The 72,089-nt window shown below is 45.6% G+C and overlaps 1 protein-coding gene across 3 annotated transcripts; it reads right to left on the bottom strand.

Moving 5' to 3' along the window:
- Positions 1–12,852: 12,852 nt before the first annotated feature.
- Positions 12,853–63,045, bottom strand: LOC141133767 (phospholipid scramblase 2-like). 3 transcript variants are annotated; one of them, XM_073623321.1, is made up of 7 exons: positions 62,929–63,045; positions 46,577–46,734; positions 36,646–36,673; positions 23,317–23,498; positions 17,593–17,754; positions 16,645–16,773; positions 12,853–14,225 (listed from the first exon to the last, which is right to left on the bottom strand). In XM_073623321.1, exons 2-7 carry the CDS (start codon positions 46,724–46,726, stop codon positions 14,169–14,171), a joined length of 708 nt encoding a protein of 235 aa, XP_073479422.1. In that variant the 5' UTR covers positions 46,727–46,734; positions 62,929–63,045; the 3' UTR covers positions 12,853–14,168. The 3 variants fall into 3 exon arrangements, with proteins under 3 accessions (XP_073479422.1, XP_073479423.1, XP_073479421.1); XM_073623322.1 differs by lacking the exon at positions 62,929–63,045 and adding an exon at positions 55,969–56,097; XM_073623320.1 differs by lacking the exon at positions 62,929–63,045 and adding an exon at positions 55,300–55,669.
- Between the last annotated feature and the right edge of the window lie 9,044 nt (positions 63,046–72,089).

The following is a 72,089-nucleotide window of genomic DNA, read 5'->3' as shown; positions in this document are numbered from 1 at the left end:
GAGCTATTGATGTTTAGAAAATCTGAGCAGCTTTTTGCACTATATATATATATATATATATATATATATATATATATATATATATATATATATATACACTATATTAGAAAAAGTATTGGGACACCTGCTTTTACAAGCACATGAACTTTAATGACATCCCAGTCTTAGTCCGTTGGGTTCAATATTGAGTTGGCTCCACCCTTTACAGCTATAACAGCTTCAACTCTTCTGGGAAGGCCGTCCACAAGGTTTAGGAGTGTGTCTATGGGAATGTTTGACCATTCTTCCAGAAGCACATTTGTGAGGTCAGGCACTGATGTTGGACGAGAAGGCCTGGCTCGCAGTCTCCTCTCTAATTCATCCCGAAGGTGTTCTATCGGGTTGAGGTCAGGACTCTGTGCAGGCCAGCCAGGTTCCTCCACCCCAAATTCGCTCATCCATGTCTTTATGGACCTTGCTTTGTGCAACATCAGTGCCCTGACCTCACAAATGCTCTTCTGGAAGAATGGTCAAACATTCCCATAGACACACTCCTAAACCTTGTGGACAGCCTTCCCAGAAGAGTTGAAGCTGTTATAGCTACAAAGGGGGGACTCCATATCAGGGGTGGACTGACCATTGAGCCACTCGGGCACTGCCCGAGGGCCCTGGGCCACTAGGGGGCCCCATCAGGGTTGTCAGCCTCAGTAAAACCAGGGACAGTATGTATAAATCTGTGTTTTTTTTACATCTGTCTGTGTATACTGTGTGTACATGTATGTGTATACTGTGTGATTGTATACTGTGTGTGTGTATACTGTGTGATTGTACACTGTGTGTGTGTATACTGTGTGGCCCCATAATCTCTGATTGCCCGGGGACCCCATGAGTTATCAGTCCGCCCCTGCTCAATATTGAACCCTCCGGACTAAGACTGGGATGCCATTAAAGTTCATGTGTGTGTAAAGGCAGGTGTCCCAATAATTTTGGTATATTGTGTATGTTTTTTTTATATGGACATTTTATTTGCACAGATGTCAATTTAGGAGGAGTTCATCGTAAGTTTAATGCATTTTTTTTGTGTCTCTTATGTGATTTGTTAACTTACACCTAGCACAAGGATAGTGCACTTTTTATATAATAAATATATATATATATATATATATATATATATATATATGTATATGTATATATATATATATATGTATGTATGTATGTATGTATGTATGTATGTATGTATATATATATATATATATATATATATATATATATATATATATATAAATTTTAATAAATTGTTTGGTTGGAGCTTGTTCCACACCCCCTCGAATTGGTATTTTGGATGCTGCTGTCCATACGATCCCATTGAGTTTTATTGCATTTGTTTTAATTTTTTATATCACTAAGGTGTACAGTTTTTTTTTTTTTGCAAGCACACAAATATTAATTTGAGTGTCGTACATTTTGTACTTGCGTTGCTTTTTTTTTTTTTTTTTTTGTAAATTATTCAAAGGTGTTGATTGACCTACAGTATATTGATTTCTAAGCACTGATATTATTTATACTCTTATCTGAAGTGCCTGTATGGGGGGGGGGGTAACGATTTCCAGTGGCTGGGGTATTCATAGGGTATTGTATGCCGGTACCTGGAAACTGAACAATTTAACCTTAAACTACGTAGAGGGTTCTTAACTGTAAGAGCGGCAAGGATGTGGAATTCCCTTCCACAGGCGGTGGTCTCAGCGGGGAGCATTCATAGCTTCAAGAAACTATTAGATAATCACCTGAATGACCTCAATATACAGGGATATACAATGTAATACTGACATATAATCACACACATAGGTTGGACTTGATGGACTTGTGTCTTTTTTCAACCTCGCCTACTATGTAACTATAATAATACAGATACAGAATGGTATAGAATGGTTGGCTCCTCTTCTGGACTGAAGTGGCTTCCTCTGATGTCACTGCACGCTGTGAGCTTCTCACCATGTGCATTAGAAGCTGCAGCAAGTCAGATAGAGCCCCGCCTCATTTCCTGGCTGTAGGACGTCCGGCATCCTCTAGTCCTGTTGTGGGCTGGTAACACACGGCATTTTTTTTTTTTGTGGGCTGAGTGGTGTCAGCCCTGCCCGGTGTATTTTGCTAAACTACTGAACCGCTCCCACTCTCAGATGTCTAACACATAAATGTTTGTATACTCACTCTTTTTCACAAAACATGTTCTATTTCTAAAGCCCGACAGATTTTTCGACAGAAAAGGTCCGATGAAGCCCACACACGATCGAATTGTCCGACGGATTCGTTCCAGTTCGGTCGAAAAGTCTGGTTGTGTGTACACGGCATTAGATATGATTGGATGACTTCCATGAACTTGATTTTACTGAGAAATTATCCAACTTGGCCTTACGTTTTTGCCTTGCAACTTCTTTTATTTTGTTATTTATTTATTTTAGTTATTTATGTGTTTTGTTATTTTTTTTTTAATTTCATTTTATTTATTTATCACACACAATGTAATAAAAATCCCCCAAAACTTTTTTTTTTTCACTTTATTTATTTTATTTATTTATTTCAGGTACTTATATAGCGCTGTCAATTTACGCAGCGCTTTACATATACATTGTACATTCACATCAGTCCCTACCCTCAAGGAGCTTACAATCTAAGGTCCCTAAACTCACATTCATACACACTAGGGACAATTTAGACAGGATCCAATTAACATACCAGCATGTCTTTGTAGTGTGGGAGGAAACCGGAGTACCCGGAGGAAACCCACACAGGCACAGGGAGAACATGCAAACTCAAGGCAGATAATGTCAAGGTTGGGATTCGAACCTTTAACCACTTGCTACCCCGCCCACAGCACACATACTGCTGGAGGCCAGCGTGGGCAGGCAAAGCACATGCGCGCTGGCGCACCCCACTCCAGCAACCACATGTTTAGAACCTCAACAAAAGCTGGTATATGGAAAAGGGGGAAGTGGAGACAGTTGTTAAGACTGTTTACCACTAGAAGGAGAAGATTTCATTCATAACAACAGCTGTTTCCTATAGTGACGCTCTATCACATGGTACCTGGGCCGATCACACCCTGTACCAATGTGATAGCTGAGGGCCAATCACCGCACACAATAGTAATCACAGCTGTTATGAATTTAACCCACTCATGCCAGAGCAAAACATTGCTGTTATCATGCGGTGGTTATCACCGCAACAACAATCAAAACGTAAAAAAATCCTTGATCACCGCCCCCCCCCCCCCCCCCCATCCCATAGTGGTACAGTGTTACTATGGTGACACTAAACTACTCTGTTGTATGTACAAAAATATTGCAAAAAAAAAAAAAAAAAGGGGTGTACTCACTTTTGTTGCCAGCGGTTTAGACATTAATGGCTGTGTGTTGAGTTATTTTGAGGGGACAGCAAATTTACACTGTTATACAAGCTGTACACTCACTACTTTACATTGTAGCAAAGTGTCATTTCTTCAGTGTTGTCACATGAAAAGATAGAAGAAAAGATTTACAAATATGTGACTGAGGGGTGTACACATACATATATATATATCTATATATATATATATATATATATATATTTTTTTTTTTAGTTAGAGTCTGCATACTGGAGGAGACGTAACCCCAACCATGACAAACTGAGGTGTGCCATGGTCACCCGTGACAGTAAGCCTAAAAGAGGGCAAAAGAGACACCAACTAGGTACAGTGATGTGAATTTTAATGTAAAACATGACAAATAATTAATCCAACAAAGTAGCAAAAGCACGTTTGACCTCCACATGGGCATCAGGAATGTACCGACTGTAGGACGATTTCCAGCGTCCCATGTATTAGGGATGGGACCCCCTGTTTGGATGCTGCCCCAATCCTGAAGGGATGACTTGAAAACTGTTTTGGGTTCAACCCCAAGTTAGAATCAGAATCCTAACATGCGAGATAAACTGACTGGAAGTAAGATCCTGTGTAGGGAATGGGCTGCTGCAAACATGGAGGAGAGCTGATCCAACTGGACACCAGACAGCGTAGGTTTTGTAATAATTGATCACAAAACCCTGCCCTGACTGCCGGTTCTTGTTGTTGGGGAGTTGAAGTGCAAAATGATCAGGTAGCCTAGTAAGACTACCTTTGAGGAGTACCGGTGCGTTAAGTCCAGCACAGGACACCTCCCCAGGTCTGAGGAAACCAAAGTAACTAAGGAAGGCAGCCGCCTTTTGGACCAAGCTGGGACCCACCTAGAAGCAGATCGGGTGGGCAAGCCGGTTCCCCTTTTGCCCTGCTGACATTGGATTAGATGCACTCAGGGTGCAGGCGTCCATCCTGGTGAATGCGTCACTGTCAAGAAACACTCTCAGGGCATACAAGACAGCGTGGAGGTGTTTCTGTGGCTTCACGTCCCTCTATCCCTGCAACTGGGTGGGGAATGTTAAGTACATGATGACTTTCATGGCCTATTGTCATGACAAATTGTCACTGTCATTCAACACCATTAAGCTATACTTTTCAGGTATTCGGCACTTCTTCTCACTTCTCCATCCTGACAGACCTTCCTTTTTTGCAGCTCATCCTACCAAAGCCATGCTCAAAGGTATCCAGAAAACACAGAGGAAGCCAAGGGTGACACGCTTGCCTATTTCCGGTCAGTTGTTCTGTCAACAACAAATCTGCTAGTTCACAGAACAACTGACCGGAAATAGGCAAGCGTGTCACCCTTGGCTTCCTCTGTGTTTTCTGGATAACTTTATACCATTATCTTATTGATAATCTCACCAGTGGCCGCGTTATTGGTGAAGAAAACCACTGTATGCCCAGACCAAGTGGGTCCCTAGGTGACAGCTGCAGCCACTATTGGATAAATCTCAAAAAGTGCGGACGTCTTGGCAAACCTGGGAAGGTCCAACACCTCCGGGGGCCAAGGGCCTGCTAACCACTGACACCCAAAAACAGCTGAAAAACCTACTGAGGAGGCGGCATCTGAAAAAACTCTGGGAGACAAGGTCATAGGTGGATTTATGAACATAGAGATTCTGTTCCAATCACAAAAGAACTGATCCCACATCAGCAGATCTGCCCGAGCATCGGCCTGCAATTGCACCGCCAAATTGGTGTCCTGGTAGAGAGGAAGGAGAGCCAAAAGCCTAAACACAAATGACCTCATGGCAAAATTGAGCATGCCTAACAGAGACTGCAAATCTTTCTTAGAGCACTCCGGGGACCTGACCAGACTGTGTATGATACCTCGAATCCTGACCAACTTATCCTCAGACAGAATGGCGATCATGCGGACAGTGTCTAAGTTGATACCTAAAAAGGTAATCACAGTGGAAGGCCCATCAATCTTATGGGCAGCTAAGGGGGCGTTCAGATCCATGAACAATTCAGTGAGTGCTACGAGGTCTCTGGGAGGCTGAACCGGGCTAATAACAAAAAGTCATCCAAGTAATTAATGAACTTGCCACACCCTATCTGAGAAGACAAAACCCAATTGAGAGCTGAGGCAAATTTATTAAAGAGCCAAGGACTGCTCTTGGAGCCAAACGTCAATTTTGTGGCAAAGTAATATTGCTCCCACCATTTGAACCCATGCCATTGCCAGAGAGACGGTTTGATGGGGAGAAGCTTGAAGGCATCCAAAATATCTGCTTTAGACAACCATGTGCCCTTACCCGTCTGTAAAATATACTGAATGGCCACGTCTACAGAAGAGTATTGTAATGAAAATTCCTCTAAAGGAATGAGAGAATTTAAACTAGGTATAGGTGATGAATGAGTCGACAGATCATAGATTAAACAAAATTTATTGGAAAATGTACCTTTTACCACACCAATGGCGCTAACCCTCCACATGCTAAATGGGGAAGACACAAAAGGACCAATGACGAAACCCTTGGCTAACTCGTCCTGCAATAATTCATCTACTAACCGGGTGTTGCTGGCAGCAGATAACAAATTGGCACACTCAAACAACTCCAAAGGTAAGGTGATAAGGCCTGTGTGAAAGCCCTCAGAAAAGCCTTCAACAAGAAACTGCCTAAGAGCCGGGGATGGGTGGTGAATCAACCAGAACTCTAACCTAGGGATATTAACCCGGCTCAGTCATGTGGAGCTGGACGCCTTAATGGGACAGGTGGACTTGTGGTGTGCCTGAAACAATTGGCACAAATATGGAGGAGTCTGCACTGGTTGTAATTGCAGACCGTGTAGTTAAAATTGTTACAGAGCTGAGCCTTGCCTAACAAATGTATGGGTCGGCCCAGTTTATCAAACTGGCCAGAAGACCCTGTGGAAGAACCACTGGACCTCGGTCTGTTTGATCCCGTAGAAACAAGATGATCCAGGTTAGGACACCAGCTGGCAGTGTGGGCAGATGATTGACAGTTGGCACAAGTTGGAGACTTTTGACTGGCAAAATGCCTACAGAACAGCTCAGTGTCAATGTTGCACCAACAGGTGACCAACTGAAACTGCGCCCAAGTAGCAGCGACTTTAGCCGAAAAAGACTGGTGATAATGGTAGAATGTGGAACCACTATATTTGTGGGCCAGATCTACCACCTTGTGGAGATAAAGGTCCAGCTCCTCTCTTCTACCGGGACTGACTGCACAAATAACATCCCTACCGGGAAAGCCATCACTTGTGATGCAGGATAAAGCAGAGTGTGAGACCCGAGCCATCCCTGCTGACAGGCCGACAGGAAACATACAGACCCACAGATACGCCGGAGAAGCTCGTCCACGCTTTTTAGCCAGAGACGCAGTTTACCCCGAACCGGAAATGACGTGTCGACTGCTCTCCTAACCCAGAAACGCTAGCCGACGAGTATGCAGGGGAGGAGGGGGGATTATAAGGCCCCAACTCCTCCTACAAATACAGGCTAGCCAATGGCCAGCCTTCTAACTTATTGTATGTACTTAACATTATGTTCTATTTCCAGAGGCACTGGGGCAAGCAATCAGGGCACTGGGGAGTATAGACAAGGAGAAACAAAGGGAGAAGCAATGGACAATGTAAGTTCTGCCATCAGCATCTGAAATTATTAAAAAATAATTGGGGTTAATATGACTTTAAGGTATTTTTGGTGTTTTTTAAGGTAGAACTTCAATTTCCAATAAAATACTAATCTGCTCTGCCACCGCGCACCAGGAGAGCAGTCCCGTGTTTTCTATACAGGACCGTTCCTTTTCCTGCATGCATGCAAATCATTTCTTCTTTCTATGGACTTGCGTAAACTTTCAGCCGAGTGACATCCTGCGTCACACGGCCATTTCCTGTTGTATCTCTCTGTTAAGCTGAAGCTGTGGTTCTACAGACTATCAGTGTGATGTAATTGCCTTCCTAACACTAATAATGGAGTTTTTGTGCCATCTCAGACTCGCTAACAATCACTGTGAGCTGTCCAAGGCAGAATGTTTAATGGGACTAATAAAGATCATGTGATCGATGGTGCCAAGGTTCAGAATTGAAAAGGGTGTGAAGAAGATTATGTGATCGATGGTGCCAAGGTTCAGAATTGAAAAGGGTGTGAAGAAGATTATGTGATCGATGGTGCCAAGGTTCAGAATTGAACAGGGTATGCAGAAGATTATGTGATTGATGGTGCCAAGGTTCAGGACTAAACAGGGTGTGAAGAAGATCATGTGGCCAATGGTGAGAAGGTTTGGAACTGAACAGGATGTGAAGATGATATGATGAACAATGGTGAGAAGGTTTGGAACTGAACTGGCCCTGAAGAAGAATCTCGTGACCAATGGTGAGAAGGTTTGGCACTGAACAGGATGTGAAGATGATATGATGACCAATGGTGAGAAGGTTTGGCACTGAACAGGCTGTGAAGAAGAAGATCATGTGACCAATGATGAGAAGGTTTTAGACTCAATAGGCTGTGAAGAAGATCATGTGACCAATGGTGAGACGGTTTGGAAGTGACCGGGTGTGAAAAAGATCTTGTGATTGATGGGGAGAAGTTTTGGGACTCATCAGGCTGTGGAGAAAATCATGTGATTAATGGTGAGAAGTTTTGGGAGTGAACAGGTTATGAAGATGATCATGTGACCAAACGTGAGAAGGCTTGGGACTTAACAGGCTGGGAAGAAGATCATGTGGCCAATGGTGAGAAGGTTTGGATCTCCATCAGACTGTAAAGATCATGTGACCAATGGTGAGAAGGTTTGGGACTATACAGGGTGTGAAGAACAACACGTGATTTTTGGTGAGAAGGTTCAGAACTGAACAGGCTGTAATGAAGATAGCGCAAATGATGGTGCCAAGGTTCACGACTGTGCAGGCTGTTAAGCAGAAGATGTCACATAGGGATGAGATGACAGATCAGTCTAAAACTAGGTTCAAACTGAACTATTGCTGTTTAAGCATTCGGATGAATGTTTGAACATTAGCCCATGTGGCTCTATGTTTGGTGGGCGCCGTGCATCATACAGTATAAGGAATCAGTATTTCTACTGCTTCTATATATGACAGTTTCCTGCTGTCACTGGTTCCTAAAGAAGTCATGGGTTCCAGGTCTCTAGGAACTGTTGATGTCCTAAATAACTCCTGCACCTTTTAAGCAAAGGGGCTGGAATAGCAGTGACATCATTGCCCAAATATAGCCACTGGCAATATGTGGGCAATGGCATTGACCAAATATGGCCATAGCCATAATTGGTCAATGATGTCACCACCATCTCAGCCCCTTACTTTACATAGCTGATGACAGCTCAGGCAGGGACAGTAATTACTATAATGAAGATCATGTGATTGATGATGCCAAGGTTCAGGACTGAACAGGCTGTAATGAAGGTCATGTGATCAACAGGGCAAAGGTTTGGTACAGAACAGGCTGTAAAGAAAATCACATGATCATGGAAACAAGGTTCAGGACTGAACAGGCTGTAATGAAGATATATTTCTATCACTTCTATATATGACAGCTTACCCTTCTTACTGGCTCCTAAGGAAGCTGTAGGATGCTTGCACCCACTGATTCCCTAGGAACCACTGATGTCAGGGGGAATCAAGGGGGAGGGGATAGCAGTGACATCACTGCCCAAATATAGCAAATGACCATATTTGGTCAATGGTGTCACCACTGTCCCAGCCCTTACTTTACATAGCTGATGACAACTCAGGGACTGTAATGAAGGCAGACTATAAAAAAAGATTGTGTAATTGATAATGCTAAGGTTCAGAACGGAACAGGATGTGAAGATCATATGATCCATGGTGCCAAACTTTGGTACAAAACAGTCTGTGAATAAAATCATGTGATCACGGTGCCAATGTTCGGGGCTAAATAGGTTGTGAGAAAGAAATTCAGTTGGTGTTGGTCCTCAAAGGTCCATGTGGTCAGACTTAAAAAACAGATTGGAGACCCATAAAAAAGCCCAAGGTATCTACTGGTAAATGAGAGGAGAGGCAGGAGAGCCTTATGTATAATACAAGTATCTAAATGTCATTATCTCCTCAATTAGGAGAAACAAAAAGAAGAGAAGAAAAAACTAACATCTGGGGAAGTAGTGATGTCCAGGCGGTTAAAACCATGCAAAATTCTATGGAGAAAATTCCCTGTCCCCATACAGTAATGGTGATATACAAATGTTTAGCATTTCTCGGCTTTCTCTTCCACTCCTTCAACTGAGACACACTTGGGTGGAAGAAAAAACCGAGAAATCTCAAACATTTGTTTTTGTCACCATAAACTGAGGAGGTGGTGAGTTATAGCCACAGAAAGTGTGTTTTGATTAAATGAAGTTATCAGAGGTACATCTAACTTGATAACTCTGATCCATCCTTAGACACACCACACTGGTTGCCTCTGCTATTCATTTCACCAATGGGCTTTTCACTTCCTCATCCTACCAGGCTGTAAGGAGGATCATGTGATCAATGGGGTCAAGCTTCAGAACTGAACATTGCTGATCAGTAAAGTACAAAAATGTTGTTTTTTTTCTTGGGCACCATTGTAATAGGAGCTAACTGCAGAGAAGGGGTTTCCCATGAAGAACAGGAGGACAGTCTCTATGAAGAGTTATACAGTCTCTGAGGGCAGTAAGGCTGCGTGAACAGTACAAGTCCAACAGGTTCTGTACAGAGGTCTTCCGTTCTTACAGAACAATAGAAATTTCTTTCAAGCCTTTTATTACTCACAGGTCCTCTTCAGTCACCAACAAATCCCACCACAGGGAACCTCTCCTCACACTGATCACTGTTCCTAGTATCAACTCTCTACACTATTTCTAGGCCTGTCTGTCCTCTAGCTTGCTGATTGGGGTGGTGAGGCACCACCAGAGCCCTAATTGTCCATTATGGAAATGGGGTTGTCGTGTCTCTATCTAAAGTTGCCACACTGCAAGACTGCCTGATAATGCCAGAATAGGCCATTCACTTCGTGACCTCCAGTCAGTAAGGGTCACCAGGGAAGCCCATGCTCTGGAAGGGAGTAAAGATGGGCAGCAGACCCGTGTTCTGTAAAAGTGAAGATAGAAAGTATGGGACCTTTTTTTTCCAGAAGGGAGACTGTAGGAGGGCATTGGACCCATCTTGGACTGGAGTGTGTGAGAGTTAGAGACCAATGTTCTGGAAGGGAGTTCAGATGGGCAGGAGACCCATGTTCTGTTATGCCGTGTACACATGAGCAGACTTTGGACGGACTGAACTCCGAAGGACTTTTTGACGGAGTTTAGACAGAGTTCCGACGTAACAGACTTACCTACACAAGATCACACCAAAGTCCGACTGATTCAAATGTGATGACGTACGACCGGACTAGAATAGGGAAGTTCATAGCCAGTAGCCAATAGCTGCCCTTGCGTCATTGTTCGTCTGTCGGACTAGCATACAGACGAACTGATTTTTCGACTGGACTCGAGTCCGTCGGAAAGATTTGAAACATGTTCTATTTCCATGTTCTATTTCTAAAGTCTGTCTGAGTTTTGAGCCAACATCCGTCGGAAAAAAAACATGGATTTTGATGTCAGAATGTTCGATCGTGTGTACGAGGCATTGGCGGGGGGGACTCTGCAAACTCTGATGTAAGGGAGAACTCTGGGGACATAAGGGATGCTCTGTGAACCCTGATCTAAGGGGGAGCACTGAGTACTCTGATGCATGGTGAGGACTCTGATGTAAGGGGAAACACTGAGAAATCTGATGTACGGTGAGGACTCTGATGTAAGGGGGAACACTTTGGCCTCTGGTGTAAAGGGGAACTGTGATATAAGGGGTTCTCTGGGAACCCTGAACACAGACAGAGATGGATGGTGAGCTCACTCAACCCTTGGCAGTCAGCACCTCTCATCCAGATGTATCTGAGGCTGCTGGACTTCAAATTTCCGGCCCCCACTTTCCTTTTCTGAGGCACAGCATTGGGGATTAGACTGTGGGCAGACACAGAGGGGTAGGGGTGGGGGGAAGAGGAGCAGATCGAGCCCTCTCTCCTCTTACTTCTGTATTTGGGGGAACTGTTTATGCTGGCTTTGGGCAGTGTGAAAGAGAGTGTAAAGCCCCGTACACACGGTAAGATTTTCTGACAGCAAATTATGGATATGAGCTTGTTGGCGGAAAGTCCAACCGTGTGTACGCTCCATCGAACATTTGTTGTCAGACTTTCCGCCAACAAATGTTGGCTAGCATGCTCTTAAATTTTCCGCCAACAAATGTGTGTTGTCGGATTTTCCGATCGTGTGTACACAAGCCCGTCGGACGAAAGTCCAAAGTACAAACACGCATGCTCGGAATCACGCATCACTATTGAACTTCCTTTTTATTGGCTCACCGTACGTCTTGTATGTCACCACGTTCATAATTGTTGGCCAACATTTGAGTGACCGTGTGTATGCAAGACAAGTTTGAGCCAACATCCTTCGAACAGAAGGCAGAAAGAGGTGTCCTTACTGGTTGAGGATGGGGGGGCGGTTGGTAAGAGAGATCTGTACTAGGGGGTTTGAGGAGGGGGGCATTTTTGAGGTGGAGATTGTACTGGGGAGTAAGGTGTAAGATTCCCTTCAGCTTCAGAACCAGCTTCCCACTGCTTATGCACAAACCGTGCTGAGCAATCTGAATGGTCCCCCCAGCCTACTGTCTGACCTGTCTCTAGAGGTTGCGTGCAGAGGGGTGGGGAGGGAGGACTTTTACTCCCATCACCTAGGCCAGGGGTGTCAAACTGGCAGTCCTTCAGCTGTTGCAGAACTACAAGTCCCATCATGCCTCTGCCTTTGGGAGTCATGCTTGTAACTGTCAGCCTTGCAATGCTTGATGGGACTTGTAGTTCAGCAACAGCTGGAGGGCTGCCAGTTTGACGCCTGTGGCCTAGGTGGTCTGAATATGGTAGAAGAGGGGGGGGGGGGGAGAAAAGTGAAACTTCCCTTTTTTGGTGAAGATCTGCTTTATGGTAAGCTCAGACAAAGTGTTAGCTCTCTGGCTATTTTCAGTGTGCACAAAATCATATGTAGCACAAACATTTATTTTTCTTTAGGATGATTGTACTGAGGTTTTTGTGTGTCTGAGATTTTCACTGGTGGCAGAGCAGATAAAGCATATTTTTATGGGTACAAGGAAGCTCGGGTTTTATGTAATCATGCCTCTCCCACTGTTAACGCAATTTGGTCATACTGATTGCAGTGGTGAGCGCCACAGTATTACTGTCCTTGGAATCCTAGCAACTCCCCTGGCCTGCAGGATGTTCATTTCAGCAGCATACACTTTTTCCTAATTTTGTGTTTAAGTTGGCTTCATGATGGACTTACCACTGTTTTCAGGTGAGGAAAAATCAGTTTGAACAAATGTGTGGATCCTAATGCAGAGAGTAAAGCAAAGACCACCTTTTTCAAACATAAGAATGACACTACAGACTAGATAGAATTTAACAAACTTTACTACAGTTAGGTTGCAATGAGAAATAAAAAATTTGCATATATATTGATCTTCTGGGTGCAACTGAAAATGGCTTAGCATGCCCACATTAGCACCTTGACCTTAAGCTGCTGAAGCTAAAAAATACCTACTTTGTGACATTCTGAACATATTATATTGGCACATGAAACAGTATCAAGATTCCACCATTCAAAGCCTGGATGACTTCAGCAGCCTGATTAAACAACACGCCACATCCTGTCCATCCATGTCAACAGGTGGAAGTTCCTTTCCACCAGTAAGTCATTGCCTTTGGTAAGTTTTTCAGAGTGACCCATCCCCAAACCAATTGGCTGGTATCTCTCTTAGGAAGGAGATGTCTGGTTGTGATGTGGTGGCCTCCAAAACTGGCTACAGTAGACTGGTATAAACTATAGGAAGGAGATGAATGAGGAGTCCCTCAAGACTGGCTTTGATGGGATGGTATCTCTATTATGAATGGAATTCCACTTGTGTTGAAGCTTCCTTCCAAACTGACTCGTATAAACTATAGGAAGGAGATGAATGAGGAGTCCCTCAAGACTGGCTTTGATGGGATGGTATCTCTATTATGAATGGGATTCCACTTGTGTTGAAGCTTCCTTCCAAACTGACTCGTATAAACTATAGGAAGGAGATGAATGAGGAGTCCCTCAAGACTGGCTTTGATGGGATGGTATCTCTATTATGAATGGGATTTCACTTGTGTTGAAGCTTCCTTCCAAACTGACTCTGGTGAGCTAGTATCTCTACTAGTTATGAGATATCTGCTTGTGATAAGGAGTCTTTCAAAACTGGCTCTGGTGAGCTGGTATCTTTATTAGGAATGGATTGTCCACTGGTGATGAGGATTCCACCAAAACCTGCTCTGGTGGGCTGGTATCCATCTCTTAAGAGTGAAATGTCTGATAGTGACGAGAAGTCCTCCAAATCTGGCTCTGATGGGCCGGTATCTCCATTAGAAATGAGATTTGGTTTGTGATAAAGAATCCTCAATAGGCAGGATCAAAATGGGAGTCTTGGTGTCTTACATCTGTGGTTATCGCACGGTTAGCAAATGTATATTTTGGTACAAATTTTATATAAATTGAAGATTGGGGTGTATGAATCTAGAGTGCGCTATAGGACCATTATAGAGTAATTTAAAAGATGGCAGCTGTTACCGGAGATTAAGATTTTCCAACATACCGAATAGGGTTTCTTATTTTCCAGATATTCAGTATGTGCATCTGTAGTCAAGACACGAGAAGACCAGATCACATCATGAGACTTCAAAATCTGCTTAGTCGCTGCTTGGACGGGTTGCCACGTATCTCCTTTTGGCATAAATCATGGAATCCTACAGCAGAGAGAAGCACAGTTCCTGTCATTATATTGTATAATTGTATCATTCATTTGTAACACTGAGAGGCTCATCTAATACAATAGTAATAGAGAATGAACAAGCCATGAACACTTTGTTAGTATCTCTGAGTATGATGAATTCCCTTACTAAACTTGACAGCAGATGCGTGCTAATGTTGAAGGCAGTACAGAAAAAAATAATGACGTTTTTAAAGACGGAGCATAAAGATGGGGAATGAGGGTGGGAAGATGAAACAGTTGCTGAAGCTGGCCGGAGACGGAGCATAGGCACCCCCCCCCCCCCAAAATCCAAGATCTTGCACCACTGCCTGAGACTCTCAAATAGATAATAGAGGTCTCAGCATCCAATTGTGGGAAGTATGGACAAGATGTGGCTAAACTCTGACCTTCACAAAGTTATTCACTGGGGGTCCAGAAGGTTCCCGGGATGCATTGGATCCAAATTTTCAGAAGATGACAAAATTGGCCCAGATACTGATTCTTTTGGCGTGCTGTAACCAGTCGGTAATATATTCATATATCATGTTCTGGAAGGGAGTTAAGATGGGCAGGAGACCTGTGTTCTGTAATGCCGTGTACACACGACCGGTCTTTCCGTCGGAATGAACTCCGAAGGACTTTGACGGAATTCCGCCAAAATGGACTTGCCTACACATGATCACACCAAAGTCCGTTCCTTTCGAACATGACGACGTACGACCTGACTAGAAAAGGAAGTTCAATATCCAGTAGCCAATAGATGCCCTTGTGTCGTTTTCAGTCCCTCGGACTAGCATACAGACGAGCGGTTTTCCCGATAGGAACTGATTGCTTCAGGAAAGGTTTGAAACATGTTCTATTTCTAGGTCCGTCAGAATTTGACAGAAAAGGTCCAATGAAGCCCACACACGATTGAAATGTCCGACGGAATGATTCCGTCTGACCTTTTCTGACGAAAAGTCCGGTCGTGTGTACGCGGCATTAGAGGGAAGAGGGAGGGAATGGGACCTTTTTTCTAGAGGGGAGACTGTAGAAGGGCACAAAACCCATCTTGGACTGGGCTGTGTGAGAGGAGACCTGTTCTGGAAGACAGGGCAGAGGAAGTAAATCTGTGTCTGGAAGAGACAATGGAAGGGCATGACTTTCTGGATGGGATCATCAGAGAGCATAAAACATGTATTTTGAAAGGTAGGGCAGATTAGCAGGGAAACAATGTTCTGGAAGGAACAGTGGGAGGGCAGTAGAACCATGTTCTGGATGGAGGTGTGGGATGTCAGAAGACGCATGTCATGGAGGGTAGGTTGAATGGCCGGAAAAACTGTGTCCTGGAAGGTAGGGTGAATGGGCAGGAGAACCATGCAAGAGACCATGCCCTGGAACATAGTGTTCCATGGCAAGTTTCAGGTTTTATGAAAGAAACATTGGGAGGGCAAGGGAACCAACCATTTGGAAGGGAGAGTGAAAGGGAAGAAAATCCATTTTCTCAATGGTACAACGCGAGGACAGGGGACCAGTGTTCTAGAGGGTAAAGTGAATATACTAGAGAACCATTCTATTGAAAGTAGGGTGGATTGGAAGGAGACCCATATCCTGGAAGGGACAATGGGAGAAAAGTAGATCCCTGTTTAGGAAGGTAGGGAAAATTGGCAGGAGATCCAGTTCTAGAAAGGAACAGTGGGAGGGCAAGTGGCCCATGCGTAGGAAGGGACAGTGAGAGTGCCAGAGACCCATGTTCAGAAAGGAATATTTGGAGAGCTGGAAACAGTGTTCAGGAAGGGTCAGTGGAAGAGCAGGGGGACAATGTTCAAAAAGGGACCTGTGTTAAAGGAAGGTAGTGTGGATGAACTCTCTACTTGTGAGTGAACTAGTAACACACAGAGGTCATTGTCTATATACTGTATGTCAGTATTGTTTATTTTGTGACTATAAAAGTACACCCCTGTCCCACAACAACCCAGCTGAACCCAGCTGAACCTTTTGGCTGAACCTTTTGGCTATATTAGTGGGTGAGGTATGGTAAAGTAAATTTACCTTCAAATATCCAGCATGAATAGGCAAAAAAAAATGGTGGGCTGAAGTCCATCCCACACTGCAGGCTGTGTTTACTCCTCCCTCTCCCACCCGCTCCAGCTGCCGACACCTCTTGGTGATTAGGGTGTGCCCAGGCACACCCAGTACACCCCCTGCGCACACCTATATCTCAGCTACATATACCTGACCTATTGTACAATGATTTTTCAGTACGTTCTTATGGAGCTTCACTGCATCCATGACCATTTTAACATACACTGCATGCAATAAAAAAAGGAGGACAGAGGAATAAAATGCTCATACACATATCCTGGTATTTGCCCCCTGCACCTGATGCAGTAAATGGAACAGTGATGTAAAGAGAAGAATAGGGGTGTCCTTACCAGATAGAAGCAGGAGGCCAGAATCACAGCTTTCATCGTCACCTCCATGTCCATCGGAAATGTGACCGTGTACTGGTTCCCCTCACCTTTTATCATCCCCACCACATGCTGCTCATCCCGAGATTTCACCTTAGGGGAAAAAGTGCCATAGAGATGTCAGAGACAGAAACCCCAGGAGATTGAGCAAAAATACAGAAAATCCATGAGAACCATGGGAAACACAACCATCTTAGTAGACAACAATAAATGTTACTCGTTATCCTTAAATTCTAATGTTTTATGCAATGCCCGGTAGTTGAATAGATACAATAGGGGAGATGACAGTGGACGGAGGTGGTGACAGTTGGGTACACTAGATACAATAGTGAAGGAGATGGTAGTGGATGGCGGTGATGACAGTTGGGTTGACTAGATACTATAGGGAAGGAGATGGCAGTGGATGGAGGTAATAACAGTTGGTACACTAGATATCATAGGGAAGGGAGATGTGAAGATTTTATCGGTGGAAATGGGACTTTGAATAGTTCTAAATGTTGGAAATGATTAGCCTAGTCAAGGATAGCACCTAGCAAGAGGTAGATAGAAGGATTTTACAATTAACAGTTAAAGAGATTTCAGGAAGTGGTTTGAAATCGGTAGTCTATTATTTTTTGCCACGGTTATAGTTGAGGTAACAGTTTCCTCCAGCCATGAACACAAAAGACCAACAATTAAAATGTTAAAAATTAGATAAAAGACTGGTGGCACCAAGCTTACCCTCATTATTATTGGTCTCATATTATTGCATACCATTTCAGGGGTAACGGGGATGATTCTTTGTTGGGTGGGATGCAATACCTTATAAAAATTCAGCAATACCCTATATTGGTCTAAATCCAATCCATGCCTCTCCAGGAACAGCAGCATGGACTGGGCTCTATGCTCGTTAGAGTTTCCTTTATTAAATACCTCAAAGGTTACGTTCCCAAAGATGCTGGTCTGGAAGCTGGGGCCCAGGATCAGCAAAATCACCTCCTTTGACGGGTTCATTAAAGACATGTGGGTGACAAAGGCATTCAAGTGCAAAGTGACCAATCCAACAAGGCCATAGGATGGGATAATCACCTCCATCTAGAACAGACACAAGTATTAGAACATGAGCAACTGTAACCGACTGCTTACTCTGGAAAATAATGGTCTTTGTCCCCATTGTACCTTTTACAAGCTAGAAGTTAATGACATGTTTAAATCCTTAGCTGGAATGCTTTGTATATAACATGAGTATCATGGTGGCAATTTTTGGGTGGCACTGTATTGGGGGCTTCTGGATTTGGATAAGCCCCCACCTGCAGATCCTCACAACCACCAGGCCAGGGTTGTGCGGAAGAGACCCTTGTCCTCATTAACCTGGGTACAATGGACACCCCTCCCCACCCATTGAGGGCATGTTGCCTGTTATGGTTCAGAAGGAGAGTAGAACGCTGATCCCCCTTTTTCACGGCTGTCAAGCTGCATGAGGAGATAAGGGTCTTGTATGGATTTTTGGGAGGGACCTCAAGATTGTTTTTTCCTTGATTTTTGATTAGGGTTCCCCATGATATAACAGACTGGCATAGAATGTGGGGGGGGGGGGGGGGGGGGGCGCTGTTTCTTGTTTTGTTTTTTTGCATGGGGGATCCCTTTTAAAATGAACTCCCACCCTAAAGGGTCTGGTATAAATTATAGGGGACCCCCATGCCTTTTTAACTATCTGGGCCCTATTGCTTACATAGCTGGGGAACCTTAAGCTCATCCCTATTATACTAGCAAAATTCCTCAATCTGGTAATACTGAAGTTTTCATTGAAACCTGGATTTCTGATGGATACATTTTTTGCTCTGCGAATCTACTTACTATAGCACCATTGACTTTATGTTTACAAACGATTTTTATTATGTAAAAGGTCAAGGTATAAAACAATTACAATGATGGTACAGGTATGTATACAAATATCTTTAACAATGAATGTTGTACAGGAAATAAAAAAGGGTAATGGTTAGTCAGATGAGATAATGCACAGTGTCATAAATATGCCAGTTATCATGGAGGGAAGGAGGAAGGACAATTACGTATGTGCTAAGGAGAGGAGGTGAGGAAAATAAAATAGAAATTTTTTCTAAATCAGAGAGGTGGTGTCCCAGAGGGTCCATTTTTTTTTGATAAAGTGGCATAGAGTCATATAACGTGTGGTGAATTTTTTCAGAGAGTTTGATGTTCGTCATGCGGTTGAGAATTTGTGACCAAGGTACCGTAGTGGAACGCCAATTGAAGACTATAGCCCAATGAATGGAGCTGAGAAATGTGTGGATTAGCCTTGTGCTAGTCATTGGAATATCCTGTATAGGGGAGAATAGAAGACAGATTTGGGGTGTAAGAGAAATCTTCTTACTGGATATTTTTTCAATGATTATGCTAGCCTTATGCCAGGTGTTTTTTATATGGGGACAATCCCAAAAAATATGTAAAAGTGTACCCTGAGAGGGGCAACCCCTAAAGCAGAGTGGGGATAGTGAGGGATAAAATGAGTTAAGTTTAGCGGGGGTAAGATACCATCTATAGAGCAATTTGATGGCCGATTCTCTGATTGAGGTTGTTTTTGTACATTTATGGAGATTTGTAAAAATAGTATCCCATTGATCAAGAGTAAATGAGGTATTTAAATCTGATTCCCATTGTAGCATGGGATGTGACTTCTCAGGCATGTTGGTCTCGTTTAAACTTTTATATAATCTGGAGATTAAACCTCTATCACGAGGGGAGGAGATACAAATTTGTTCAAATTGTGTATAGGGGGGATGGAGTGTAAGTGATAGAATTGTCTTATATATGTATAGTTCTCTAGTTCAGTAGGTGGGAAATCATATTTTATTTGTAGACTGGAGAAAGTGAGGAATGAATTGCTGTGGGAGAGCGATTTTAAATGTGTTAGGTTATGTGACTTCCAATTCGTTAGAGAGTTTTGATCTTGAGCTCTATCTGGGAGGGAAAAACAAGGGTCACCTAGAAAGGAAGCCAAGGGGGGAATGTCAGAGGATAACTTGAATTTAGAGACTTGTCTGTTCCATAGTTGAAGGGTGTGAGTGACGATAAGGTTTAGGGGGTCTAATTTTTTGTGGTGGGATAGTCTTGGACCAGAGAAGTCCTTGTAGATTGTAGGGTAGGACAGATTCTTCTTTTAACCGGAGCCAAGGGATTTGAAGTGAAGGGGCATACCATTGGGCTAATTGGGTAAATCTGGCTGATAGATAATAAAGCCAAAGGTTAGGAATGCTGAGGCCTCCTTTTATTTGGGGTCTAAACATAAGGGAATAGCTAAATCTGGGTTCCTTGTTTAGCCATATGAATTTGTTGATCTCTCTCTGTAAGGAATATAATGTTTTTTTATGTAGAATAAGAGGAAGGGCTCTAAAAAAAAAATAAAAGTTTGGGTAATATCATCATTTTTACAGCCACTATTCTACCTGAGAATGAAATCTGGTATGATGACCAAAGTTTAAGTAAATTTTTAATACTATTAAATAAAGGAGGATAGTTTGCTTGGTAAAACGTTTTATACGAAGATGTAATTTGGAGGCCTAGATATCTAAATGAATCCACATTCCAATTAAATGAGAATTTGTCCTTAAGTGAAGCTATTAAGGCTGGGGGAATGTTGATTGGTAAAGCTGAGCATTTAGATAGATTTACACTCAGACCTGTTAGGTCGTGGAAGATGGCAAGAGTTTTAGTTAGGTTGGGTAGGGAGATTAGAGGGTCGGTTATAAACAGAAGTACGTCATCTGCGTAGAGACTTAGCTTGTATTCCTTGGATCCCTTGAAATATCCTTTAATGTCTATGTTATTTCTAATAGTGCAGGCAAGGGGTTCTATCGCGAGGGCGAAAAGTAGAGGGGAGAGGGGGCAACCCTGTCTAGTACCTTTGGTCAGGGGGAAAAAGTCAGAGTTGTTGCCTGGGAGTTTGATACGTGTTTGTGGGTTGTGATAGAGAGCCTTAAAACCATGTAAGAATTCATTGTTGATGCCATATTTGGGGAGTAGAGTGTAAGGATATGACCAGGAAACGCTGTCAAAAGCTTTATGTATGTCAAGACTGAGTAGTAGTGTGGATTTGGAATTTATGTTGGAGTCTTGAATGATATTTGTGGTCAGTCGTATGTTGTCTGTTATTTGTCTGTTAGGAATGAAACCTGTTTGATCAGGATCAACTAATGGGAAGATAACAGCCAATAATCTGTCTGCCAAAATTCGGCCAAATATTTTTAGGTCGTTAACAATAACTGATATTGGGCGGTAGTTTTGAGGGGTGGAGTGGTCTTTATTTGGTTTGGGAAGAAGAGACATGTTGGCTAATAGCATTTCAGATGGGAATTGGCCGCCTTGTAAGATATTATTATATAGTTTAGTAAGGTGTGGGGTAATGGTAGGGGCAAATTTTTTATAGTAGGACGAGGAATAGCCGTCTGGGCCTGGGGCTGTAGATATCTTTAAAGTTCTAATGATTCTGCAAACTTCTATGTCTGTACAAGGGGCATTGAGAGATTCTATTTGGTCCTTAGAAAGAGTGGGCAATGTAATGTTGTTAAGCCAGTCAAGGGAGGACTGTTTGGGGGCTGATTGTGATGTGGAAAGAAGATTTTTATAGAAGTCTAAGAACAGTTTCATGACTTCTTTGGGATGGGACACCATGTTTCCAGATGGGTTCCTTAATTTATATGTGTGGGGTGGTTTTGTAGATTGATTAAGTTTTCTAGCGAACATGGTGGAATATGAATTGCTATTGAGTAAAAATCTGGCTTTAGACCATCTGAGGGCCTTTTCGGTGTCCGATGCTAATAATGTGTCTAAGGTAGTGCGTTTCTCCTGAATCTGTTTAAAAAGGTCACTAGATGTGTTTTGGTTGTTTCTGTGATATAAATGATCTAGATCGTTTGTGAGGGATCTAATATCTGCTGCAAGTTTGGATTTGTTTTTAATTGAGGCAATATTTATCAGATGGCCTCTCATTACCGCTTTATGCGCGCACCATTGACTTTATAACAGCTGTACTTTCAGTGTCTTTCCCCATATACAGCAATGACTTGATTTTTCATTTCCTTTCTTTCCATTCCTCACCCATGCTTTCCCAAGGCTCGAGCCCCCAGGGGGTCGATGTCAGTCTGCTTTACTTATAGCGGTTGCTATACACTCAGCATACCGAATGTGCACAACTGACACCGATCTACTTGGCGTCCGGACGTTCTGTCTAATTTGTTCTATGTTGTTTATGTCCCACATGTCTTTGTATGTTTTTGGCTAGTCCTATGTGGCCAACCATTACACAATTTGGGCTAGTCTAGCACGTGTCACTTTCAATAACCTTCATGTTTTATACTCTATCAATAAATAGTTGTTTTTGATATTACCACATTAGTGTTTACTGTCATAAGTCCCAACTTTTCTTGTTCCCTCCTGTTTGGGATGTATTGTGTCTACAGTAATTTCAGGGACTGAATGACAGACACCAATATATATTCAATTTAAAACATGTTAATTCAAAGCCTTTTTCTACCATTTGTTTCATCTTTTCCCCCTTCAGTACATCATGAATGCTGCTGCCAGACTCCTCCACCTTACCAACCGCTCAGTGTCCACCACCCCTCTCTGCCAATCCCTCCCCTGGCTTCCGCTCACCCAAGAAATTAAATTCAAAATACTAACAATAACTTACTAAGCCATCCACAACTTGGCCCCCAGCTACATCACTAACCTATTCTCAAAATACCAACTAAATTGTCCTCTTTGTTCCTCCCAAGACCTCTGGGTCTCTAGTTCCCTCATCATCTCCTCCCATACTCGCCTCCTGGACTTTTCCCGGGCCTCTCCCTTCCTCTGGAACTTTCTACCCCAATCAGTCTGACGATCTCCTACTCTGTCCACTTTTAGGCGATCCCTGAAAGACCTTCCCACTCTACCTAAGAACTGTACTTTTATTTTCTCCATCAGCCCATCCCCCACAGTTATGACCTTTTGTATCACTTGACCCTTCCTCTTAGATTGTAAGCTCTAAGGAGAAGGGCCCTCTGATTGCTTCTGTATTGAAGTTTATTGTAACTGTACTGTCTGCCCTCATTTTGTAAAGTGCTGAGAAGGAGAAAAAGATGGAGAAGGAGAAAAAGAAGGAGAAGGAGGAGAAGAAGGAGAAGGCGAAGAACGAGAAGAATGAGGAGAAGAAGGAGGAGAAAGAGAAGGAGAAGAAGAAGAAGGAGGAGGAGAAGAAGAAGAAGAAGAAGAAGAAGAAGGAGGAGAAGAAGGAGGAGAACGAAAAGAAGGAGAAGAAGAAGGAGGATAACGAGAAGAAGGAGGAGAAGAAGGAGGAGAACGAGAAGAAGGAGGAGAAGCAGGAGGAGAATGAGAAGAAGGAGGAGAAGAAAGAGGAGAAGAAGAAGGAGGAAAAGAAGGATGAGAAGAAGGCAAAGAAGGAGGAGAAGGATGAGGAGGAGGAGGAGGGAGAGAAGCAGAAGGAGAATGTGCAATCCCAACTAAAGTGACCAGCACTCATCATGCCGAAGACAAGAATCACTACCTGGGATGAATGTTCCTGGGACCAAATTCATTGACTTAGAACATTGGCAATGTAGCTATTGGAGTACAATAAATAATCTAAAATCTACCAACCAGATGAGAACAGCGACATGCGCGGTTCTCCACCACCTCCATGACATCCTGACCCGCATTGTCTTGGACCTTCAGATTGTAGATGGGCCCACAGCACTCCACTGTCTGAGTGGCCTGATACATGCGCTGGCCCATCTGATCCAGAACTTCAAAGCTCCGCCCCCAGCCTTGTGACGCCGTAACTACGGGAAAAAAAGAAAAGGACATTGTGAGGAAATACAAAGAAGATTATGTGACTTTATTAAACAAAAATTGTTATATATAATTTTAAAAAAATTATATATAAAGTCCTGTTCTCAGGACCCCATGCCTCTAGAAGCTATCAGCCCTTTAAGGGATCATAATACCGTTGCATGGGCTTCCTGATCATGTGATTCTTGTGCATGGTCATCATAGTGATCATGTGATCGGAAGCGTGTTCTATAGGCTTACAATCATCACTGTGTGAGTGTGAGCCGTTGGTGACAGCGAGGTCAGAGTGCTGGGGATGCGCAAGGGCACGTTCCAAGCATTAAAGCATAGAATAAAGACCACCGCCATGCTACCCCAAATACACACACGACCGGAGTTAAGGAGGTAATTATGACAATCTCAGTTATAGTTTCTCCTCATTCCCATCTCAGAATGTTGGGAGGTATGGACCACCTCATGCACATGGACAGGAGTGATGTCATCCACCGCCAGCCAATGAACAGGCACCAAAGACCAGCACTCAGTAAAAGATGCTGACGCTGATGCAGGACCATTGCACAGGTAAGTACTGAGATTTTAGTTTAGCTTTAAGGCTTGACATGTTTGGTATCTATTTACTTGATGCAACCTCCTCTTTTATATATGAACCAAAAAAAAAACTGAGTATTATTTGTTTGTGTTTGTGTGCACTAAAATTAATTTTAGTGAACCTTGTCTTAAAAATCTGCCTTTGATAAACAGTTGCGCCAATATCGTGCGACAAAAAAAAAATCCCTTCCCTCCCCTCCAAAAAAAAAAAAAAAATTGAGCACTAATCTGCACAATTACGGTACCTCTAAACATAAATTCTCTTTGCAAGCCAAAATTCTCCCCTCCAAAAAAATTTCCCCTCTTCAAGTACTCCTACCAGCTTGTAGGTAGGCACTCACTATGCAGCCCCTCCCCCACCTCAAATGATACCACAGCGCCCAGGGCATCCGCCCCTCCTGCCCACCCCTTATCCCGGCCCTGAGTTCTTCTTCTGGTTTGCTCCAAAAACTGTTGTTGCCAAGTTTTTTTTGGGGGGGGGGGCGGCTACAACTATATTCACCAGCCTTGTGTTCCACAGCTTGGGAAGCAGTTTTTTGGCGGAGATACCCCAGTCGGGGGGAGAGTCCAGGATCCGTCACACCCTGTACAGCAGTTTTTAGACTGGGAGAGGAAGAAGAAGGAGCCAATTATTGAACATGCTGATAGGAGAAGAGAGAGCAGAGTGACTGTTCGGCAGCCAGCAGCATATTAAAGTTGTTTTGACTGCATTATCAGATTTGACCACAAGATGGAGCCATTGGTAAACGTACTGTTTTTTTTTGCGGAAACTAGAAGCTGTTCACCTTTAACAAAATTTCCCATCATTCTTCAGTCTGAGGAAGGGAAACAGGTGCATCCCGGGAACTCAGACTCCCATCTTAGAGACTGAAAGGAAGGAACCAGCTATCAGAGCATGTGTTGGACTAAAAACTGGTGAGAATTAGTTATTGCCATCTACAGCCTCACTTATTCATTGTATTTTCTGTATGTTTCATATACTGATTATATGTACCTTTGTCTGTTTTTTCCCTGATAGTTTCACCCCCACACTGTTTTTGTTAACCACTGTACTGCGGCAGGTCGGCTCTATTGTGCAAAATCATGTACCTGTACGTCATTTCGTGCAATAGCCACTGGGGGGGGGGCGTGTGTGCCGCTGGAGGCGTGATCGCACGCTGATTGGACACCGGGGATGCCAATCAGTGGACCCGATGTCTCCACCGTCCACCCGTGATCGTTCCCCCAGAGAGGCAGAACGGCGATCTGCCTATGTAAACAAGGCAGATCGCCATTCTGACAGGGGAGAAGATAGAGGTCTTGTGTTCATGCTAAACAGGAACACCGATCTCTGTCTTCATCTAGTCAGTCCATCCCCCCCACATAGTTAGTAATCACTCCCTAGGGACACACTTAACCCTTTGATTACCCCTAGATGTTAACCCCTTCCCTGCCAGTGTCATTAGTACAGTAACAGTGCATATTTTTTCTGTATTCAGTGCATATTTTTTCACTGTATTGGTGTCACTGGTTCCCAAAAAAAGTTTCAGGTGTCAGATTTGTCCGTCGCAAAGTCACGGTCCCGCTATAAGTCTCTGATCGCCGTAATTACTAGTAAAAAAAATAAATAAATAAAAATTCCATAAAAATATCCCATAGTTTGTAGAACTTAACTTTTGCGCACACCGGTCAATATACGCTTATTGGGATTTTTTTTACCAAAAATATGTAGCAGAATACATATCGGCCTAAACTGATGAAGAAATTAGATTTTTTAAGTTTTTTATTGGATATATTTATTGGAGATATATATATATATATATATATATATATATATATATATATATATATATATATATATATATATAGACAGTGGCGTCGCTAGGGGGTGGCTTTTGGGGCTATAGCCCCGAGTCTCTGCAGGGGTCCCCAAGGGGAGGGGAGGCTCTCTGGGGACCCTGATGTAAGTGGGGACCCTGATGAATGAGGGAGGATCTCTGGGGACCCTGATTTAAGGGGGAGGCTCTCTGGGAACCCTGATGCAAAGGGGGCTCTCTGGGGACCCTGATTTAAGGGGGAGGCTCTCTGGGAACCCTGATGCAAAGGGGGCTCTCTGGGGACCCTGATTTAAGGGGGAGGCTCTCTGGGAACCCTGATGCAAAGGGGGCTCTCTGGGGACCCTGATTTAAGGGGGAGGCTCTCTGGGAACCTTGATGCAAGGGGGAGGCTCTCTGGGGGACCCTGATGCAAGGAGGAGGCTCTCTGGGAACCCTGATGCAAAGGGGGTTCTCTTGGGGCCCTGATTTAAGGGGGAGGCTCTCTGGGGACCTTGATGCAAGGGGGAGGCTCTCTGGAAACCCTGATGCAAAGGGGGCTCTCTGGGGACCCTGATTTAAGGGGGAGGCTCTCTGGGAACCCTGATGCAAAGGGGGCTCTCTGGGGACCCTGATTTAGGGGGAGGCTCTCTGGGAACCTTGATGCAAGGGGGAGGCTCTCTGGGGGACCCTGATGCAAGGAGGAGGCTCTCTGGGAACCCTGATGCAAAGGGGGTTCTCTTGGGGCCCTGATTTAAGGGGGAGGCTCTCTGGGGACCTTGATGCAAGGGGGAGGCTCTCTGGAAACCCTGATGCAAGGGGGGAAGCTCTCTGAGGATCCTAATGTAGGGGGGGATCCCTGGGGATCCTGATGTAAGGGGGGGCTCTCTGGGGATATATACACACACACACGTATATTATATACATGTGTATGCCCGCCCAAGCGTATGACTTTCTTTACTACGTTGCTATGGGCTCTAGCCCCAGATCTTTTGTAGACCTACCTGTAGCAACGCCCCTGTATATAGATATATATATATATCAGAAAGTAAAAAATACAGTATTTTTTTCAAAATTGAAGAAATTCTATTTTTATTTTCTTTTTTGTTATTGCAATGTTTTATAGCAGAAAGTAAAAAATATTGTTTTTCTTCTTCAAAATTGTCGCTATTTTATTGCTTATAGCGCAAAAAAAAAAAAAAAAAAACGCAGAGATGATCAAATACCACCAACAGAAAGCACTATTTGTGGGGGGGCGGGGGAGGGGTAGGACGTCAATTTTGTTTGGGTACAACGTCGCATGACCGCGCAATTGTCAGTTAAAGCTACGCTGTGCCGTATCGCAAAAAATGGCCTGGTCATGAAGGGGGGTGGTAAAATATTCCAGGGCTGAAGTGGTTAATAAAGCTTTTAAATGACAATCAGTCCGGCTTATTGCAGAATAGAAGGGTTTAGCTGCATGTCGAGTCTCACACTGTAGCAGAGACAGAACGGTGGCGGAGAGTTGACTTCATCAGTCTGCTGCTTCTCCTTTCACTGTCCAATCGCAGGCTGGGGGGGGGGGGTGGGGCTGACCTATAGGTGATACTGAGCCGCAGCAAAGAGAAAAATCAGGTCTCCCCTTCTGCCAGGCTGCTTGGCAGAGCAGTGTAAATTTCAGGACTGGGTGGACAGAAATACAAATCCTTCAGCAGATCACACGACCCTCCATCTAAGCATTTCATCGCTGCGTTTAGCAGTCGGCCCCGGAGTTCAGCTTTAGTATCCGGTCATTGTCGGCAAAATTAACCTTTGTATTTGCTTTACAGAGGCGAGGGGATCGGCGCACACACCAATACAAACAAAACAGGAGCTCAGGTGAGGCCGGTGGGGGCTGGGGGTAATAGGAATGTCATCGGGTTCCAAAGGTACAAAAAAATATTGAATGAAAAAAAAAAAGAAAAGAAAACAACGCACCTTGACCAATCCAAAGAGCGCAAATTATGGGTGCAGTTTAAATAAATACACAGACAGGAAATATGTAAAAGGAATAAAATGACAAAATAAAGTTGAAGCCAAACTTCCGGAAGATTAACCACTTGCCCTCCGGAAGATTTACCCCCCCCCCACCCTACCCTTCATGACCAGGCCTTTTTTTGCGATACGGCACTGTGTTATAGCCGGAAAAAAAACGTTTTCGTTTCTTTCTTTTTTTCCTGACTGACTCCATGGCAGCCTACGTGTGGGTTAACCCCACCTCCGCTCCAATGGGACCCCCTTCCCATAAATTTGAACTCACCGCTAGGGACTGCGTTCCTTTTTTCGTCCTCCTCCATGGACCTTCATCGCATGCGCTCATGTGTGGCGTCCTGTCAGGATGGTTCCTGAATCTGGCATACCAACAATGCGGTGCAAGCCCAGGGCCCATCCATGGGCGGGTGAGTGGCTTTTTGGCATAGGATACCCCAGTGGTGGAGGGGTGCTGCCTATGTATGCCCAAGATGGACGTCTGCAGAGCAACATGGCTGGCAAGGTCTGCTGTTTTCGTCTATTTTCCATGGCAGTTGTTTATGTTATATATGTATTGTCTTGCAGTCTTCCCTCCCCTGTTAAAACTTTTGTTGTGTGGTTTTCAGCCTCTCTGGGCGCCTGGAACGCTCCTGAGCTCCAAGTCGCCGCTTCCCTTCCGGGTTGCAACCTCCGCTAGCGTCTGCGCATGCGCGGTACCTCGGTGGTACCGCTCGGTGATCGCTCTCGCTCTCTGCCCACAGGGATTCCCAACCCGACAGGAGCTGACAGCCATTTAAATCTCCTGCCTGGATGACATCACCCCCTCCCCATCTCGCGCCTGCAACGTGGAGCACAGCTAAACAGCACCCGGCGGCCGCACAGGCGCTGTTTACCTGCGCTCCACGGCGCAGGCGCAAGATGGAGAGGGGGTGACGTCACCCGGGTGGGAGATTTAAATGGCTGTCAGCTCCTGTCAGGCTGGGAATCCCTGTGGACAGAGAGTGAGAGCGATCACCGAGCAGTACCACCGAGGTACCGCGCATGCGCAGACGCTGGCGGAGGTTGCAACCCAGAAGGGGAGCGGTGGCTTGGAGCTCAGGAGCATTCCAGGCACCCAGAGAGGGAGATTTAAATGGCTGTCAGCTCCTGTCAGGTTGGGAATCCCTGTGGGCAGAGAGCGACAGCTTCCCCGAGCCCGGAATTGCACAGGACGAGGTAAGCCTTACTGGAACCTTTCCCTCCTAAAAGGGGCAAGTATAAAAAAAAAGTATTGTATTGTCTCCTGGCTTATCCTATGGTATCCACGTATCGCCTAGATATGAATCCGTGCGATTCCTCTCTATTTTTCTTGTTGTTCCGTCCAGAGGTCATGGACAGGTCACCGCCCTCATGCGGCCATCCCTCACGCACAAGGTATGTGCAGTTGAGAGGGATGAGCTGAGGTTCTTTATATGTAATTAAAGAATGTGTTAAACCTCTGCCCCCCCCTGTTTTTTCTTTCTACAGCCCTTCCAGATCAGACCACCAAATCGTGGTCCGAGATGACAGAGACCTTGACAGGCCGCAACAGCATCAATCATCCAGGTCCAGACGTGACTCTCCGTCCAGGACCCAACAGCAGAGTAGATGTTCCCATTCCTCCTCCAGTCACCGCACCCACCGCCATTACAGCCGCTCTGATCGCAGAGCCTGCTGGGGATGTGGGACACGAGTCCCAGAGGGCAAGTCACTGTGTGACCCATGCAGTTGGGGAAAAAGAGACAGGAAACCAACAGATGGAGTCTCTTGTCAAGCGTGTGGTGCAACAATCCCTAAAGTAGTGGGGTACAACCCTCACGTGGAGCCAGTCCACCACCCTATCTGGCTCCCTGGCTGACGAGGCCCAGGAAGATCCAGGCCCATCCCGGCCCTACGATGCCTCCGCCGGTTCTTCTGACAGTGAGTTGGAGGGAGATTAATTTGTCTGAGGTTTCGACTTCACTCTGGTTTCCCCACTAGTCAAAGCGGTCAAAGAGGGCCTTAAGTGGGAAGAGCCTTCCAGTCAGCTGACTAAGCAAAGGAAGTTCTTAAAACACCTGGGGAAGGAACGCTCTAACTTTCGGCTCCTTTCGCAATTGAAGGATATCATTGATGTGGAATGGAGCAAAGTTGACAAGAAAACTTCTATGTTAAGCAAAACCTCCAGATTATACCCCTTCAAGACAGAAGAAGAAGTGAAACATCTGGAAAAGGCTCCCCTTGTGGACGCAGCGTTCATGCGTCTGGCTAAACACCTTACTCTTCCGTTAGAGGATGCTGTATCCTTCAAAGATGGGCTCGAGAGGAGAATAGACCAAGACCTCAAGAGAATTTACGGGCTAGCCGGTATGGCTTGCAAACCCGTCCTGGCCCTAACAGCTATGTCCAAGGCTATGGAAGCCTGGACAGAGAACGTGGACTCCGTACTTAGGGGTTTTTCAGAAGAGCTGGCCAGAGGCTCAGCAGTCCAGGAACTGAAGCTGGCAGCGGCCTTCCTGGGGGGAGGCTTCTATCGATCTTATCTGCCTGCTGGCCCAGACTATGCTATCTTCGGTCACGGCTTAGTGGGCCTTATGGTTGCGCCCTTGGCTCACTGATCCAGCATCCAAACAAGCATGGTGCAGGATTCCCTTTGATGGGTCTTCATTATTTGGCAACAGGCTAGATAGCGCTATAGCCCGGGCCACGGGTGGGAAGTCAGGCTTCCTAACCCAGGATAGGCTTCTGTTCGGTCAGAAGAGATCTCAGCCCAGAAGACGAAGTAGTGAGCGTTCAAGGGAGGCATGCTCTTGCAGGCCTGGCTGGGACTTCAAAAGAGATTGGAGCAGAGGGCAGGCACCCTTCTGAAAGTCCGCTAAGAGCCAGGAATCCGGTGGACGCGAGCCGGCTAAGTCGTTTTGAGATTGGGCCCGCCCAGGCGGGTTGGGTGGGGGCCCATCTGCTTCTCTTCCGGCACGTCTGGATGGCCTCGATCTCAGACTGTTGGACCATCAAGACGGTCTCATTAGGTCACACATGGTCCTTCACCAGTACTCCTCCCCCCAGATTTATTTCTAACCTGCTACCATGGTTAGAAGAAAAGAAGCAGGTGTTGCTGTCCTACGTGGATTCGCTGAAAACACAGGGAGCGGCGGTGCCCATCCCAAACGACGAGGAGTTCCAGCTCCCCTCTCTTAGTACAAAAGAAAAACGGTTCATGGCGTCCAGTGATGGACCTAACTTATCTAAACAAGTTCATAAAATACGAGAGATTCAAAATGGAGACTCTGTCTACCATCCAGCAAGCCGTGCAACGAGGCGATTGGCTAATCTCAATCGACTTAAAAGATGCTTACTTCCACGTGCCTGTGGCAGAGGAATTCCGCAAATATCTTTGATTTCAAGTCGGGCAAGAACATCTGCAGTTCACCTGCCTCCCTTTCGGGCTGACAAACTCACCCCGGGTCTTCTCAAAAGTTCTTCTGGCTGTGGTGGCCCTCATCAGAACAAAAGGGATACGCTTGTACCACTACCTCGACGACCTCTTGTTGCTGTCCCAAGACAAGGAGCAGCTGTTGGTTCACAGGGAGCAGGTTAATTCCATGTTGACCGAATTTGGCTCCTAAACCCAGGAAAAAACCCAGTTAGAACCAGTCCAGCGCCTGGTATACTTAGGGGCTCAGTTCGACACAGTGGAAAACACCATCTCTCTCCCAGTGGAGAAGATCCCAGTCATCTGAGAGAGAATTTCTCAGGCTCTGAGCCCCCCACGCCTAAAGGCCTCACAGTGCTTGAGAATTATCGGCACAATGGTCTCTACGACCCCCATGGTCAAGTGGACTCTATGGAGGTTACACCCCTTTTGAGTCAGGGTTTCTTCAGCAATGGAAATCAGGGACATCAATCGATCAATTCACATAACATCATTGATGAGGAGCAGCCTCTTCTAGTGGCTTCAGCGCAGAAATCTGCTCAATTGCCACTCCATTGCACCCGTCTCATGGGTCATGCTCACGACCGATGCCAGCGGTGCTGGTTGGGGAGCCCTCTGCAGATCAGAACTTGCACAAGGCACGTGGGATGCTTGCCCTCACAACCCGCGCTCAAACGTCCTGGAACTGCGGGCAGCCTGGTGGGCCCTTCCGTCATCTCCTGAAAGGGAAATCAGTGTTATTAAGGATGGACAACACCACAGTGGTCTCCTATGTGAAGAGACAAGGGGGTACTCGGAGCTCCACTCTGCTCCAAGAAGTCAAGCCCATCATATTTTGGGCCCAGAAAAACCTGGCCAATATTTCGGCTGTCTTCATCCCCGGAGTCCAGAACGTCCAAGCAGACTTCCTGTTGCGCACTTGGTTAGACAACAACAAGTGGTCTCTTCATGTGGAGACGTTCGAGTGGATCCTTTCCCTGGGAGTCAATCCCAAAGTGGATCTATTTGCTTCCCCCTGCAACTTCAAGATCAAGAAGTATTACACTCAGGGCCGTTGCAGCCAGGCCATCAGAATAGATGCTATGACAGATCAATGGAGCTTCAACAGGGCATACGCCTTTCCACCGTTCCCAATCATCCTCAGGTTCTTACGGAGACTCCAAGCTGAAGCGGTCGAGGTTGTGGTAATAGCACCTTACTGGCCATGGTTTCCCCTCCTGATCCAGCTCAGCTTCCGGGATCTGGTGCCTCTTCCTCTCAGGCCAGACCTTCTTTCTCAAGGGGCAGTTCTGCACCCTTGCCCGGCATTACTGAGACTGATGGTCTGGCTCTTGAGAGGGAGAGGCTGGAATCGGGTGCGCTTCAAGGGTGATTTCCACCCTCATGAGCTCAAGGAAGATGAGCATGAATAAAGTTTATGGGAGAATATGGGCCAAGTTTGTCGAATTATCATCCTCTACAGGCAGATCATTCAGAAATCTAGAAGTCCAGGATATCCTCACCTTCCTTCGATCCGGCCTAGATCTATCTCTATCCACCAGCTCTCTTAGAGTCCAAGTCTCAGCCTTGTCAGCCTTCTCTTATCATGGGCTGTTCACCTTTTAATCCGGCAGTTCTTCCATAGGGGGGTCAAACTCAGGCCCCAAAGAAGGCCAAGATTCCCCAAATAGGATCTTCCCCTTGTCTTCCCCGCTTTCTATCAAAGATCTTTCTGCAAAAGTCCCTTTCCTAGTAGCCATCACCTCGGCTAAGAGGGTTTCTAAAATCGGGTCATAAAGAATCTTTTCTGATGCATTTTCCAGACTGAGTGGTCCTCATCCCTATGCTCGGCTCAAATCCGAAAGTCACTTCAGTATTCCATGAGAACCAAGAAATCGTCCTACCTACGTTCAGGAGCCCAGGGTCCACTGAAGCTCATCCTCTGGACGTAGGCGAAATTCTGAAGGAATACCTGCAAGTTACTTCCCCTTTTAGATGCTCTGACTACCTGTTTATCCTGCACTCTGGCAGTAACAGAGCGAAGCGAGCTTCGACCAGAACGTTTGCGGCCTGGATCGTCCAGTCCATCCAGCAGGTTTATAGAGCTAAGGGCTTGGCTCCTCTGGAGGCGGTGACGGCATATTCCACCAGGGGTATGGCGGCTTTGTGGGCAGTAGTCTGGCATGTGGCTCCAGACGTCATATGCAAAGCAGCCTCTTGGGCCTCCATTAAAACCTATATGTCACATTACTGTATTGAGCCTGCTTCTCTATCTTCTGTGAACTTTGGTTTAAAAATCCTGTCGGTTGATGGGCCAAATTAAATTTATTTCTGTTCAGCATACCCACCCATGTGGTCTGGCTAGTTATTTCCCACACGTAGACTGCCATGGAGTCTGTCAGGAAAACGGAAAATTTATTATCAAATATTTACCGTAATTTTCCTTTCTTGATGGACTCCATGGCCAAGAGTTGGCTAGTTACGGAACGCAGTCCCTAGCGGTGAGTTCAAATTTATGGGAATGGGGTTCTATAGCATTGGAGAGGAGGCGGGGTTAACCCACACATAGACTGCCATGGAGTCCATCAGGAAAGGAAAATTACGGTAAGTATTTGATAATACATTTTCCGTTTTTTTTAGTTAAAAAGTCAAAATTAGAAAATTTGTAAATTCGAAAATCCGAAAATAAGAAAAAAAATCCAAAAATTTGAAAGATCAAAAATTCTAAATAACCAACTAACTAATAATAACTAACTACAGTGGAACCTCGGATTACGAGCATAATCCATTCCAGGAGAATGCTCGTAATCCAAAGTACTCGCATATCAAATCGACTTTCCCCACTGAAGTCAATGGAAACTAAAATAATTTGCTCCGCATTGACTTCAATGGCATGCAATACTGCATGCGGCCAGAGGCGGTGGGGGCCTCGGAGAGCCTCCGAAACGGCCGAAAAGGCCCGAGGACCCCTCGGCTGACCTCGGCAAACCTCGGAAAGACTTAGTTCCCGAGATTTGCCAAGGTCAGCAGAGCTGTCCTCGTGCATTTTCGAACGGCGCTGATCGGCGATGTTTGGCTCGGCTCAGCTCCGGCGCCCCTCACCTCAGGCCAAACGCGGTACTGCACAACGCTTTGGCATGAATCGTGCTCGTTTTGCGAGACAACATTCGCAAACCGAGTTACCATTTTAAAAAATACAGTGTTTGTATTGCAAAACGCTCGTCAACCGCGTTACTCACAATCCGAGGTTCCACTGTATTAAATTATAGGTACTGGAATTTCCTTTCAAATTTGGCTGTCAGTGAAACTAACGAATACAAATTTATCCAAAGTTACCAATTTTCCGAAATAACGAATGCCGTATCCAATCAAATTGAAAGGAACAAATTAATAATAAATAAATAATGAAAAGTTTTTATTATTATTGTTATTTATTATTATTAATTCGTTACGTTCCATTCGTTTAGATGCGGCATCCGTTATTTCGGAAAATTCGTAACTTCGGATAAATTCGTATTCGTTACTTTCACTGACAGCCAAATTTGAAAGGAAATCACAATACCTATAATTTAATAGTTATTATTTCAGGTTTTCGAATTTTCGGGTTTTCAAATTTCCGAATATTTAAATGAACGAATATTTGGAAGAATTTGTTAAATGGGCTTTCGTTAATTCGGATGTTTCCGAATGAACGAATCTGCTGAAATTTGTTAAAAAAAAAATTCGGAACTAAACGAATTGCACATGTCTATTCCGTTACTTTAACTGACAATTGCGCGGTCGTGCCACGTTGTACCCAACGGCCCGTACATTAGGGGCGCACAGGCACCGCCCCCCCCATCCATGCGTCCGGCCCCTGATCTACAAACAGGGCGCCGGACCTTGCATTCCAATGGGGGGGGGGGTGTTTTTTTTTAAACACGTGATTAGAGTCAGAGGCTCTAATAGGCTTCAAAAAAGGATGGGGTTGGGGCGCAGAGCACTGCATCCCGACCCCACCCAGTTGTGTGAATGAATATTCGCTATCACCACACTGATCCTCCTCTCGGCCAATCAGGAAGCGAGTCTTGAGACCTGTCACCCGATTGGCTGAAAGCACAAGCAATCCTATTGGATGCAAAAAGAAAAACGACTCCTGCGCACAAGTGGATCACCATACAAATAGTATGACAACACAGGCCTTGCTGCCCTCAAGGACGGGGAATCCTAGTAGACAACGAGAGAAAAGAGAAAAAGGGGCGCACCAGCCTTGTGCATTATCTTTTAAAATATTTATTGAGTAAAATGATAAAAAAGAAACAACTCACAAGCAATTGGTAGAGGAAGGCACAACGTGAGAGTGCACCAACTAACAGCATGCGACCTAGGAGGAGCGATACCTTCCAAGGATCGTGGAGGAACGCACAGGCATCACTATCAGCTAACGCGTTTCGAAGGGAACATCCCTTCTTCAGCAGAGCTATTGGATGCTTAGGAGGAAGAGGAGGGAGGAGCCACACGGTGGAAGCCACCGTGATGCAGAGAGGACACAGTGAGCCGCTGTCCACCGCCCATAGGAGCCAGCAACCCGCCCACTTCCTGCCGGACATAGGGGCCCACAACCTGCCCGTAGGAGCCCGCAACCCACCCATAGGAGCCCGCAACCTGGCCGCTGCCCGCCGCCCGTAGGAGCCTGCCCACCACCTGCCACCGATAGGGTAAGTGCAGGAGGTGGTGCTGCTGACCAATCGGGGGGGTGGTTGTGCTGTGCGGGATTATATATATATATATATATATATACGTGATAGCCGTGTGGTTTGGCCGTGTGGGTGGGCTATGGGCAGACATGTTAGGTTGGTGGGTGATGCCCCGGGGTAGTGACCTCAAAGCTTTGTATTGTTTCACCATGCCCGGATACTGAGCTAAGAAGGTAGGCACAAGAGATAGGCGGTGGGTGGAACTGGGACTGGTAGGCAAAAGATCACTTCATTTTACTAAGTCTGCCTACTTATTAAGGAGGGGCTGAACCTACTGAGGGTGTTTATAGGGCCAGACACACTACCGCGCAAAAAGCAAATGCGGGTCTCTAATCCCCTGGACAGGAAATCCATGGCTGAGAGTCTCCGAAGACAGACTTTCTATAAGGAGAAGATAAGAAGATTTTTATGAGCAGATTTTTACTACATGTACTCTCCTAACATAAAAAACAATGTCTGCCTGGAGATGAGCTCTGCAATGGCCCTCATGGAAAGAAGAGGAAGCTGGTTTTCAGAAAAGTAAGAAAGTTTAGGAAAAGTTCAACGGCAATTCTACATTATTATCTTTGCCTTTCGTCCATTATGATTGCTAATGGAAAAGAGAAATTGGTGGGATTCTTACATTTCTCTTGCATGGAGATCTGGTTCATCTGAAAAGACAAGAGAAGAGTTACTATTCCATTCTTCTAGAGGGCGACCAAAGACAGGACACAAGAATGGAAGAATGATGAAAGGAACAAAGTACTGAGAGAACATAGAGATTACATTGGATGAACGATGGAAACTAGGGAATAACAAATAGCAGACGCAGAAGAAGAAGGTGAGTAGAAAATACAGGAGAAAACAGATCAAGCCCTTGAAGATGTGGAAGTGTCCCTGGAAGATGGTGACAGGACCGGTGGATGAGGGAAGGTGTATTTCTACAAGAATGCTGTCATACACATCTTATAATTCCACAAAAAGAAAATTTTATTCCAGTCAGAGTAGCATCACCTAGGATTGGAGTCTGTAGTCCAAGCTTAGAATGTTCCTCTGCCAGTTGGTTCCATCCCAGGTGGTCTCATCAAGGTGTGCAGGAACACCTGTGAGAACTTTTTATCAAGCCTTTCTTTCTAGACAGAGGTGGGCCCATTTTATAGAGGTCTATTAGTGAGACCAAAGAGAGATAGACAACTGGGGAACAAAGATGGAAAACTGAGGACAATTGAGGTAAAATGGAGCAAAGAGAGACAACTGAGGAATAAAGAGGGACAATGGAGGAACAAAAAGTAAAACTCGAGGGACACAGAGAGGAATCTGAGGAACAAAGAAGGATAATTGAGGAGCAAAAGAGGAAAACTGAGTATTCAAAATGCTAAGCATAACATACAAGACCATTCACAACATCGCCCCCATCTACATCACCAACCTCATCTGCAGACATCGCCCAAATCGCCCCCTCCGCTCCTCCCAGGACCTCCTTCTCTCTAGCTCCCTTGTTACCTCCTCCCATGCTCGCCTTCAGGACTTCTCCAGAGCCTCTCCCATCCTCTGGAATTCCCTGCCCCAGTATGTCCAATCAGCCCCTACCCTGTCCACCTTTAGGAGATCCTTGAAAACTCATTTATTCAGGGAAGCCTATCCCACACCCACATAACTGTCCCTGAGCCACCCCATCAAATCATTCTTTGCAGCTATTACCTTTTGTACCACCACCCCCTCCCTTTAGAATGTAAGCTCCAAGAGCAGGGCCCTCCTGTACCTTTTGTATTGGACTGTACTGTAATTGTGTTGTCCCCCTTATACATTGTAAAGCGCTGAGTAAACTGTTGGCGCTATATAAATCTCGTATAATAATAATAATAATAAAGAGAGAGAAAACTGTGAAAAAAGAGGGAAAACTGGAATACAAAAAAAGGGACAACTGAGGAACAGTGTTGGGTGAATGGTTCGGCCCAAGGATGAGTTCAGGCCGAACATTTGCCTGCTCAACCGTTTGCCGAACAATAGATTTGCAGGGTGTTCGTTGGATGTTCACCCAGCCAAACAGCCCGCAATGCACTGCACACTGCATAGTGCATTCTGCGCCCTGATTGAGTAAAGCTTTGCCCAATCAGGGCGCAGTGTAAGCTGGCCACGGTGTCCTTAACAACTGATGAGTAATCAGCTGTCAATGGGTTTCCCTGCTGACAGCTGAATAAAAAATGTGCCGGTTATAAAAAAAAAAAAAAGCGGGGTCCCTCATTCCCTAACATACCCGAAAATAAAAAAGGACGGCGTAGGCCCCCCCAAAACCCATACCAGACTCTAATCCGGGCATTCAGACTCGCAAGTCAGAAAGGGGGGGGGTCTAGCGAGTCCCCCCCTCTTGAAGCATACCAGGCCACATGCCCTCAACATGGGGTGGTGCTTTGGGGCAGAGGGGACTTTGCCTCTCCTACCCCAAAGCACCTTGTCCCCATGTTGATAGGGACAAGGGTCTCTTCCCGACAACCCTGGGCTGTGGTTGTCGGGGTTTGTGAGCAGGGGGCTGATCAGAATCTAGAAGCGCCCCTTAAGAAGGGGCCCCTGGATCCCGGCCCCCCCCTTATGCAAATGTGAGGGGTACATAGTACCCCTACCCAGTCACCAAAAAAAAGTGTACAAAAAATAAAAACAGGAGACAAGTTTTTGACAAATCCTTTATTAAAAAATAAAAAAAAAAATAGATTCCCTCGATGTAAATCGTCAATCACGCTGCCCGCCGCACCAACATCCCAGGCGTGAGGTTACCCTTTGGGCCTGGTATGGACTGTGGTGGACCCCACGCCATTTTTTTCTTAAATTTTTTTAAAACCAGATACCGGCAATTGCGACCGCGAGTCATTTTACAATGTGATTTGACTTGTTTTTTTTTTCTTTAGAAAAGTCAGTTTTCCTGCAGAAGGTTCTATACATAGTACAGATGCGCCACTTTACAGGTGGACTAAGGGGACCCCCCAGGCTCTATATTTAAATGAATTTTTCATTTTTATTGTTGCACTTTAAGCAAAATGGGCACTTATGATTTTTCCAGTTCAGCTCTATAGACTTCAGTGGGGTTCACCATTTGGGTAAGAACATTTCCCCTGTTCGGGAGTTCAGCTGCGAACCGAACAGGGGGGTGTTCTGCCCATCTCTACTGAAGAACAAAGAGGGACAACTAAGGAACAAAGATGCACAGCTTAGGAACATAGAAGGACAACTGAAGAACAAAGAGGAACAGTGAAGGAACAAGGTATGAAAACTGAGGAACAAAGAGGGACGACTAAGGAACAAATATGAACAACTGAGGAACAAAAAAGGACAACTAGGGGCTGCTGAGTGATGTGGCCCACCTGTCACCCTGCCCAGCCTGGCATTCACCTCTCAGACACCCCAAGACAATGAACAGTCCATCAGCTTTGTTTTTGTATTTTATTGAGGGGATTGAACTTGGATGGGGTATAGGAAGTATGGGATGCCCAGTGAAATTAGCATAAATACTTGGGACAACTTATATACACTCCGGTATATACACTTCTCACTTCCTCCTGCACAACGTTTGCTGCAGACTATCACTCCTCAGCTCCTCCAGCACAACTCTTGCTTAAGCTTCAATGCAGAGCTAGCACCGCATGGTTAGGCCTGACACTGACTCAGCCAGGCCTTAGCAACTGCCTCTTACAGGCAGGGACCGCGGGCCCCTTTAGTGTAGCAATAGAAAGTTCAGCTGGGTTGACCCTGGGTATTTAAGGAGGCCTGACCTATGCCAATCCAGGTTGGGGATTGGTCAGGGCTCCCTAAAACACCCCAGGCAGCTCCACCTCTCCTCTACTTCTAGATCAGCCTTTCTCAACTTTTTCAACAAAAGGAACCCTTGAATAAACTTTCCAGTCTCAGGAAACCCTGATAATAATTACTATATCTACAAATCATGATACATTAGTGCGATGGTCAGTGAGAAGTATGCTCCTTACATGTGTGGTCATTGGGAAGAAGTACCCCCTTACAGAAAGCTAAACAGATTATTGGTGCCAGTGGTAACTTTTCTTAGTGGCAGGAATTGCTCATGGAACCCCTAGCAACCTCTGGAGGAACCCTAGGATTCCTTGGAACCGTGGTTGAGAAACCCTGTTCTAGATCCTTTTAGAAAGAAGAGGGAGGTCTCAGTGATGCTGCCTGTGATTCACCAGCTGCTACCCTGAGCCACTCCCAGCCCAAAATCACAACAAACAGGCCTGGCTACCAGCAGGCCTGCCTAAATGTATCTACTCTGTACAAAAATCCTACCTATAGCACCTAAATTACCTAGAGGGTGCTACATGGAGGAACAAAGAATGACAACTGAGGAACAAAGAGGGACAACTAAGGAATAAGGTATGACAACTGAGGAACAAAAGGAACAAAGAGGGACAACTGAGGAACAAAGAGGGACAGATAAGGAACAAATATGGACAACTGAGGAACAAAGAAGGACAACTGAGGAACAAATATGGATAACTGAGAACCAAAGAGGGAAAACTGGGAAAAATTAGGAAAAACTGGAAAACAAAGAGAGACAACTTAGGAACATAGAGGGGAAACTAAGGAACAAAGATGGAAACCTGAGGAAGAAAGAAGGGAAATGAAGTACAACTGAGGAAAAATTGAACAAAGAGGGACAACTGAGGAGCAAAAAGGGAAAACTGAGGAACAAAAAGGCAAAACTGAAGAGGGATAACTGAGGAAGAAAGCAGGAAAATGCAAGAGCAAAGAAAGAAAACTAAAGAACAGAGATGTACTACTGAGGAACAAAGACAGACAATTGAGGAACAACTGAGGAACATAGAGGGACAAGTGAGGAACAAAGAAGGACAACTGAGGAACAAAGAGGTACAACTAAGGAACAAAGAAGGACATCTGAGGAACAACAAAGGACAACTAAGGAACAAGGTATGACAACTGAGGAACAAAGAGGGACAACTAAGGAACAAGGTATGACAACTGAAGAACAAAGAAGGACAACTAATGCCGCGTACACATGAGCAGACTTTCCGGCAGACTTGGTCCGGCGGACCGGACTCCGTCGGACAATTCGATCGTGTGTGGGCTCCAGCAGACTTTTTCTTCCCAAAAGTCAGACGGACCTAGAAATAAACCATGTTTCAAATCTTTCTGACGGACTTATGTCCGGTCGAAAAGTCCGCTCGTCTGTATGCTAGTCCGACGGACAAAAAACGACGCTAGGGCAGCTATTGGCTACTGGCTATGAACTTCCTTGTTTTAGTCCGGTCGTACGTCATCACGTACGAATCCGTCGGACTTTGGTTGATCGTGTGTAGACAAGTCCGTTCATTTGGAAAGTCCGTCGTAAAGTCCGTCGAAAAGTCAGCCGGACAAAGTCTGCCGTAAAGTCTGCTCGTGTGTACGCGGCATAAGGAACAAATATGGACAACTAGAGAACCAAAAAAGGGAAAACTGGGAAAAATTAGGAAAAACTGGAAAAAAAAAAAAAAAGAAAGAGAGACAACTTAGGAACATGGAGGAGAAACTAAGCAACAAAGATGGAAACCTGAGGAAGAAAGAAGGGAAATGAAGTACAACTGAGGAAAAACTGAACAAAGAGGGACAACTGAGGAGCAAAAAGGGAAAACTGAAGAGGGATAACTGAGGAAGAAAGCGGGAAAATGGAAGAGCAAAGAAAGAAAACTAAAGAACAAAGAGGTACTACTGAGGAACAAAGATGGACAACTGAGGAACAAGTGAGGATTAAAGAGGGACTGAAGAGTGATGAGTTTGGTTTTAAAATGGCCACTTGGGAGCTATGTACCCAGGGCCGGCACCAGCATAAGAACACTTAGGTGACCACCTTAGGGTGTCAGGATAGGGAGGGGCAGCAAAACGCATCTTCCCCTGGATAGACCAAAATCCTCACCCTGCCTGTGTCTCTGTAGCCTGTCACCTTCCCGTGTATTATTGCAGTGCTGGGTATACTGAAAGGCACCCCTCTGCTCACACCTTCGGCAGCACATACGACTGAACAGAGACCGCTCTCACCAGTGATAGCTAACTCCTATCTACAGTCCAAGACTTCACAGGGGGTGTTTCTATGGTAGACAGAGCAGTAGCCTTTCACCCCCACACCTGTCCATCCACCCTCACAATTGGAGCTACTGATTGGAGGGGGGGGCTGCCAGGTATTCGCTGGAAGGGGCGGGCTGAAGAGCGTTGCTGTGGGTGGCAGGTAGTGCAAAGAACCAGACTTCCTCCTCGCTATTTTAAAATCACTCCTCTGCCCGCCGCTGTGTACCCTGACCAGTGCCATATTCTTCACCAGACACCGGGAGGGACCATTGTCCATAATGTACCAAAACATTTAGCTCATGCTTCCTAGAAAGGATGGTAAATGTAAAAAGGAAAAGATGTTGCCAGGGTCAATGTGAACGGAAGCTTCAGAAGCTTTCAACACCCATGTAGAAAAAACAGAAAACACAGATCATGTGACAGCTAAATAAAACGTATCCTTATTATAAGAGAAAGCTACAAAACCAAAGATAAGACCATATTTGGTGTAATAAATGTTGTACACTATATTGGTTTATAAAAGTTTATATCTCAAGGAGCATATGATAATATCAAATGACTCACTAACACAAGACTAAAGACAAGGGTGGATTGGTCATAAGTGAGAATTGAGTGGCATCGCGTATGTTTCTTATGCATTCCAGGGCTTTTTTTTCTCAGAAAATAGGTACAGGAACTCAACCACGACAACCGTATACCCTCTAAATTGCATCAAATAGTGGGTGTGGTCAAATTTCACCAAGAACATTGGGAGGGCCTTAAAGGGGCATTAAATACCAGGAGTGCACTACTTGCAGAGTTTGGGGGTGCTTTACGTACATAGTGCCAAGTTCAGGGGTGCTTTACACACAGAGTGCAGAGTTCAGCCTTCTTCCACAACTGCTCACCTCTGCATCTCCCATCCACATCTCACTTTGACCCCTCTTCAGCTCTGACCTCTACATGCAACCTCCCCACCTTCTCAAAAGCACCACCATCTTCCACATCTTATTTTTGTTGCTGTATTAAACTGAAGCACCCAGCCGACTCTTGTCCCTCCCCCGCACATTGTAGGTGGCACCTCCTCCCTCGCTTGGAGATCATCTAGTTGGAGTGCCAGCATCCACAAAGGACCCCCGTGCACTTGCTTCTCCCTTGATCCCATCCTGCACTCTGCGGATCTGTTGGAGACAAGCTATCACTGGTCAACACAGAAGCTGGACTTCTGTGTTCACAGGTGATAGTGGTGAGCAAGGAGCAGGAGGCCAGAGGTTTTGGAACTGAATTCCACCAAGTTCCAGCTGAAAAAAAAGCCCTGTGCATTACCAGTATTAAACCCCCTCCATCCACCGGTCTGGAAACGAAATAAAAAAATTCATTGTCAATCTCTGGCTGAAATGACCCGGGTCATAGTACATCGGGAAACTACAAAACACACCATAAAGTAACTGTAGATCAAAAGAATATATAGCATTGAAGCTATAAAAAGATATGTACACTCATATACTTTGGTAACACAAGTTGCTAATCAGCCAATCACACGCCAGCAACTCAATGCATTTAGGCATCTAGACGTGGTAAAGACGACTTGCTGAAGTTCAAACCGAGCATCAGAATGGGGAAGAAAGGGGATTTTGGCGACTTTGAACGTGGCATGGTTGTTGGTGGCAGACGGGCTGCTCTGAGTATTTCTGGGATTTTCACACACAACCATCTCTAGGGTTTACAGAGAATGGTGGGGGAAAAAAGAGAAAATATCCAGTGAGCGGCAGTTACATAGTAGGTGAGGTTGAAAAAAGACACAAGTCCATTAAGTCCAACCTATGTGTGTGATTATATGTCAGTATTACATTGTATATCCCTGTATGTTGCGGTCGATCAGGTGCTTATCTAATAGTTTCTTGAAAAGATTGATGCTCCCCGCTGAGACCACCGCCTGTGGAAGGGAATTCCACATCCTAACCGCTCTTAGAGTAAAGAACCCTCTACGTAGTATAAAGTTATCCTCTTTTCTTCTAATTTTAATGAGTGGCCACGTGTCTTGTTAAACTCCATTCCGCGAAAAAGTTTTATCCCTATTGTGGGGTCACCAGTACAGTATTTGTAAATTGAAATCATATCCCCTCTCAAGCGTCTCTTCTCCAGAGAGAATAAGTTTAGTGCTCGCAACCTTTCCTCATAACTAAGATCCTCCAGACCCTTTATTAGCTTTGTTGCCCTTCTTTGTACTCGCTCCATTTCCAGTACATCCTTCCTGAGGACTGGTGCCCAGAACTGGACAGCATACTCCAGGTGCGGCCGGACCAGAGTCTCGTAGAGCGGGAGAATTATCGATTTATCTCTGGAATTAATCCCCCTTTTAATGCCAATATTCTGTATGTTTTGTTAGCAGCAGCTTGGCAGTTGTGTGGAGGAAAATGCCTTGTTGATGTCAGAGGTCAGAGGAGATCGGACAGTCTGGTTCCAGATGATAGAAAGGCAACAGTAACGCAAATAACCACTTGTTACACCCAAGGTATGCAGAATACCATCTCTGAATGCACAGCACATCCAACCTTGAAGCAGATGGGCTACAGCAGCAGAAGACCACACCGGGTGCCACTCCCGTCAGCTAAGGATCACCAAAATTGGACAATAGAAGATTGAAAAAACGTTGTCTGATCTGATGAGTCTGGATTTCAGCTGCATATTTTCTTGGCACACTTTGGGCCCCTTAGTACCAATTGAGCATGGTTTAAACACCACGGCCTACCTGAGTATTGTTGCTGACCATGTCCATCCCTTTATGACTACAGTGTCCCCATCTTCTAAAGGCTCCTTCCAGCAGGATAATGCACCATGTCACAAAGCTCCAATCATCTCACCACTGGACAATGAGGTCCCTGTACTCCAATGGCCTCCACACTCACCACATCTCATCCAATAGAGCACCTTTGGGATGTGGTTAGAGTTGCCACCTCATCCCTTTAAACCTGAACACCTTTGAATTACACAGGTTCTGAGGCTAATTAAATGCAGATAAGTCACCAAGTGAGTTTAATTACCTGCCACTAGCAGTGGCTGCTAGTAAGTGTCTCTGAGTGAGAATAGAAGCTGTGTGCGTTGAAGGGCTTGAAGCTGAGTGCGTCCAAGAAACCCAAAGCTGTGTGCGTTGAGGGGCTTGAAGCTGTGTGTGTCCAAGGAGCCCAAAGCTGTGTGCTTTGAAGGGCTTGAAGCTGTGTGCAGCCAAGGACCCCAAGACTGTGTGCATCCAAGCAGCTCATTTGAGAAGCCTGTACCTATAGCAGCAGTACTACTGAAGAGTAGCCAGCTTCCAGCCTCCAGTGTTTCCATTTTAATAGCCTGCCAGACCACGCCCATGAGGAACAGTTGGTGAAAACTTGTGAGAGCACTCACCAACACTGCTCCTCCTCACTTTTTACTTATAGGGATCTATTGATTGGAGATGTGTTGGTGAAGGGCTGTTCTACCGGGAATACCTGTAATCAAACGCAGAGCTGCCCTGTGAAATTCGTCCACACCAAGGAAACCGTCCTGTGCTGTGACACCGAATTGTGCAATGAACACTTGATGCCAGATCTAGGAGAGGATCCACGGATAGAGTGTCTGGCATGTCAAGGAAATCCCTCATCTTGTGGAGGCAGCAATCATCCAAGCCTGAGATGTGGGCCATCCCAGAAATCCTGCATTGAGGTCTCCATCTCCACTGCACTCGGTCAAGTTCCCTCCTTTTTGATTATCCCCTATGTGGAGTCCATCTACCGGAGGGAGCGCCTCCTCCCCATAGACGCATCAGAACGTCAGCATCGATCAGACCAGGACGAGTACAGTTCCTAACGGATTCATATAGGCACTTTTATTGTGTCATCAAGGTGAGAGTTCTGGGAGCCCCGAGTGGGTATCCAACACCACGAAAGTCACCAGATCTCCTATCAACGCACTTGCACTTTTAAGGTCACATTTTATATTTATATTTATTTACTTCACTTGATTTACCAGCACTGTAGTCACGTTTTATTCACCCATGGACTATCTTATATTAAGTTGTTTTTATTAATTGTGGATTGTTATTTATGGAATCTTACCACCCAGTTTACTTATTCCTCATTATTAGCAAGTTCATTTAGAGGTTTTGCGCGAAATCTCATACACAATTATTCTCTATTGTGCAATTATTAGTTTAATTACCACCTTAATTCGCCACAGAACCTGTGTAATTAATATGTGTTTGGGTTTAAAGGGATGAGGTGGCAACCATAGATGTGGTGGAAACGGAAGATTGGCATCATGGATGTGCAGCCGACAAATCTGCAGCAACTGTGTGATGCTATCATGTCACTATGGAGCAAAATCTCTGAGGAATGTTTCCAACACGATTAGAGATTAGATTTTTTAGTAGTATATACTGTATATAGATATTGTCTTTTTATTTAATTGCCCATGTTTTGTGCTTATAGAGAATGAACATGTAGCATGGAAGGAGCTGACACCTAATAGTGGATGATTATACACATTACAAGGAATGATCTCACCTGTAGCAGTCTTTGGAGTCCTGGAGGGACACCTTTAACCAGTGCACTTTCTCCAGTGTGTGATGACATTGGGTAGCTCTCAGGAGGGGCGGTGGTTGTGATGGCTTCATAATTAGGAGGAGGTTCTTGGTAGGCTTCTTTCTGCATCATAACTGTTTCTAACAAAAAAAAATAAAAATATTATAGTGACATTGAAACCACGAAATGATGAAAAGCCAAAAAGACTATCTTCCTCACAGCTCACAGGACCGGTGGAAAGAGGGACTGAGCAATACGCATATCTGTGGACACCAGAGATTTGGCAGTGTCTGTGACTGAGCAACACATAAAATGTTAAAGGAAGAACTGGCCAACATCTTTGAAAAATGAAAGAATATTAACTGGGCAATATTCATATCTTTGGAACAGGGTATGACAACTGATTAACAAAGAGGGACAACTAAGGAACAAATATGGACAACTGAGAACTAAAGAGGGACAACTGAGGAACAAAAAGAGAAAACTGAGGAACAAAAAGGGAAACTGAAGAAGAGGGATAACTGAGGAAGAATGTGGGAAAATGGAAGAGCAAAGAAAGAAAACTAAATAACAAAGAGGTACAACTGAGGAACATAGGGGGACAAGTGAGGAACAAAGAGGGACTGAGGAGTGATGAGTTTGGTTTCAAAATGGCCACTTGGGAGCTATGTACCCAGGGCTGGCACCGGCATAAAGCCACTTAGGTGACCACCTTAGGGTGCCAGGATGGTTGTGATGGCTTCATAATTAGGAGGAGGTTCTTGGTAGGCTTCTTTCTGCATTGTAACAGTTTCTAACAAAAAAAAAAAAACATATTATAGTGACATTGAAACCACAAAATGATGAAAAGCCAAAAAGACTATCTTCCTCACAGCTCACAGGACTGGTGGAAAGAGGGACTGACTAATACTCATATTTGTGGACACCAGGGACTTGGCAGTGTCTGTGACTGGGCAACACATACATGTTAAAACAGAAAGAACTGGCCAACATCTTTGAAAAATGGAGGAACATTGACTGGGCAATATTCATATCTTTGTTTTATTAGGGCTAGACAACCTGTTACCCACAATCACCATGAACTGGGCAATACTCACATCTGGAGGCACCAGGAATTGGACAATACATAGCTCCTTTGCTATCAGGGACTGGGTAATAATATATAATCCTGGGTAACACCTCTGGACCATAAAGACTGGACAATCAGAGATTGGTCAATAGTATCTACCTTATGCACCACAAACTGCACATGAGAGGATTACATCATGATTTAACCAGTTGTGGACACTGGACATACTACTCACACCCAACAAACTTCATGGATGTACATTGCCTTATTATGCCCCTCATGAGGGCTTGAGGTAAAGGCTTATTAATATACTTGGCCAGGGTGGATTTCTTATGGGAAATGTTGATCAGTGTTGAGTAGGGCTCATTCTGGTCAATGGCCCATTGACCTGAGTGAGCCTTTCTATGCACACTCATCACCCTCACAAGCAGTCTACTCTGGTCCATTACAGTGCCTTGAAAAAGTATTTATACCCCTCGACATTTTACACATTTTGTCATGTTACAACCAAAAACGTAAATGTATTTTATTGGGATTGTATGTGATAGACCAACATAAAGTGGTACATAATTGTGAAGTGGAAGGAAAATTATGAATGGTTTCAATTTCTTTTACAAATAAATATGTGAAAAGTGTGGCATGCATTTGTATTCTGCTCCCTTTTACTCTGATACTCCTAACTAAAATCTACTGGAACCAATTGCCTTCAGAAGTCACCTAATTAGTAAAGTCTACCTGTGTGTAATATAATCTAAGTATAAATACAGCTGCTTTGTGTTCTTAGTGAACAAACAGAATCATGAAGGGCAAGGAACACACCTTGACAGGTCAGGGATAAAGTTGTGGAGAAGTTTAATAGGTTATAAAAAAAATATACCAAGCTTTGAACATCTCATGGAGCACTGTTCAATCCATCATCAGAAAATGAAAAGAGTATGCCACAACTGCAAACCTACCAAGACATGGCCGTCCACCTAAACTGATAGGCCAGGCAAGGAGAGCATTCATCAGAGAAGCAGCCAAGAGGCCCATGGTAACTCTGGAGGAGCTGCAGAGATCCACAGCTCAGGTGTGAGTTCGACTCGAACTTGAAGCTCATCCCTAGTTGTGCACTCCACAAATCTGGCCTTTAGGCCGGGTTCACACTGGTACGACAAATGCTCCGACACTTGGAGCTCATGTCGCATGACGTGTGAAAATCAATGTTTCCCTATGGGAGCCATCTTAACTGGTCCGACACAAGTCGGTCCGACTTTGAAAATGCTCCCTGCACTACTTTGGTCCGACTTTGATCCTACTTCAGCCCATTGAATATCACTGAAGTTGGATCAAAGTTGGATCGCCGTCTTAACTGATCCGAGTTTGGCATGCGACTTGTGCTCTGATGATCTTGAAGGGGAACTCCACGCCAAATTAAAAAAAAAAACAGCATTGTTTCCCCCTCCAAGAGCATACCAGGCCCTTAGGTCTGGTATGGATTTTAAGGGGAGCCCCCATGCTGAAAAAACGGCATGGGGGTCCCCCCCCAAAATCCATACCAGACCCTTATCTGAGCACACAGCCTGGCAGGCCAGGAAAGGGGGTGGGGACGAGTGAGCGGCACCCCTGAATCGTACCAGACTGCATGCCCTCAACATGGGGGGGATGGGTGCTTTGGGGCAGGGGGGCCCCAAAGCACCTTGTCCCCATGTTGATGAGGACAAGGGCCTCTTCCCGACAACCCTGGCCATTGGTTGTCGGGGTCTGCGGGCAAGGGTCTTATTGGAATATGGAAGCCCCCTTTAACAAGGGGGCCCCCAAATCCCGGACCCCCACCTTATGTGAATGAGTATGGGGTACATTGTACCCCTACCCATTCACCTAAAAAAAAGTGTCAAAAATAAAACACATTACACAGATTTTTAAAGTAATTTATTAAGGCAGCTTTGTCGTCTGTTTCGATCTGTTCTCCCCTCTCTGGCCCTTCTGTGTCCTCCGCTAACGTCTTCTGCCGCTGACATCTTCTGCCTCTGACAGTTCTTCTCCCCTCTCTGGTTCTTCTCCCTCTGTCAGCTGTCTTCTGCCGGGTCTCCTCCGCTATCTTCACGCTCTTTTGCTCTGTCTTCTCTGCTGTCTTCTCCCTCTGTTCTTCTTCCGACGTTGACTCAACGCTCTCCCCGCTCCAATGCCGGGTGCCACTATTTATATTGGCATGGGGCAGGGTCACCGGAGGCACGCCTCTTATGATGTCATAATGGGTGGGGCCTCCTGATGACGTCACACGGTGACCCCGCCCCATGACAATATAAGTAGTGGCACACTGCGCACCCGGCTTTAGAGCGAGAGAGATCGTTGAGTCAACATCGGAAGAAGAACAGAGGGAGAAGACCGGACAAAAGAGCGAGCAAAAGAGAAAGAAGATAGCGAGCAGATAGCGGAGGAGACCCGTCAGAAGACAGCGGACAGAGGGAGATGAACAGGAAAGAGAGCGGAGAAGAACCGGCAGAGGCAGAAGACATCAGTGGAGGACACAGTAGAGCCGGAGAGGGGAGAACAGATCAAAAAAGAGACAACGGAGCTGCCTTAATAAATTACTTTAAAAACATGTGTAATGTGTTTTATTTGACACTTTTTTTTAGGTGAATGGGTAGGGGTACAATATACCCCATACTTATTCACATAGTGTGGGGGCCAGGATCTGGGGCCCCCTTGTTAAAGGGGGCTTCCAGATTCCGATAAGCCCCCCACCTGCAGAACCCGACAACCAACAACCAGGGTTGTCGGGAAGAGGCCCTTGTCCTCAACATGGGGACAAGGTGCTTTGGGGTGGAGGAGCGCAGAGCCCCCTGCCCCAAAGCACCCACCCCCCTATGTTGAGGGCATGCAGCCTGGTACGGTTCAGGAGGGGGGGCTTGCTCGTCCCCACCCCCTTTCCTGACCTGCCGGGCTGTGCGCTCGGATAAGGGTCTGGTATGGATTTTGGGAGGACCCCAACGCCGTTTTTTCAGCATCAGGGTTCCCCTGAAAATCCATACTAGACCGAAGGGCCTGGTATGCTCTTGGAGGGGGAACCCATGCTGTTTTTTTTTTACATTGTGCGCGGAGCTCCCCCTAAAGGATTCATACCAGACAGTGCCTGGTATTGTCGGGGATTAAAGTCGGATCCCTGTTCATTGAAGTTGGACGCATGTCAGATTTCAAGTTGCAGGGCAAAGTCGGATCCAAAGTGGTACGACTGTCGTGTTGTACCAGTGTGAACCCGTCCTCATGGAAGAGTGACAAGAAGAAAGCCATTGTTGAAAGAAAGCCATAAGAAGTCCCGTTTTCAGTTTGTGAGAAGCCATGTGGAGGACACAGCAAACATGTGGAAGAAGGTGATCTGGTCAGATGAGACCAAAATTGAACTTTTTGGCCTAAAAGCAAAACACTATGTGTGGGGGAAAACTAACACTGCACATCTCCACCATGAAACATGGTGGTGGCAGCATCATGTGGTGGGGATGCTTTTCCTCAGTAAGGAAAGAGAAGCTGGTCAGAGTTGATGGGAAGATGGATAGAGCCAAATACAGGGCAATCTAAGAAGAAAACCTGTTAGAGTCTGCAAAAGACTTGAGACTGGGGCGGAGGTTCACCTTCCAGCAAGACAACGACCCGAAACATACAGCCATAGCTACTATGGAATGGTTAAGGTCAAAGCATATCCATGTGTTAGAATGGCCCAGTCACAGTCCAGACCTAAATCCAATTGAGAATCTTTGGCAAGACTTGAAAATTGCTGTTCACAGACGCTCTCCATCCAATCTGACAGAGCTTGAGATATTTTACAAAGAAGAATGGGCAAAAATGTCCCTCTCTAGAGGTGCAAAGCTGGTAGAGACATCCCCAAAAAGACTTGCAGCTGTAATTGCAGATAAAGGGGGTTCTACAAAGTATTGACTCAGGGGGGCACCATACAAATGCCCCCCCCCCCACACTTTTCAAATATTTATTTGTATCATTTATCATTTTCCTTTCACTTCACAATTATGTGCCACTTTGTGTTGGTCTATCAAATAAAATGCCAATAAAATACATTTACGTTTTTGGTTGTAACATGACAACATGTGGGAAATTTCAGGGGGTATGAATACTTTTTCAAGGCACTGTATGCCCTGTCCTTCTGTCCCTCTGCTCTCCCCCCTTACAATTGCCAACATTTCTAGACTGCAGTTAGTTATTATGCTACGGTAATACAGCAGCTGTAATAAGTAATAAGTAATGCTACTGTCAAAAAAAGAATGCCTGATACAGTGTTTATAAACATCGTTCAGGCAGACGATAGACAGACACAAAGTAGCATTGTTTATAAACATTGATCAGACGGGAGATAGAGAGATACAAAGTAACATTGTTTATAAACACTGATCAGACGGGAGATAGATAGATACAAAGTAACATTGTTTATAAACATTGATCAGATGGGAGATAGAGAGATACAAAGTAACATTGTTTATAAACATTGATCAGACAGGAGATAGAGAGATACAAAGTAACATTGTTTATAAACACTGATCAGACGGGAGATAGATAGATACAAAGTAACATTGTTTATAAACATTGATCAGGCGGGAGATAGAGAGATACAAAGTAACATTGTTTATAAACATTGAACAGACAGGAGATAGAGAGATATAAAGTAACATTGTTTATAAAAATTGTTCAGCTAGAGATAAATACTGTCGATAGAAATCGACATTGCTACTTTTGTATTTTTTGTACTCTGTTTATTTATATGCAGACAATAACAGTTGCGGTTGAATTGCTTGTCAAGTTAACGACGCCCCGAAATCAGTTCGCAAAACGTCCATGTGATCCGATTCTGGTGTGGCAAAAAAAGTGTCCTGCGCGATTGTGGTGCAGATGCGCTGCGATTTGAGCCATACAGAATGAATGGCACAAATCACACTGCTGCAGAAGCACATGTGATCTGAATAGGAATGCGGTGCGATTCCTGTTCAAATCACATGCGGTTCTTGCCCCACATCAGTGTGAACCGGCACTCACTAATTTATAATTGATCATAGGGGTTGATTTACTAAAACTGGAGAGTGCAAAATCTGGTGCAGCTGTGCACAGTAGCCAATCAGCTTCTAACTTTAGCTTGTCTAGTTAAGCTTTGACAAAAAACCTGGAAGCTGATTGGTTTCTATGCAGAGCTGCACCAGATTTTGCACTCTCCAGTTTTAGTAAATCAACCCCCATAGTCCCTATGTCCAATCCCTCATTAAAGCGATATTAAAGCTTTTTTTTTTAAATTAAAATAACAAACGTGATACTCACCTGCTTTGTGCAGTGGTTTTGCACAAAGCAGCACCGATCCTCCACTTCTGAGGTCCCCTGCTGGCGTCCAGACTCCTCCCCCCTGCCCAGTGCCCTCATTGAAATCTGCTTTCCATGGGGGGCATTGCGAGCTGCCCTGTCTGGATCTATTGACATAGAGTGGGCAGCTCAGCCCTGCCCCCCCCCCCCCACTTGCCTAGCACAGTATTTGATTGACAGCAGTGGGAGCCAATGGCCCAGGGGGTAAGGAGACAGGGGTGAGTGCCACTGCTCTCGTGTACATCACTGGATCGGATCAACTTCCAACACCCACTAAATAGACAAAGATGAAGAAAGAATCTCCCTCACATCCTGAGTTGTCTGTCACCTGTCATGTAGACAGGAAGAAGGCAACATCTCCTAAAAATGACCTATAAAAGCCCGACAGAGGTTCTCACACCTCACTCCATCAAGAACTAAAGTAAAACAGGCCATCATCTGCCCTTAGCTAACCAAAAATCTTTATGGGTCGTATTGTTGAATAGCAAGATCTGCTGACCGACAAAGACAGGGATGGCTCTGATTGATACAATAATCAATAAGTAATAATAATAAAATAAAGCCTCAATAAGTATGATCAGTGTACTAATCTGATTTATTATTAATAGGTAATAAGAATAAACTCTCAGTGAATGTGGATGGAGATGTCATCAGTGTCCTGATCAATACAATAATCAATAAGTAATAAAAATAAAATAAACTATCAGTGAATATGGATAGAGATGTGATCAATGCCCTGACTGATACAATAATCAATAAGTAATATTAAAAGTAAAATAAACTCACAGCGAATGTGGATGGAGATGTGATCATTGTCCTGATCAATACAACAACCAATAAGTAATAAGAATAAAATAAATTATAAGTTAATGTGGATGGAGATGTGATCAATATCCTGATTGATGCAATATCCAACAAGTAATAAAAATGTAATAAATGATCAGTGGCTCTGATTGATACAATAATCAATAAGTAATAATAATAAAATAAAGCCTCAATAAGTATGATCAGTGTACTAATCCGATTTATTATCAATAGGTAATAAGAATAAACTCTCAGTGAATGTGGATGGAAATGTTATCAATGTCCTGATCAATACAATTATTAATACATAATATGAATAAAATAAACTATCAGTGAATGTAGAGAGAGATGTGAGTAATGTCCTGATTAATACAATAATCAATAAGTATTAATATGAAGGATAAACTCTCAGTGAATGTAGAGAGGGATTTGATCAATGTCCTGATCAATACAATAATCAATAAGTAATGAGAATAAAATACGTTTTTATTTCATGTGAACAGAGATGTGACCAATGTCCTAATCAATTCAATAATCAATAAGTAATAATAAGAGGAATAAACTCTTCGTGAATGTAGAGAGAGATGTGATCAATGTCCTGATCAATACCACAATTAATAATTAATAAGAATAAAATAAGTTTTCATTGAATGTGGACAGAGATGTGACCAATGTCCTGATCAATTCAATAATCAATAAGTAATAATAAGGATAAACTCTCAGAGAATGTAGCGAGAGATGTAATCAATATCCTGATCAATACCACAATTAATAAGTAATAAGAATAAAATACGTTTTTTTTATTGAATGTGAACAGAGATGTGACCAATGTCCTAATCAATTCAATAATCAATAAGTAATAATAAGAAGAATAAACTCTCGGTGAATCTAGAGAGATGTGATCAATGTCATGATCAATTCAATAATCAATAAGTAATAATAAGAAGAATAAACTCTCGGTGAATCTAGAGAGATGTGATCAATGTCATGATCAATTCAATAATCAATAAGTAATAAGAAGAAGAATACACTCTTGGTGAATGTAGAGAGAGATGTGATCAATGTCCTGATCAATACAGCAATTAATAAGTAATAGGAATAAAATAAGTTTTAATTGAATGTGAACAGAGATGTGACCAATGTCCTAATCAATTCAATAATCAATAAGTAATAATAAGGATAAACTCTCGGTGAATGTAGCGAGAGATGTGATCAATGTCCTGATCAATACCACAATTAATAATTAATAAAAATAAAATAAGTTTTCATTGAATGTGGACAGAGATGTGAGCAATGTCCTGATCAATTCAATAATCAATAAGTAATAAGAAGAAGACTAAACTCTTGGTGAATGTAGAGACAGAAGTGACCAATTTTCTGATCAATTTATTAATCAATAAGTAATAATAATAAGAATAAACTCTCAGTGAATGTAGAGAGAGATGTGATCAATGTCCTGATCAATACAATAAGAAAAAAGAATAAAAGGACTTACATGGTAGAAGATCCTAGTGTGAGGTATAAATCTCGGGGGGAAATGATCAACGCCTAGAGAAGGTGGAAGTCAATTTCTACACGGGAAGAGATCAGAGGAGGATGAGAAGATTATAGGTGGAGGACGAGGAGGAGGAGATCATAGGATGAGGAGGAGGTCAAAGGATGAGGAGGAGGACATCAGAGGAGGAGAAGATCATAAGATGAGGAGTCCCAGGGAAAGGCGAGGATCGTACAATAGCTGGCACTTCCCGGGACGGGCAGAGGATATCAGAGGACGGAGAACAGAACTTTCCCAACAATGTAGTTGCCAACATTTAAAAAAAAAAGTTTCCTTGGATGCCAGTTGTTTTGCAAGTCACTGCAGGCAGAGAATATACTTTTATTAGGGGCGGAGCATTCATTTAAAATGGGCGTGGTTCTACAACAGGTATATCATTAACCCATTTTATAATGGAATAGTAAGATATTGTATACATGGAAAGGTCCTAGATCAGGGATCCTCAAACTACGGCCCTCCAGCTGTTGCAGAACTACACATCCCATGAGGCATTGTAAAACTCTGACATTCACAGACATGAGTAGGCATGATGGGAATTGTAGTTCCTGAACACCTGGAGGGCTGCAGTTTGAAGACCCCTGTCCTAGATCATGATAAGGACAGACACACCGCCAGGAAGGTAAGGTGACACTTGTGGTATCAGCTCGTCGGGTCGAAGGCTTTTGTAGTAAAACAAATCCGAGGACACTCTGAATCAGTTGCTCGTGCGCTCCTGTTTGTAGTGACGTAAGTCCCCTGGAGTGCCGTCTGATTGCTGGGATTGTGAAAGGTCTGCAGCTCCCAGAGGAGGGACGGAAAAGGTGGCCGAATACACAACAACCATTTTCTGCAGCCCTCCTACTCACTCAATGAGCTTTAATTATTGTGTCACATGGGAGAGTCTGACACAGGAAACTCACCCTCATACTACAATAAAACTCTTCTATTACATTCACCTCGAAGAAGAATGTCCTCAAACAGTCAGTGACTACGTAGCAACCAGTAATTCCCCTTGCAATACCATAAATGCTTTGGTCAAATGCAGTGGCAGCTGGTGCTCAACATTTTCGGGGGGAGCGCAAACAAACTGAAAAGTTCTGAAAAAAACCCCCCATCAATTGCAGCCTCGCTGTGCCATCAAACGCAACCACTGTGCCCATCAATTGCCGCCACTGTGCCCATCAATAGCCACCACTGTGCCATCAAACGCAGCCACTGTGCCATCAAATGCAGCCACAGTGCCCATCAATTGCCGCCACTGTGCCCATCAATTGCCACCACTGTGCCATCAAACGCCGCCACTGTGCCCATCAATTGCCACCACTATGCCCATCATTAGCCACCACTGTGCCATCAAACGCAGCCACTGTGCCATCAAATGCAGCCACTGTGCCCATCAATTGCTGTCACTGTGCCCATCAATTGCCGCCACTGTGCCATAAAACCCAGGTACTGTGCCCATCAATCACAGCCACTGTGCCATCAAACACCGCCACTGTGCCATCAAACACCGCCACTGTGCCATCAAACGCAGCCACTGTGCCCATCAATTGCCGCCACTGTGCCCATCAATTGCCACCACTGTGCCCATCAAACACCGCCACTGTGCCATCAAATGCCACCACTGAGCCATCAAATGCCGCCACTGTGCCATCAAACACAGCCACTGTGCCATCAAACGCGGCCGCTGTGCCATAAAATGCCGCCACTGTTTTATCAAACGCTGCCACTGCCATCAAACGCAGCCACTGTGCCCATCAAACGCAGCCACTATGCCCATCAATTTCCGCCACTGTGCCCATCAATTGCTGCCACTGTGCCATCAAACGCCGCCACTGTGCCATCAAACGCCGCCACTGTTCCCATCAATTGCCGCCACTATGCCCATCAATAGCCACCACTGTGCCATCAAACGCCGCCACTGTGCCATCAAATGCAGCCACTGTGCCCATCAATTGCCGCCACTGTGCCATAAAACGCAGGTACTGTGCCCACGCCCATCAGTCACAGCCACTGTGCCATCAAACACCGCCACTGTGTCATCAAACACCGCCACTGTGTCATCAAACACAGCTACTGTGCCCATCAATTGCCGCCACTGTGCCCATCAAACTCAGCCACTGTGCCATCAAACACAGCCACTGTGCCCATCAAACACCGCCACTGTGCCATCAAACGCAGCCACTGTGCCATCAAACGCACCCACTGTGCCCATCAATTGCCACCACTGTGCCCATCAATTGCCGCCACTGTGCCATCAAACGCAGCCACTGCGCCATCAAATGCCGCCACTGTGCCATCAAACGCCGCCACTGCCATCAAACGCAGCCACTGTGCCCATCAAACACAGCCACTGTGCCCATCAAACGCAGACACTGTGCCAAATGCTCCCACTGTGCCCATCATATGCTCCCACTGTGCCCTCCCACCCGGCACTTACCCTGTCTCTCGATGGGGCAGCGGTTGATGGCGGTGAACGATCTCCTCAATGTCTTCTTTCATTCTCTGCTATGATTGGACGCCTGTCCAATCACAGCGCCTGTCGTTTCAGCCAATCAGGTGACGGGTAACAGACCCGAGCACCTGTTTGGAGGAGAGGCGGTTAGGAAAGCGAATAGTCATTTGCATGACTACGTAGCAACCAGTAATTCCCCTTGCAATACCATAAATGCTTTGGTCAAATGCAGTGGCGGCTGGTGCTCAACATTTTCGGGGGAGCGCAAACAAACTGAAAAGCTCTAAAAAAAAACCCCCATCAATTGCAGCCTCGCTGTGCCATCAAATGCAACCACTGTGCCCATCAATTGCCGCCACTGTGCCCATCAATAGCCACCACTGTGCCATCAAATGCAGCCACAGTGCCCATCAATTGCCGCCACTGTGCCCATCAATAGCCACCACTATGCCCATCAATAGCCACCACTGTGCCATCAAACGCAGCCACTGTGCCATCAAATGCAGCCACTGTGCCCATCAATTGCTGTCACTGTGCCCATCAATTGCCGCCACTGTGCCATAAAATGCAGGTACTGTGCCCATCAATCACAGCCACTGTGCCATCAAACACCGCCACTGTGCCATCAAACACCGCCACTGTGCCATCAAACGCAGCCACTGTGCCCATCAATTACCGCCACTGTGCCCATCAATCGCCACCACTGTGCCATCAAATTCAGCCACTGTGCCATCAAACGCCGCCACTGTGCCATCAAACGCAGCCACTGTGCCCATCAAACACCGCCACTGTGCCATCAAATGCCGCCACTGAGCCATCAAATGCCGCCACTGTGCCATCAAACACAGCCACTGTGCCATCAAACGCGGCCACTGTGCCATCAAATGCCGCCACTGTGCCATCAAACGCTGCCACTGCCATCAAACGCAGCCACTGTGCCCATCAAACGCAGCCACTATGCCCATCAATTTCCGCCACTGTGCCCATCAATTGCCACCACTGTGCCATCAAACGCCGCCACTGTGCCATCAAACGCCGCCACTGTTCCCATCAATTGCCGCCACTATACCCATCAATAGCCACCACTGTGCCATCAAACGCAGCCACTGTGCCATCAAATGCAGCCACTGTGCCCATCAATTGCTGTCACTGTGCCCATCAATTGCCGCCACTGTGCCATAAAATGCAGGTACTGTGCCCATGCCCATCAGTCACAGCCACTGTGCCATCAAACACCGCCACTGTGTCATCAAATACCGCCACTGTGTCATCAAACACAGCCACTGTGCCCATCAATTGCCGCCACTGTGCCCATCAAACTCAGCCACTGTGCCATCAAACACAGCCACTGTGCCCATCAACCACCGCCACTGTGCCATCAAACACAGCCACTGTGCCATCAAATGCACCCACTGTGCCCATCAATTGCCACCACTGTGCCCATCAATTGCCACCACTGTGCCATCAAACGCAGCCACTGCGCCATCAAATGCCGCCACTGTGCCATCAAACGCCGCCACTGCCATCAAATGCCGCCACTGTGCCCATCAAACACAGCCACTGTGCCCATCAAACGCAGACACTGTGCCAAATGCTCCCACTGTGCCCATCATATGCTCCCACTGTGCCCTCCCACCCGGCACTTACCCTGTCTCTCGATGGGGCAGCGGTTGATGGCGGTGAACGATCTCCTCGATGTCTTCTTTCGTTCTCTGCTATGATTGGACGCCTGTCCAATCACAGCGCCTGTCGTTTCAGCCAATCAGGTGACGGGTAACAGACCCGAGCACCTGATTGGCGGAGAGGCGGTTCAGTGTTAGGAAAGCGAATAGTCATTTGCATGACTACGTAGCAACCAGTAATTCCCCTTGCAATACCATAAATGCTTTGGTCAAATGCAGTGGCAGCTGGTGCTCAACATTTTCGGGGGAGCGCAAACAAACTGAAAAGTTCTGAAAAAAAAACCCCCATCAATTGCAGCCTCGCTGTGCCATCAAACGCAACCACTGTGCCCATCAATTGCCGCCACTGTGCCCATCAATAGCCACCACTGTGCCATCAAACGCAGCCACTGTACCATCAAATGCAGCCACGGTGCCCATCAATTGCCGCCACTGTGCCCATCAATTGCCACCACTGTGCCATCAAACGCCGCCACTGTGCCCATCAATTGCCACCACTATGCCCATCAATAGCCACCACTGTGCCATCAAACGCAGTCACTGTGCCCATCAATTGCTGTCACTGTGCCCATCAATTGCCGCCACTGTGCCATAAAACGCAGGTACTGTGCCCATCAATCACAGCCACTGTGCCATCAAACACTGCCACTGTGCCATCAAACACCGCCACTGTGCCATCAAATGCAGCCACTGTGCCCATCAATTGCCGCCACTGTGCCCATCAATTGCCACCACTGTGCCATCAAACTCAGCCACTGTGCCATCAAACGCCGCCACTGTGCCATCAAACGCAGCCACTGTGCCATCAAAGGCAGCCACTGTGCCATCAAATGCCACCACTGTGCCATCAAATGCACCCACTGTGCCCATCAATTGCCGCCACTGTGCCCATCAATTGCCGCCACTGTGCCATCAAACGCAGCCACTGTGCCATCAAATGCGGCCACTGCGCCATCAAATGCCGCCACTGTGCCATCAAACGCTGCCACTGCCATCAAACGCTGCCACTGCCATCAAACGCAGCCACTGTGCCCATCAAACGCAGCCACTATGCCCATCAATTGCCGCCACTGTGCCCATCAATTGCCGCCACTGTGCCATCAAACACCGCCACTGTGCCATCAAACGCCGCCACTGTGCCCTATCAATTGCCGCCACTATGCCCATCAATAGCCACCACTGTGCCATCTAACGCAGCCAATGTGCCATCAAATGCAGCCACTGTGCCCATCAATTGCTGTCACTGTGCCCATCAATTGCCGCCACTGTGCCATAAAACGCAGGTACTGTGCCCATCAATGACAGCCACTGTGCCATCAAACACCACCACTGTGCCATCAAACACTGCCACTGTGCCGTCAAAAGCAGCCACTGTGCCCATCAATTGCTGCCACTGTGCCCATCAAACTCAGCCACTGTGCCATCAAACACAGCCACTGTGCCCATCAAACACCGCCACTGTGCCATCAAACGCAGCCACTGTGCCATCAAACGCACCCACTGTGCCATCAAACGCACCCACTGTGCCCATCAATTGCCGCCACTGTGCCCATCAATTGCCGCCACTGTGCCATCAAACGCAGCCACTGCGCCAACAAATGCCGCCACTGTGCCATCAAACGCCACCACTGCCATCAAATGCAGCCGCTGTTCCCATCAAACACAGCCACTGTGCCCATCAAACGCAGCCACTGTGCCAAATGCTCCCACTGTGCCAAATGCTCCCACTGTGCCCATCAAATGCTCCCACTGTGCCCTCCCACCCGGCACTTACCCTGTCTCTCGGTGGGGCAGCAGTTGATGGCAGTGAGTGATCTCCTCGATGTCTTCTTTCATTCTCTGCTATGATTGGACGCCTGATAGGCGTCCAATCACAGCGCCTGTCGTTTCAGCCAATCAGGTGACGGGTAACAGACCCGAGCACCTGATTGGCGGAGAGGCGGTTCAGTGTTAGGAAAGCGAATAGTAATTTGCATGGCACTCGCTGTTTACCTTTTTAGATGCCTATTAGAGCCTGTGGCTCTAATGAGGTGCTTCAAAAAAAATACCCTGCCGCTGTAATAAGGGGTGGCAGCAACGGCCATAGATAGATTCATGCAGTGCATGAATCTATCTATTGGTGATAGAGGGGGTGGCAGGAGAGAGGGGGCGGCGCCCATGCGCTCTTATGGGCGCACTGCCAAAGGTCAGATGTATGAGAACAATTGAGCACTGATACTTTTTTATTTTATTTGCACTAACATCCACATTTTCAGGACAAGCTTTCTGGGTGTCTACCCCCGTTCTTCAAGGTCCAAACATCACTAATGCACAAAGCTTTTGAAGAATGTTAAAGTAAGACAATCTCTGAAGTGAAATAGAAACAAAATCCAAAAATGTACGCAGCAATCATAATTGAACCAGGATAGTTAGTGAGATAAGACAGAGGGGGAGAGTTATAGACCGGGAGGAGGGAAAAGTCAGAGGTTGGTGGGGGTCATGTTTAGACAGCAGAGGTCCACATTTAACCTTTAGCCTTTATTATCTTTTGTGACAAATCAAATTATCATTCGTAGTTCAAAAGTTTTCCTTTCCTGAGTAGTTTTGAAGTTCCCTTTAAGAACTAAAACCATCATGTCTTCAATAGTGTGGTCCAGACCAGTTGTGAGAAATGATGTCCTACAGGAGTGCAGAACTCATCTTCCTTATGTTCCTTGATGGTGCGTCTGTGCAAACTCATCCTTGTTCCCAACTTCTGTCCTGTTTCGCCAACATAAGATACTTGGCTACCTCTTTTGCATTGGATGAGGCACAAAACGTTACTGGAGGTGCAGTTGCAAGATCCTGTGATACTGAAGGTCCCTTTGTGTGTGAGATACTTTTTGATGGATTGATTTGGTTAATGTTAAAAAGAAAAACTTGCGCTTAGTGTAAAAATTGTGTCCACTCACCACTCATCTGAATACATGATGATAAACAAATGATATACCCTCCTTGCCAAATGCATCACAAGGATGTACGGCGGCAGAGCGCCTCTTCTGTGCCAGATAATGTACCTAGTATGTGACCTGAAACTTTCCAGGCAGGGGGCGCCGACCAGTGGCGTTGAAGTTGGTGAAGTTTTAGGATGGGGGGGCACCAGGCCCCGCCCTTCCTTTTTGACCCCTCCCACTTGGTGAAAATGGGCGTGGTTTCAGCTAAATAGTGGGGGTGGCTCTAAGGTGGTGTGGTTAGTGTCTGAGTTGAACGAAGGATGGAGGGAGAGAGGGATGGAGGGACAGCAGGCCCAGATCCTACACAACAATAGAAATAGGTGTATTCTAGAAAGTTTAACAATCAGCAGATAAAGATACTCCAATAACCTGGTGTTATCACTTCAATTATCCGGCACCATGGTTGTTATGGTGTCAGAATGATTGAAGCGCATTATTTCTATTATTACTTTGTAATATTAAATGAAATCATTCAACTCACCATAATGCAGAATCAGTGGGAGCCCCGAGTGTGTCACTAGCCATGTCGCCTGCCACCAGATGCCATCAAGTGTCCCCAGCGGAGTCCCTCCTTACATCAGGTGCCCCCAGTAACGTCCCTCCTTACATGCAGCCTGTGTCACATAAAATGCAGCCTGTGTCACTACCAAATTGCAGCAGCATGTGTCACCACCAAATTGCAGAAGCATGTGTCACCACCAAATTGCCACAGCATGTGTCACCAAATTGCAGCAGCCTGTGTCACCACCAAATTGCAGCAGCCTGTGTCACCAAATTGCAGCAGCATGTGTCACCACCAAATTGCAGCAGCATGTGTCACCACCAAATTGCAAAAGCATGTGTCACCAAATTGCAGCAGTATGTGTCACCAAATTGCAGCAGCATGTGTCACCAAATTGCAGCAGTATGTGTCCCCAAATTGCAGCAGTGTCAACAAATTGCAGCAGTGTCACCAAATTGCAGCAGTATGTGTCCCCAAATTGGAGCAGTGTCACCAAATTGCAGCAGTATGTGTCCCCAAATTGGAGCAGTGTCACCAAATTGCAGCAGGATGTGTCCCCAAATTGCAGCAGTGTCACCAAATTGCAGCAGTAGGTGTCACCAAATTGCAGCAGTAGGTGTCACCAAATTGCAGCAGTATGTGTCACCAAATTGCAGCAGTAGGTGTCACCAAATTGCAGCAGTAGGTGTCACCAAATTGCAGCAGTATGTGTCACCAAATTGCAGCAGTAGGTGTCACCAAATTGCAGCAGTGAGTGTACCCAAATTGCAGCAGCGTGTGTCACCACCAAACCCCCCTCCCCCCGTTACTTACCTTGCTATGTGTTGTCCTCTCCAGCTGTGTCTCCTGTGGAGAGCTCCGTTGTTCTCATACTTCCTGTTTCCTCGAGAGAGAAGCAGAGAGTGACATCATACTCAGATGTCAATCAAACCGCCCGGCCATAGTAATAGATACTAGAGCCGGGCGGAAGCTACTCGGTGCTTCACAAAGCACTGCAAGGCGGGCTAAATGCCCGCAAATGCAGCGCCACATCTGAAATTTCGTGATTGCATAGACGTGGCGCTTCCCATAAGTGCACTGTGTCCGGCGTCCAAACACAGTGCACTTAAGGACCATTTTTTGTATTTTTTTTTTTAAAGGGCCAGCTTTAAAATTTTTTTTTTTTTTTTGACTGCCTGGAGGGGGGGGGGGGGGGGGGGCGGCGCCCAGGCACCCCCTATGGATGGGCCGCCATTGATGCCGACGCGCTGCTTCTGCTGTGATTAGTCATAACAAAAGCCAATCTGCAGGTGTCGGCCAATGTATGTCTGCCGGTACACGTCGATCTTCTGGGAGAAAAACACAAAAAAGGAGATCTGCCTATGTAAACAATGCATAGCTCCGTTCTGACTGGGAGAAGCAATGCATTTTGGGAAGAAAATCCATCACATCCCTTAGTAAAAGCAGCCCACAGTACACACAAACACTGGTTAGGCACACATTTAACCCTTTAATCGCCCTAGATGGGAACCCCCTTCGCAGCCAACATCATTAGTACCAGTGGGGGAATTTTTGTGGGGGGCAGGGATTTATGCTGGGTCATATGGAGAACGAGAGGATTTGAGCTAGGGGGGTTTGGGCAGTGCCGGGACAAGGTCATCTAGAGCCCAGGACGAACATTCCAAATTGTGCCCCCCCCAAGATTTAAAACATTATGTGTCAGCAAAATCCCCCCCCCCCCCAAAAAAAATTGAGCACTAATCTGCATGTTCACCCCCTAAAGCTAACCCCCCCCATTACAAATCCACAACCTGCTGAAATCCCTTCTCCCAGCACAAATCTTTGCCCCCCCATCTCCCCCAGCTCACACCCTCTCTCCCTCTATATGCCCCCACCACAAATCTATTCCCCCCCCCAAAAAAAATTCCCCCCTCCTAGCACAAATCCTTTACCCCTTAGATTTCCCCTCCAAGCAAACACACACACTCCAAATCCCCCCTTCTAGCACAAATTCCTCTCCACAATCCCCCATCCTAGCACATATATCCCCCCCACACACACAAATACCCCCAATCAGCCCTACTAGCACAAAATACCCCCCTCAAAAAAATATATTTCCCCTCTACCGTACTACATTTATAGCACAACCCCCCCCAAAAAATCCCCCCTCCTAGCACCAATCCTCTTCCCCCATCCCACCTCCCTAAATTTGCCATCCTAGAACAATTATTACCCCCTGCCGCTCCCCAAATTCCCCTTCTCAACACAAATCCCCTCCCCCTAATCTCCTTGAGGTGCCCCAGCACCTCACATGATACCATGGTGCCCAGGGCAGCCGACCCTCCTGCCCACCCCTTGTCCCGGCCCTGGGTTTGGGGGGGGGGAAATATTTGGAAAGGGGGATTTCAGCAGGGGGTGGATTTTTGTTCGGAGGAGGGGGAATTTATGTTTAGGGAGTAAGCATGCAGGTTAGTCGCCTTTTTTTTTGGGGGGGGGGGGAGGGGGGCAGGATTTTTGCTGACACATAACGCTAATACATCTTGGGGGGGGGGGGTTTGGCATGTTCGCCCTGGGCTCTAGATGACCTTGTCCCAGCACTGCGCAGTACAACTGCAGTGGTCGTTCAGTAACTAGTTAAATAGGCACATTTAAGTATGCAGGCATCTGGGGTAAAGCTGTCCACATAGACCGTCCTCCTCACCGGCGGCTCTCACTGCTGCCAGGCTGCAATCGTGACCTGGAAGACTACCCTGCAGTAGAGCGTTCTGAAAGTGAGGCTTGAAGTGCTCGTGGAAGGGATGACATCGATGGCGGTGTCAGTGGCGTAGCGTGGGGGGTGCGGAGGGGGCCGTGGCCCCGGGCACAACATTTAGGGGGGCGCAATTCCGAGCCAATGTGTGACTACTGGCTGCTTCCTCCTAAATTCACTACCCTGTGTCCCCACGCTCTGGCCGCCATGTTCAGTCTCTGGCGCCCTGTGATTGGCCGTATGGGGTCATGTGCGGCGGCGCGGCTGGCCTGTCCATGATCGCGGTACATCCTGGAGTCCCGCCTCTGCACATGTTCAGTCTCCGGCACCCTGTGATTGGGTAAATGGGGTCATTTGCGGAGGCGGGACTCCAGGATGTACCGCGATCATGGACAGGCCAGCCGCGCCGCCGCACATGACCCTATACACCCAATCACAAGGCGCCGGAGACTGAACATGGCAGAGCGCGGGGGACACAAAAATTCAAGATTGTGAGCCGCCGCTGTCTCCTCCTCCTCCTCCCCTCCGGACCGATGGAAAACAAAGAAGAAAAGGTGAGACTCCCTCGTGATGAGAGTCGTGTTGCTGGCCCGGGGGGGGGACACAGTCTGGGAAGAGGGAGCAGCCAGCCAGAGAGAGTGAGTAGAAGAGCAGCTAGAGTCATGCAGTGTAGTGGTCAGTATAGGAATACTGTAGGTAGGATAGTGTAGTGGACAGTAAAGTAGTCAGTGCAGTATAGTGGACAGTATAGTGTAGTGGTCAGTATAGTGGACAGTATAGTGTAGTGATCAGTATAGTGGATAGTATAGTGTAGTGGTCAGTATAGTGGACAGTATAGTATAGTGGTCAGTGTAGTGGGCAGTATAGTATAGTGGACAGTATAGTGTAGTGGTCAGTATAGTGGATAGTATAGTGTAGTGGTCAGTATAGTGGATAGTATAGTATAGTGGTCAGTGTAGTGGTCAGTATAGTGTAGTGGTCAGTATAGTGGACAGTATAGTGTAGTGGTCAGTATAGTGGCCAGTATAGTGTAGTGGTCAGTATAGTGGATAATATAGGGTAGTGGTCAGTTTAGTGGACAGTATAGTGTAGTGGTCAGTATAGTGGATAGTATAGTGTAATGGTCAGTATAGTGGACAGTATAGTGTAGTGGTCAGTATAGTGGACAGTATAGTGTAGTGGTCAGTATAGTGGATAGTATAGTGTAGTGGTCAGTATAGTGGATAGTATAGTGTAGTGGTCAGTATAGTGGATAGTATAGTGTAGTGGGCAGTATAGTGGGCAGTATAGTGTAGTGGTCAGTATAGTGGACAGTATAGTGTAGTGGTCAGTATAGTGGATAGTATAGTGTAGTGGTCAGTATAGTGGATAGTATAGTGTAGTGGTCAGTATAGTGGATAGTATAGTGTAGTGGGCAGTATAGTGGGCAGTATAGTGTAGTGGTCAGTATAGTGGACAGTATAGTGTAGTGGTCAGTATAGTGGATAGTATAGTGTAGTGGTCAGTATAGTGGATAGTATAGTGTAGTGGTCAGTATAGTGGATAGTATAGTGTAGTGGGCAGTATAGTGGGCAGTATAGTGTAGTGGGCAGTATAGTGTAGTGGACAGTATAGCGGTCAGTGTAGTGGGCAGTATAGTGTAGTGGGCAGTATAGTGGGCAGTATAGTGTAGTGGACAGTATAGTGGTCAGTGTAGTGGACAGTATAGTGTAGTGGACAGTATAGCAGTCAGTGTAGTGGGCAGTATAGTGTAGTGGGCAGTATAGTGGGCAGTATAGTGTAGTGGGCAGTATAGTGTAGTGGACAGTATAGAGGTCAGTATAGTGGACAGTATAGTGTAGTGGGCAGTATAGTGGACAGTATAGTGTAGTGGACAGTATAGCAGTCAGTGTAGTGGTCAGTATAGTGTAGTGGACAGTATAGAGGTCAGTATAGTGGACAGTATAGTGTAGTGGGCAGTATAGTGGACAGTATAGTGTAGTGGACAGTATAGCGGTCAGTGTAGTGGTCAGTATAGTGTAGTGGACAGTATAGTGGTCAGTATAGTGTAGTGGGCAGTATAGTGGGCAGCATAGTGTAGTGGACAGTATAGCGGTCAGTGTAGTGAGCAGTATAGTGTAGTGGACAATATAGTAGTCAGTGTAGTATAGTGGTCAGTGTAGTGGACAGTAGAGTGTAGTGGTCAGTATAGTGGACAGTGTAGTGTAGTGGTCAGTATAGGAATCAGGTTGGTCAGTACTATTGTAGGAACGGAAGGGACAGGACTCGGGGAGTGCTAAAAGTCCACAGGTTAGGGGGGCGCAAATTACTTGCCTTGCCCCGGGCGCTGACAACCCACGCTACGCCACAGGGTGTGGTAGACGGTCTGTGTGGACACCTTTACCCCAGATGCCTGCATACTTAGATGTGCCTCTTTTAATCATCAACCATGTGAGTTGCTAAATGCTCTACCTTCATCAACCACTTCCATACCAGGCCTATTCTGGCACTCCTCTCCTACATGTAAAAACCATAATTTTTTGTTAGAAAATTACTCAGAACCCCCAAACATTATATATATATATATTTTTAGCAGACACCCTAGGGAATAAAATGGTGGTCATTGCAACTTTTTATCTCGCACGATATTTGCACAACAACTTTTCAAACGTGTTTGAAAAAAAACAGTTTCATGATTTAATTAATTAACTTTATATAATGTGAAAGATGATGTTATGCCGAGTAAATAGATACCCAACATGTCACACTTTAAAATTGCGCACACTCATGGAATGACGCCAAACTTCAGTACTTAAAAATCTCCATAGGCAATGCTTGAGGGTCCCTAAAGCACCTTGTCCCCATGTTGATGGGGACAAGAGCCTCTTCCCCACAACCCTTGCCCGGTGGTTGTGGGGGTCTGCAGGTGGGCTTATCAGAATCCAGAAGCCCCCTTTAACAAGGGGGCCCCCAGGTCTCGCCCCCCCCCATATGAATTGGTTTTGAGTACATTGTACCCCTACCCATTCACCAAAAAAAAAAAGGTCAAAATGACGGGGTGCATGCGCGACTTCTGCAGGACCGGCTGTATGTTTGAGTAGCTCTGTACTACTCGGACCGTTTAGCCGACTTCCAGGGGCCAGAATTGCACACACTTCTCCACAATTGCCTCCAACACCCCCGGATCACGCTGTGCATGCCACCGAAAAATAAAAAGAAAGAAGTCCGCGCAAAGGTCTCTAACCAACAACCTGCTGTGGACTCAGGAGAGATACAGCATGTCTCAAGATGGCGCTCCACTACAAAACAGTTCCAAACAGAATTGCACAAAAGCACGAATACTCTTACACAGGAAATCTCTTTAGGAGCCCATACTTATTGCTTAGAGCAGTGTTTCTCAACTCCAGTCCTCAAGGCGCCCCAACAGGTCATGTTTTTAGGCTTTCCATTATTTTGCACAGGTGATTTGATCAGTTTCACTGCCTTAGTAATTACCACAGCCATTTCATCTGAGGGAAATCCTGAAAACATGACCTGTTGGGGCGCCTTGAGGAATGGAGTTGAGAAACACTGGCTTAGAGACTAAGCATGATGAACTCAGTATAGCCCACAATGACCTCTCTAGAGAATTTGAATCCCTTACTGCGACTGTCTCACAATTACAATCCCAAGTGGAGGACCTTGACAACCGCAATCGCAGGAACAATCTCAGGATCAGAGGAGTTCCTGAGACCACCTCTGACCTTATCCCTGCTATGCACAAATTATTCCAGTCCCTCCTGCCAGACCACAAGATTGAATCTTTTACTTGTGAGACCGCATACACCAGGCACTCCGCCCTAAACCCCCCCCCCCGATAAACCCCCTTGTGACATTGTCCTCTGCCTAAAAGACTTCCTCATTAAAGAAGAGATTCTTAGGACTGCCCGCAACTCTCACAATATTACCCTGGATGGTACTCCTGTACAGATCTATCTACCCTGGACAGACGTCGCAGGATGAAAGAAGTGACCACAGTGCTAGCAACTGCACACATTCGCTATAGATGGGGCTTTCCCTTTAAACTTTCAATCCCCCATAATGGTACAACTTATACAGCAACTGCACTCTCAGAAGGTAAGGAAATTTTAGTTAAATTGGGCCTCCTGGACGCTGAAGCCCTTCCTCGTCCACCCTGCACTCCCTAGTCAAGACACCTATCTGGCATACACCCTCTCCGAGACGGGATCGTAGATGCATCAGACATGATGCTGACCAAAACATCCTTCAAAACTGATCGAATGCACTTTGTTGTCACCATTAAGGATTTTCTCCCACTGTTCACACTGAATCCTGGTTATCCCTTGGAGTTTTCTGATGTCTGAGCTCCATCTACTGTCCGATTTTGGAAGTTCCATTATACAACAGATCCTACACCACAAACTACACACGAGCGGACTTTACGGCAGACTTTGCCCGGCGGACTTTTCGACAAACTTTATGATGAACTTTCTGAATGAACGGACTTGCCTACACACAATCCACCAAAGTCCGTCGAATTCGTACGTGATGACGTACGACTGGACTAAAACAAGGAAGTTCATAGCCAGTAGCCAATAGCTGCCCTAGCGTGGCTTTTTGTCCGTCGAACTAGCATACAGACGAGCTGACTTTTCGACCGGACTCGAGTTCGACGGAAAGATTTAAAACATGTTTCAAATCTAAGTCCGTCCAACTTTTGAGCAAACAAAGTCCGCTGGAGCCCACACACGATTGAATTGTCCGACAAAATCCGGTCCGCCGGGCAAAGTCTGCCGTAAAGTCCGCTTGTGTGTACGCGGCATTACTCCCTTATACATCAAACTTTCAGACTATCCAGATGATATGATCCCCCCCGATCCAGATGACATCTGTACCTTCACAGCAAAAACTCAGGTTACCTGCATACTTTGCCTTGTATGCAACCCGCATTCTATGTGGATTTTAACCAACCACCCCCCCTTCTTGTTTTTTTTTGGGGGGAGGTTTGTTGCATCCCCTTTTATCTTCTGGTGGGATGTGTTTTCCAGGACTTCCTTTGTTCTCTATAAGATACTGTCCTCAGGTCCCCAGTCATGGAGACAATCCATGCCGATTTATTCTTGCATGCACACGCAATGTTTTATTTTCCAACTGAGTAGGCTAGTTCAGCGGATGTCAATGCTATGCCACCCCACTCCTCTCATATCCTGACTTCTGCCCCGTACACACGGTCGGACTTTTTTTCTGACATTCCGACAACAAAATCCATGGATTTTTTCCGACGGATGTTGGCTCAAACTTGTCTTGCATACACACGGTCACACAAAGTTGTCGGAAAATCCGATCGTTTTAAACGCGGTAAAACATGTACGTCGGGACTATAAACGGGGCAGTGGCCAATAGTTTTCATCTCTTTATTTATTCTGAGCATGCGTGGCACTTTGTGTACACGCGATCGGAATTTCCGACAACGGATTTTGTTGTCGGAAAATTTTATCTCCTGCTCTCCAACTTTGTGTGTCAGAAAATCCGATGGAAAATGTCCGATGGAGCCCACACACGGTCGGAATATCCGACAACACGCTCCGATCGGACATTTTCCATCGGAAAATCCGACCGTGTGTACGGGGCATTACTCTGGAACTCTAAATATGACCCCTGGAGGTAAGGGCGCTTTTGCCCCTTACATATCTAATCTCTCAGTTTCAGATTTTTGCTTTTTGCAACCTGACCTGACAATAGTCCAGCCCAAAATCATTATGTTGGCATTCTTTTTTGTTGTTTTTATGGTTGAATATTTTCAAGTTTTGTTTTTGTTTTTGCAGTTGATTGGCATTCCCCTTGTGCTGGGGAATTCTGGCGCTGTACGGACGTTACCACTATCCCTTCCAGGTGAGCCTGAAATGTTTTCTTTTCACAAATGGAGATGACATGTATTACACATAATGTGTGGGGCTGTAATTCTCCTCACAAGCGGAAAAAAAGCATTTACTAACTATAAGAAATTAGGAGCTCAAATTATATTATTACAGGAAACTCACTTCGCCTCTAATAATCACCCGACTTTTTTCCATAGGGCATATAAAAAAAGCCTTCTATACTCTATACCAACCAAAATGCAGAGGAGTAGCTATATTTTTTCATAACTCATCCCCCCTAGAGGTGAAACAGGTCTATAAAGACCCAGATAGCAGGTTCCTCATAATCAAAGGTTTAGTTGCTGGACGTGAACTCACAATAGCAAATGTGTATGCCCCTAATGTAGCACAAGCTACCTTTTTTGCCACCTTCTTTAAAATCCTTGAACGATACTCTTCAACACACACGTTTGTAGGAGGAGATTTTAACCTGGTGGCCCACCCCCAGATAGACAGAAGCACTGCTTCCCAGCTCAATTCAGCTTTTCCCAAATCAATGTCCAAAACACTACAAT

This window comes from Aquarana catesbeiana, linkage group LG03 (assembly GCF_042186555.1).
Source record: "Aquarana catesbeiana isolate 2022-GZ linkage group LG03, ASM4218655v1, whole genome shotgun sequence".
NCBI lineage: Eukaryota > Metazoa > Chordata > Amphibia > Anura > Ranidae > Aquarana > Aquarana catesbeiana.
This window is presented reverse-complemented; position numbering and strand designations above follow the sequence as displayed.

Coding starts and splice junctions, on each gene's coding strand:
- LOC141133767 (XM_073623321.1), bottom strand. CDS start 46,726: ATGATGCAGAAAGAAGCCTACCAAGAACCTCCTCCTAATTATGAAGCC. Junction 36,674..46,576: donor GACTCCAAAGACTGCTACAG/GTGAGATCATTC, acceptor TTGTCTTTTCAG/ATGAACCAGATCTCCATGCA. Junction 17,755..23,316: donor CATGTCGCTGTTCTCATCTG/GTTGGTAGATTT, acceptor TGTCTGTTCTAG/ATGGAGGTGATTATCCCATC.